Source organism: Medicago sativa, chromosome 4, assembly GCF_051527215.1.
Source record: "Medicago sativa cultivar Bolivia chromosome 4, Bolivia_mono, whole genome shotgun sequence".
NCBI lineage: Eukaryota > Viridiplantae > Streptophyta > Magnoliopsida > Fabales > Fabaceae > Medicago > Medicago sativa.
In genome coordinates, this window is record NC_140752.1 from 97,368,426 (window position 1) to 97,439,878 (window position 71,453).

At 33.0% G+C, this 71,453-nt stretch overlaps 5 protein-coding genes, 3 long non-coding RNA genes and 1 other non-coding gene across 12 annotated transcripts; 2 read left to right on the forward strand and 7 right to left on the reverse strand.

The window, feature by feature from the left end:
* Positions 1 to 1,911: 1,911 nt before the first annotated feature.
* Positions 1,912 to 4,498, forward strand: LOC146934352 (3-oxoacyl-[acyl-carrier-protein] synthase I, chloroplastic-like). Its single transcript, XM_085706229.1, has 7 exons — positions 1,912 to 2,490; positions 2,569 to 3,000; positions 3,319 to 3,492; positions 3,622 to 3,735; positions 3,829 to 3,930; positions 4,041 to 4,107; positions 4,195 to 4,498. The coding sequence occupies exons 1-7, from the start codon at positions 1,957 to 1,959 to the stop codon at positions 4,260 to 4,262; spliced, it is 1,491 nt and encodes a 496-aa protein (XP_085562355.1). The 5' UTR covers positions 1,912 to 1,956; the 3' UTR covers positions 4,263 to 4,498.
* An 874-nt stretch (positions 4,499 to 5,372) lies between these two features.
* On the reverse strand, positions 5,373 to 9,090 carry LOC146934353 (Translation elongation factor EF1B/ribosomal protein S6 family protein). The gene is made up of 2 exons (XM_085706228.1): positions 8,627 to 9,090; positions 5,373 to 5,847 (listed from the first exon to the last, which is right to left on the reverse strand). Exons 1-2 carry the CDS (start codon positions 8,972 to 8,974, stop codon positions 5,608 to 5,610), a joined length of 588 nt encoding a protein of 195 aa, XP_085562354.1. The 5' UTR covers positions 8,975 to 9,090; the 3' UTR covers positions 5,373 to 5,607.
* Positions 9,091 to 11,684: 2,594 nt separating this feature from the next.
* On the reverse strand, positions 11,685 to 20,157 carry LOC146934354 (uncharacterized). 3 transcript variants are annotated; one of them, XM_085706230.1, is made up of 16 exons: positions 19,696 to 20,157; positions 19,385 to 19,580; positions 18,491 to 18,565; positions 18,059 to 18,133; positions 17,733 to 17,830; positions 16,948 to 17,194; positions 16,057 to 16,154; positions 15,613 to 15,859; positions 14,120 to 14,236; positions 13,872 to 13,988; positions 13,605 to 13,721; positions 13,243 to 13,299; positions 13,075 to 13,170; positions 12,886 to 12,941; positions 12,151 to 12,321; positions 11,685 to 11,948 (listed from the first exon to the last, which is right to left on the reverse strand). In XM_085706230.1, exons 1-15 carry the CDS (start codon positions 19,831 to 19,833, stop codon positions 12,154 to 12,156), a joined length of 1,902 nt encoding a protein of 633 aa, XP_085562356.1. In that variant the 5' UTR covers positions 19,834 to 20,157; the 3' UTR covers positions 11,685 to 11,948; positions 12,151 to 12,153. The 3 variants fall into 3 exon arrangements, with proteins under 3 accessions (XP_085562356.1, XP_085562359.1, XP_085562357.1); XM_085706233.1 differs by lacking the exon at positions 14,120 to 14,236 and having other exon boundaries at positions 19,696 to 20,022; XM_085706231.1 differs by lacking the exon at positions 18,491 to 18,565 and having other exon boundaries at positions 19,696 to 19,982.
* Positions 20,158 to 20,764: 607 nt separating this feature from the next.
* Positions 20,765 to 22,969, forward strand: LOC146934355 (uncharacterized). 2 transcript variants are annotated; one of them, XR_015007744.1, is made up of 5 exons: positions 20,765 to 21,062; positions 21,168 to 21,257; positions 21,410 to 21,499; positions 22,005 to 22,047; positions 22,760 to 22,969. It is a non-coding gene; the product is annotated as an uncharacterized LOC146934355 (long non-coding RNA). The 2 variants fall into 2 exon arrangements; XR_015007743.1 differs by lacking the exons at positions 22,005 to 22,047; positions 22,760 to 22,969 and having other exon boundaries at positions 21,410 to 21,549.
* Positions 22,970 to 27,987: 5,018 nt separating this feature from the next.
* LOC146934356 (uncharacterized) lies at positions 27,988 to 29,438 on the reverse strand. The gene is made up of 2 exons (XR_015008457.1): positions 29,259 to 29,438; positions 27,988 to 28,814 (listed from the first exon to the last, which is right to left on the reverse strand). It is a non-coding gene; the product is annotated as an uncharacterized LOC146934356 (long non-coding RNA).
* On the reverse strand, positions 27,996 to 28,190 carry LOC146934357 (U2 spliceosomal RNA). Its single transcript, XR_015009016.1, has one exon. It is a non-coding gene; the product is annotated as a U2 spliceosomal RNA (small nuclear RNA).
* A 1,096-nt stretch (positions 29,439 to 30,534) lies between the features above and the next one.
* LOC146934358 (bidirectional sugar transporter SWEET4-like) lies at positions 30,535 to 34,852 on the reverse strand. The gene is made up of 5 exons (XM_085706234.1): positions 34,611 to 34,852; positions 34,431 to 34,467; positions 31,300 to 31,678; positions 31,102 to 31,221; positions 30,535 to 30,993 (listed from the first exon to the last, which is right to left on the reverse strand). Exons 1-5 carry the CDS (start codon positions 34,657 to 34,659, stop codon positions 30,832 to 30,834), a joined length of 747 nt encoding a protein of 248 aa, XP_085562360.1. The 5' UTR covers positions 34,660 to 34,852; the 3' UTR covers positions 30,535 to 30,831.
* Positions 34,853 to 57,370: 22,518 nt separating this feature from the next.
* On the reverse strand, positions 57,371 to 60,007 carry KLCR1 (Tetratricopeptide repeat (TPR)-like superfamily protein). Its single transcript, XM_085706235.1, has 2 exons — positions 58,333 to 60,007; positions 57,371 to 57,890 (listed from the first exon to the last, which is right to left on the reverse strand). The coding sequence occupies exons 1-2, from the start codon at positions 59,859 to 59,861 to the stop codon at positions 57,656 to 57,658; spliced, it is 1,764 nt and encodes a 587-aa protein (XP_085562361.1). The 5' UTR covers positions 59,862 to 60,007; the 3' UTR covers positions 57,371 to 57,655.
* A 7,313-nt stretch (positions 60,008 to 67,320) lies between these two features.
* Positions 67,321 to 68,371, reverse strand: LOC146934360 (uncharacterized). Its single transcript, XR_015008458.1, has 3 exons — positions 68,101 to 68,371; positions 67,941 to 67,996; positions 67,321 to 67,703 (listed from the first exon to the last, which is right to left on the reverse strand). It is a non-coding gene; the product is annotated as an uncharacterized LOC146934360 (long non-coding RNA).
* Positions 68,372 to 71,453: the final 3,082 nt, after the last annotated feature.

Sequence of the window (71,453 nt, forward strand, 5' to 3'; positions counted from 1 at the left end):
TAGCCCGATTTTATAAGGTCTCGGGAACTCCGGATGCTCCTCCATGTATAATTTGGATTGTGACCAATATTGGCATCCAAGAAGCCCTGTCGAGAGAAATATTTGGCTTTGAGAATGCGAGTGAGTAAGGAGCTAGGTTCTGTAATTAGTTTCCATTTTCCAACCTTCCTTACCGAGCATGGATAGATTAAAGGCTTCCATATCCCGAAATCCGAGTCCGCCACGATTTTTATGGAGAGACAATTTGTTCCATCTCATCCAATTTATACCCTGGCTGCCATTCTTTTTAGAACCCCAGTAGAAAGAATTCATGGTTCTTTCAATTTCTTCACATAAAGAGGTGGGAATAAGAAAAACTCCCATACAATACAAAGGAATTGCTTGTGCAACAGATTTGATGAGCACCTCTTTACCTGCTCTCAACAGAGACTTAACGCTCCAAGATTGACACTTTTTCCATATACGGTCTTTGAGATAGTTAAAAACAACTTTCTTACTTCGTCCGACCATGGAAGGGAGCCCTAAGTAAGTGCCCCTCCCTATGCTTCTCGTCACTCCAAGGCAAGTGGTAAGTTGTGTAAATAATATATGTGAAACATGTGCTTGCGAAAAGGAACATGCAATACCTCTTTCTTTCACTTTCACCATTCTATACTTATTGCAATAAGCACAATATTCCTATTATTTTCTTTCATGCAGCTGCATCCGATCCAAAATAAAAATCACATGTGGTTTGGTTTGGTTTGAATATTCTAAAAAAATCCGAACCGATCCGATCCAAATATATGCAGTTTAATTTGGATCGGTTTTTGGATATCCAAAATGCAATATATATATATATATATATATATATATATATATATATATATATATATATAGACTTTTTGTTGAAGAATATAATTTTTTTATTAATATTAATATCATACAAACACAGTACAATAATAGGTTTGATGCAAAATATATTAAAAATTAAAATTACAGTATGAAAATTATCGATTATATTTTAAACATATGAAGTAATAATATATAAATTAAATTAGTGCAATATATAAGATTAAAAACCAACAAGCAACATAATAATGCAATGTATAATACTAATAATAAGTATTAAAATTTACTTTTACCGTTCGGTTCGGTATTGAGAAAGTGATCTGAAATCTGATCCGATCATAGCGGTTTTTATAAAACAACATCCAAACGCATCCAAAAATATTCGGTCTTTTGCGGATTTTGGTTTTTTTGATCGGTTTGGGGTTTTATTTTGAATCGATTTGGATTTGAATACCCCTATTGCTGATGTAGGTGACATGTATTATGTCCATAGGTTTTTAATAGAGGAGTTATTCCACTAGTAGCATATAGCATCAAGATGAAAAATACAAGAACTTGTATGCACGCCATCTACCTCCAATTCACCTACTTTCTATATTTGCTTTCTTACGGACTGCACAACGCAATCTACCTTCAAAATGGACAACACAATTTAGAATGGTCCATAATAAAATGCATATTTGAATTTTACAATACACCAAAAAGAATGTACTATTATTCACCATACACCTCTGGTCCAATTTATACTATACATAGGTGTGCATACATAGTATACCCCAAAGTCTTGGACCATGCCATATACATCTCTTGTTTATTCCACAACTTTGTTTAGAAGAAACAAAATAGTCAAACATTCTTAAAAAGAAATTTAAAAAGTTAAACACTTCTTTTTTTTATGGTGACCAAGGTTTAAACCTCAGAACTTGCATATATTATGCATTGTCCTTACCAACTGAGCTAAGCTCACGAGGACAGTTAATCACTTCTTTAAAATGACAAAGAAATGCTCGACCCCTTGCTTTAAAAATAGGATCAAATTCCTCCTTTTTGAGAGAGAGAGAGAGAGAGAGAGAGAGAGAGAGAGAGAGAGAGAGAGAGAGAGAGAGAGAGAGAGAGAGAACCAACATGACATTCATTAGAATTGCTGGTATATGTCCATTAGGAGCATTGCTCACAGACAAAGTCACAGAGAACAATGGGATATTTAAGGTTCAGTATGAAGGACTTATATTGCCCCAAAGAATGCAAATGCCTTCAGCTGCATGCATGCAAAAAAACTACGTCCCCACTTGTATTGCAGCCAGGAAATGCAAAACAATCAAGGCCATGGCTTCTCCAACTGTTGCAGCTCCTAAAAGAGAGAAAGATCCAAAAAAGAGAGTGGTAATAACAGGAATGGGTCTTGTGTCAGTCTTTGGAAGTGACATAGATACATTTTACAACAAGCTTCTAGAGGGAGAAAGTGGGATAAGCCTAATAGATAGGTTTGATGCCTCAAGCTTCCCTGTCCGTTTTGGTGGTCAGATACGTGATTTCTCCTCAGAAGGTTATATTGATCCCAAGAATGACCAGCGCCTCGATAATTGCTGGAGGTATTCTTTAGTTGCAGGCAAGAGGGCACTTGAAGATGCTAATCTTGGATATGAAGTCCTTAACAAGGTAAGTCAAAAGTATTTTTTGAAATTGCCTAACTGAGGATTGATACCACAAACAATATACACTTTGTTTTTCTAACAGATGGACAAAGGAAGAATAGGAATACTATTGGGATCAGCAATTGGAGGTTTAACCAATTTAACCACTAATATTCAGAATCATGTTCAAAAGGGAGTTAAGAAAGTTTCTCCATTGGCCATTCCATATACCATCACCAACATGGGTGGTGCTTTGTTGGCTATAGACACTGGCCTAATGGGACCAAATTATTCCATTTCTACTGCTTGTGCAACAGCAAATTATTGCTTTTGTGCTGCTTCTAATCACATTAGAAGGGGTGAAGTAGATATTATGGTGGTTGGTGGTACCGAAGCTTCAATTATACCTATGGGTGTTGGAGGATTGATTGCTTGCAGGGCTTTGTCTCAAAGGAATGAAGAGCCTAAAAAGGCTTCAAGACCATGGGACAAACATCGCGATGGTTATGTCATTGGTGAAGGCTCTGGTGTCCTGGTAGAATCTTAAACTTATTATTTTGTTTCAAAAATTTGATTCATCTAAAGTGAGTAGTTAGTAAAGTTAAAAAAAAATTAACGGCTGATATTTTAACTACTCATGCTACCACCTGTGATTTGTTATATAATATTTAAAATTAATTTGTTTATCACTTGTTGATATTACTCTCTTTAGTCTCTATACTGAATTGCTCATCTTAGCTTATACTGAATCTTTTACTAGCATTGTGTATTTATAAGTTTTTCTTTCAATTAACTTGTGTTCACCCAATGCAATTCAAACACTGTCAACTTTATTTTGGATCATTGAGATAAGATAATGGAGAGCTTAGAGAGTGCAGTAAAGAGAGGAGCAAGAATACTAGCAGAATATTTGGGTGGTGCCATAACATGTGATGCTCATCATATGACTAATCCAATGCCTGATGGACTTGGACTGTCCTCTTGCATAAGCAAGAGTTTACAAGATGCTGGGGTTTCCCCTGAAGAGGTAAGAAAGAGAGCAATGACAAGTAACTGTTAATATCAAAACAGACAAATATTCATCTTAAACCAGTTTAGATTCTCATGTTCATGTAAAATCGATGAATCCTAATTGTCTACTTTTCAAATTGTAAAGGTGAACTATGTAAATGCTCACGCCACATCATCACTGGTCGATGACTTGGCGGAGGTTAGAGCAATCAAAACGGCTTTTAAAGACACATCAGAATTGAAAATGAACGGGACTAAGGCAAGAAATTTATATACTTCAAAATATTTCAGAATCCCATCAACATCTTATTGATCTTGAAATTTATTATTATAGTTTCTTCTTTTTTTTCAGTCAATGATTGGTCATTGTATTGGTGCTGCTGGTGCTTTGGAAGCTATAACAACCATCAAAGCAATAACAACTGGCTGGTTGCATCCAACCATTAACCAAGATGTACTATTTCGTCCATGGAATTCATTTTATCAATAAAATATGTTTTGCCATGTTGACTCACAAAATCCTAATGAATATTATGATGTCGGTTTTTTTTTCCTTTTCCACAGAACTTGGAGGATGATGTTACAATTGATACCATCCCCAATGTTAAGAAGAAACATGAAGTTAATGTTGGTATGTAATTATTTTGTCTTGGTGTGAATATTGTTATAAATGTTTAAAAGAAACATGTGTTTATGATCTTTATTGTCATTTCTGCAGCTATCTCCAACTCATTTGGGTTCGGTGGACACAATTCAGTCGTAGTCTTTTCCTCATTCATGCCCTAAGTATAATTCCAGCTCAAGCAGATAATATCCATTTTATATTTTTTCACATTACTAGGTATAGTGATAATGAAAAACTAGTGCATAGGGATTATGTAAGGAATTAGAAACCTGATTTTTATTCAAGTTTTGGTTTCCAATACCAGAACACTCTTGAAGCTTACTGTCTCATTAAGGTGAATTGAGTCCCTCACTTCAATTCTAAAGGCATTATTATCAATTCATCTCAGTTTAACTAATATACTCCATTCCCTTGAAAAGTTAGTATTTGAGGAAGCATCAACTTCATTTTCAACTTGATGCACAATGCATCTTGTGCAATAGATAGAGATGAAAAACTAATAAACAACTACACAGCTTGGTAATAACCAATCCATTCAAAAAATAAAAACTTGGTAATAAACAAACTAAAAGACCGAGCTTAGACATAACAAAGAAAATCCTTAGTTCTAAACGGCAAGGTTGTGGTATTAATAATATCAAAGAGGTAATGTTAGTTTATTCATTCAGAGATAATGAATGATGGTGTGGAGCAAAAAAATTTGCAAGCCAGCAACCTAAGCTAGCTAAAATCTAAATCTCTCTACAGACTTTAGCATTGTGTGTTGTGCATTTATTGTGTATTTTTTAAATGTGTGTAAGTTGTAGAAGATTTAAAGTAAACGACAGATAGTGATAAATACAAACGGTGTCATATACGATTTTATATTTTGATATTCAAGTAACAAAGATGCATTCATTTTCGGCGTTACAATCTACATGCTAGTGGTAAAGTGCACATCTATACTACGGCAAAAATAAATTCTTTCCATTTGCTATGTAGCAGTTCCCTCCTTCTGCTGCTCTGACTTTAACATCCGGATGAAAACCAAGGAACTCCAGTCGCTTGTAAGGTAAATTTACAGGCCATTTGATCCATTCTCTTGTAATTTCTTTTTCTAATAACTTTTTGTAGAAATGCATTTCACCTTCTCAATTTATAACCATAATTTATGAAATTAAGCAATATTATTCTCCAATTCATCACTAGTCATTGTAAACTTTCTTCCTAATATGATTTAAGATAACAAAATGAACTTCTACCTCTAAATATGAAAATTTAGACTTAATATGTGAACAACCGAATGGCAAATTGGCAATATATAGCACTTTGTACTAGGTGTTATAACTCTGCAGACTGCTAGTAATAGCACCTACATCTCTCTTTTAGTTTAATCCAACCTTGTTACAAAAATACTTGAATCCATATGAAAATGTAAGAAAACATACCACAACAACAAATGATGATTGTTACATTCTTTTTTTTATCCATCCTTTTTTTCAGAGCTACTGGAGATGCCAAAATAAACTAATATTTCCTTTTTCTGATTTTGAAGCTTGTTGATCGGATAACATTATCATCCGTCAATAGTGTTTGCTCAAGGGCGGTTATGGACTCAGGCTTCGTGAAGTAGGTGAATAGGAGGTAGATGCCGTCCATATACGTGTTGGTTTCTCCTTCCTTGTTTTTCTTCTGGATGCTATATGCTAGTGGAATAACACCTCTGTTAAAAACCTCTACATACATGCCACCTCCAGCAACAAGAAGCTGCACAAAGGAAAATCATTAGGATTAGTGTTTTATTCCAATGAGAAAAGAATGGTATAGAAATTTAGTTTGCATAAATTATTCAATAGAACAACATCAGCACTTTAACGCATAATGCAGTTAGAGTCAAATCAAACTTGGATATTAATTTAACTTCAACGGTTATTCAATCACAGCTCAAATTCCTTAAGAATCACAATTGTGAACTGTCAAGCTTAAATTATGAATTATATAAATCATATAAAATCTCAAAGATTCAGAAACATGATGAACAACAGCTTGAAATATATCATCTAAACGAAGTTTCGTGATCAATGCAATAACTTTAAGCGGAGTTGACAAAACAAGTTAACCATAAGTCTCGTAGAACAAAATAATACGTCAGAACTGAGTCATACTATCAACTAATATAAAATATAATAAATAAGAACTCAGAACACACAGCACAATTAACAAAAATTCATAATTCATGATTCTTGTTCTTGATAAAATGATAGTTCATCCCTAGAGTTAGCATCAGTGTTCCATTCTTTTCCCTAGGCTTTGTTTGCGAGTTTGGAGGGAAAGGGAGGGGAGGGTTTTGGAAAAAAGAAAGGAGCAAGTGGAAAAAATAGAGAACAATGGAAGGGGAGGGATTTGGGGGGTTCATTTTTCTTCATAAAACAAAACCCTCCTCATTTGTGGGAACTCAAAAATTGTATTGGAGGAGGGTTTTGGGATGTTTTGGAGGGTTTACATGAATTCTTCAAATTTAATTTATGTTGTTATAATATTCTTAAAATAAAAAAGAGCAAATAGGCACTTTGGTCCCTGACTCTGCACCTCGCTGTCACATAGGTCCTTCACTCAGGATTAAATACAAATAAGTACCCGACTCTGCACTTCTGTTATCACTTTAGTCCCTGACGTTCAAAAAATCTGTTAAGTGATGATGTGGTGCATATGAGGTGTCACAGGGACCAAAGTGAAAGTAGAAAATGGTCACTTTGGTCCTGAACCAAAAATCAATATTCCCAAATTGAATATCAAATTCCTAAATCCTTAAATCTCAAATCCCTAAATGTCATCTAATTCTCTCTTTTGTTCAAAATTAATCTTTCATTAAACACAACTTAGTGTAAGGTCCCTGGCTGTGTATACTTACTATCAATTAGGTCCCTGACAATAAATTAGCAAATCCATTAGCATCTATTACTCTTGATTATTGTTATATTCACATGATAATTCATATCTCTACCCCGTAGGTCTGAGCATACAATAATCAAGAGCTCAAGATATATTCAAATGATTTCTTCAAAAAAAAAAAGATATATTCAAATGATAATTCATTTATGTTGAATTTCTTTTAACATAATTTCTAACTTAAAATTTGTTCTACTTAGTAGGTACTAGTGCTACATCTAACATAAGTTGTTTATGTTTCCAAGTTTATTATCAAATTTCTCACTTTAATTTTTTCTTTCATGAGAAGCTAAAGCCACTAAAGCATAAGTTCTACTTAATAGCATGAATATGATATTTGATAATATTGAATCAACACCTTCTTGTACAAATCTGAATGTCATGGTCTATGCACAATGTCTTAAACTATGGTAATAATAATCACAACATGCAGCTTCAAGCCTGTGTATTTTAGTAAGTGAATTTATGCATTAATTATTCAAATTTCTCCACCAAAAATTGGATATTGTTGTTGAAAGACACATCAAAAATCAAGCTATGACTTTAAAATAGGGATTATAATTAAACACACCGTTCATAATTCATTTCTCCATATATGTAATCCTGATGCCATTATATACTAAAGGGAGAAAGAGGTAACAGAACCACAACACTATGACACTACTATAAAACTCTAAACCTAAGCCCAACATATCATTGCCTCAAGATCAACTTTCAAGCCGAAAAGGTGCCTAATAAATAGCCAAGGACTTTAGTGAAATTTCGTATTTACTGTCAGGGACCTAACTGATAGTAAGTATGCACAGTCAGGGACCAAACAGTAGGTTGGTGTTTAATGGAAGATTGATTTTGAACAAAAATGATAATTAGATGACATTTAAGGATTTAAAATTTAAGGATTTAGGGATTTGATATTTAATTTGGGGATATTGATTTTTGGTTCAGGGACCAAAGTGACCATTTTCTACTTTCACTTTGGTCCCTGTGACACCTCATATGCGCCACCTCATCACTTAACAGATTTTTTTAACGTCAGGGACTAAAGTGATAACGGAAGTGCAGAGTCAGGGACTTATTTGTATTTAATCCTAAGTCAGGGACCTATGTGACAGTGAGCTGTAGAATCAAGGACTAAATGACTATTTGCTCAATAAAAAATATATTAATCATACACATTAATTTATCATTCTCTAAAAAAAATACTCTTTCAATTTTTTTGAAAGATTTCTCCATTTTCCCCTATATTTCCCATCCCCAAAATCCTCCCTTCCCCTCCCCTCCGAAGCAGAGCAATGACTTATTCAAATAAGGTCGCAAAGGGGAATGAAATGACTGTGTAAAGTGTTTGTTTTGAAAGAATGGAGGGAGACAAGGCAACAAATCAAACAAACATAGTGAATGCAAATAAATAATCACTGAATCATGTAGCAATTGAATGTTTGTTGATTGCAATTCTAACAAATATGGTATAGTATCACACACATAAATAAAAACCTACTCATCATCATCATCATCATCAAGCTTCAAATTAACCATAGAGCACTTAGTTTATCATTCAAATGGATTAACTTAACAAACAAAAGGTTAAGAATTTGACCTCCTCGTACTTCTGGGTGAGTGCAAGACGCTCATCCTCAGACATGTCAGGCCTTAAAACAACCATGGTTTCGTACTGTCTGAGTCCAGGTGGACATTGCGGTTCTTCTTTCTCTTCCACAGCAGTGAACCCGGTTCCGGGAGTAACCGGGTCATCACCCGAACCAAATCCACCTTCAAAGAAAGAACCAGAGAAGCCTAGGGTTTCTGCTTTAACGGAAAAGTTGTTCCTGTTTTGGTGAAAGTGGGAAATTGATTCAGGAAATGCACGAAATGGAGAAGATGACTGAGGAGCGCAAAGAAAAGAAGAAGATGAAAGTGGAATTGAATTGAGTAAAGAGGATGCCATCGATGCTTCTGCTTAGAAGAAAAGAAGAAGAAGATGAACTGTTAGCGAAAGAATGGATAACAAAAAAAAATATAGAGTCAGATAAGGCCAACTCAGTGCGTGCACACAGCGCACTCAGTTTTTGGGTCAACAAGATCAAACTTTGTATAAGAAAAATAATTTTAAATAAATTGATTTTGTAAGTTTCATTTTGATTAAAATTAAGATAGAAACAAGGGTCAACCCGCCTCATCTCATGCTCGCTCCATCGATAATTCGTCTAAAAAAAGTGGGTCAATAAGAGATGTTGGGTTGAAAATCTTAACCCGTCTCATTTTATAATAGGGCAACGGATTGACGTGTTGACCCGTCAATATTTTTAAAAACAAATATTTATTTAAAATTTTCATATAAATAGTGTACAAAATAATCATTCAAACAAATAAATTGCATCATCTAAAAAACAATAATAAATCAATAAGACATTCAAAATAAAAACTCCATGAGTTATCAATTGACTAAATGTTAAACATATGAGACTAAAATCATGAAGCAAAAATGATATATAAATTGAACTTTTCCCCCAATATAGGAGGAGAAAATTTGAAAATTGATTGTGGGTTATATTAATAAAAAGAAGTAAAAAAAGAGAGCTTATTTTTAACATATTAACCCAACGGACCACAACCGCCCAGCCCCCACTTTTTAGTTGGTTGGGCGGAGGGGACACCCTATTCGTGGCAGGTTCTAAATCTCAACTCACTCCATTAAAGAATGCAGGTTAAACGAACCAATTTGACAGGTCCAACCCATTTTATCATCCCTAACTAAAATCGAATTGAAGTTAAAAAGTGAAATTCTCCATATTATCATCCAAACAATATAGTTTACCTAAAATGGTTTGAATTCATCCGAAAAGTATCATTGTTGGGCTACCTTTATAAATTCTATTTTTTTGGGCCAATTAGCAAATTTTATAAATTTTGAGGAGCCAAATTGTAATTTTGAAAAATTTTGAGGAGTCAATTTGTCGTTTAAAAAAAACTGAGCCAAATTTACAATTTTTTTGAAATTTTACAGGGGACATTTCAAAATTTTGAAAATATGGGAATCAACCTACAAAATTTGAAAAAAATAATATATATATATATATATATATATATATATATATATATATATATATATATATATATAAGGAAGCAATTTGAAATTTCCTTGCTTTTGGATGTCATTTGAAATTCTCTAAATTTAATTTAATATTTCATAAATTTACATCATTTCAAAAATTCTTAAAACTATGAATATGATTTTTATGAGAAGTTGATTGAAATAGCTTCTTATTTTAGAGATTTTTTGAAATTTTATTGAAAAAATACTTGTAATAAAATGATGAAATCTTTAGAATGACATTTTAGGAGAAACTATTTTTTTTTAAAGAATTTCAAGCGAAACTATTGAAACCAATTCTTTATTATTTTTTATTTTTGTCCTCGTGTGTTTAGTTCAGTTGATAAGAACAATGCATAATATATGCAAGGTTCTGGGTTCGAACCCCGTACACCACAAAAAACAAAAAAACAAAACTTTTTTTTATTCCCCGTGAACTTAACTCAGTTGGTAGGGATAATGCATAATATATACAAGGTCTGGGTTCGAATCCCAGACAAAAAAAAAAAGCTTTTTTAAAAAATATTTTAGCAAGAGATGATACACTATTACAATCCATTTTAGCCCTAAAAAACATTTACAAAAAACTATAACAAATGGGTTAATATTACCTCAACATTCCTCCTTCTAGGGGTGTTCAAAACCGAACCAATCCAAAAGAAAAACCGCAAACCGAACCAATCCAAACAGAAACCGCAAAAAACCGCATTTGGTTCGGATGTATTCGGATCATTTTTTACTCAACCGCATGGTTTGGTTTGGTTCGCGGTTTTGATTTTACCAACCGAATCAAACCAAACCAAACCGCAATATAAGAAAAATACTATAAGAAAAATACTAATTAAATATATATCATCTAGAACAATACTCATAGAAATTCAATGAAAATTTTAATAAAATGACATATTTTTTTCTCTTGTTAAGTTTCTTCTTTGCTTTTTCTATCAAAAATGTATTTATTTAGAGAATGATTAAAATTTTAGTCTTTTGTATTTCTTACAAAATAAGATTACTTTTTGTCCACATTTTAATTTGGTCAACGTAGTTGGAAACATTGTTGGATAGAAATAAAATTGTAATGTTGGATGAAATTTAAAACATTGCTGAAAATATATTATGTTTAAACTTTTTAATTTGATTTTAACGTTTAAAACAAAAAAAAAATATTGTCTAAAAAAACCGCATCAACCGATTCAATCCAAACCGCATTGGTTTGGTTTGGTTTGGTTCAAATTTTATTTTAAAAATCAACCAAACCAAACCAAACTGCATACTTATTTATCTTACTGTTTGGATGACTTTTAGCCTCAAAACTGAACCAAACCGCACAACACCCTCCATCTATTATTTCCCCTTGATAAAAAAAAAAAAAAAACATTTCTCCGTCCAAACACACTCTTAACAAAGTCGAATATTTTTATTTTTTTGAAGAAGCTAAAGCTAAATTAGTCTACTTAAATTGACACTGGAGAGAATCGAACCTGAGACCTCGAGGAGGAGCACACTCTCAGGTCCCAAGCCAATACCACCGGGACAACCCAAATGGGTTCAACAAAGTCGAATATTAGAATTTTAAGTTTTTAACCTTTTATGGATTAATTTTATATCAGGCAGTAACCATGTATACCCAGAAGTCCTAGCTTCTTAGTCATTCACATTTCACACTAACATTGAAGCTTTTGCTTCTTTTTCATTAAAAAAAGAAAGTGAATGGCAAAATGCAAAGGAGCGTTGCTTGGCCACTGAACCATCATAGCTCTCCATCCTTTTTTCATTTCTAATATAGACAAATAGTATATCGAAATTAGCTGACTGCCTAGACACTGGCCTGCACGAAACAACATAGAACAAATGCACACATCAGTTCATGTATTTGGAAATAGATGGGAAATGTTTCTTCTGCCATTTCAATCCTATATGATTATGTGGTATAAGGTATATGCCATATGCCAAAAGGTTGCAGTAGGAACATAAAAACATATAGGATGGCACCCTGCCTTAAGGGATGAGGAAAATAATATATGAATTACCAGTCAAAATCCAAGGTCGAAGCTTGGGAACGCTTCTCTTTCACTTGAGAAATCCTCGGCACTCTCTCCTTCATTGGAAATGGGGCAAGAAGAATCGCCACCCGGACTTGATAATAATAAGTCAAAATTTGCCTCACTGATATTTTCCTGAGCTTCCTTTTCTGAGTAGGGCTGCATATACAATTTCAATACCAAGTATATAAATTTGAGACAACTGATGATTTTTCAGTATATAGAAAACAAACAAAATTCATAGAGCAAAAGTATTTTTCTCCCGTTGCCAAACAACGCGCCTTAGAGAAGTTCTCAACTATGTGGAAAGTATGAAACTAATGCCATAGAAATCACATGAACATTCTGAATTCTAGCTGCCACTATTATCATTACAATTCTACTAATTGTACTCTTGGCCACTTGTTAAAAAAATTAAGAAATAGAAAGTAGAATAATGCTAGCAAGACACTTTCCAACACACTTTTATTGGTCAATGTTCATATGGAACCCACATGATATGGTGGAAACCATGTGAATTTTAACCAATCAAAGAGAGTGTGTTGCTAGCACCACTCTAGAAAGTCACTTAATAAGTCTTAACTTTTTGCTTAATACTTTTAAAAAAATCTCAATCAATCCTCTAAGAAAGAATTAATATTTGCCTTATGATGTCTGATCCACAACAGAAAGCAATGATATGAAATGGCATCTTGAGTAAATGCAAACAGAGAGGGAGTAGACCTGGTGGGACATTTTGACATTCTCCGTGAACTGGAAATTACCATCTACACATGTTGCTGCAGAACCCAAATTAAGTAGTGTTAACGGGGAATACTAACATCACAAAAATCAAAACAAAGAACAGCTAATAAGATTTTCCCAAAATAAAAATAAAAGACCAAGAAATCAAATAAATCCTTCATGACTTGCCTTTGGTAGATGTAATACTAATATCAGGGGGTTTCATAGTCTCTGTTGATTCCCTATCCATAATATTTTGATATGATCTACTAGGAGATTGGCTACCTGCAGAAATCCAACAGTCACGAAATTATGACCTAAAGAGAGCTCGATATCTAACTAGGTTATGTGTCTAACCTGTGACATAACCTTCACGAGGCCTAGGGTCTTGTAAAAAGGACAATATTTGATTGGCTGCACAGAAACCAGAAATCAGTCAATGTTCATGAAGTAACAAACAAATAGTGAATTGACATATTGACATCAGCAATGTTGATGAAGAGCCCCATGTTATATCAGAGGCATTACATGCCTGTGACTCTTCTTCGCAGAATGATTGGTGTGATCCAATTTTACTTTAGTAAGCTCGTAATTATCTTATGTTAGAGGGTAAATGTATATTATCGCCAAGTTATATATTGATATTTTCCCTCAATATGTAAAATTAGAGATGCCTGCCGGCATGAGTATGGAACTCAATCTAGGCCAGAGGTACGGACCGTCACGTATAGGCTTGACTGCTTCGACTGTCTTGTTTGATTTTAATCCATCTATCTCGGCAAATTGAGAGTTCAAGCCTGTTTCTCGCCGAAGACAACGCCAGCTCAGAGGTTGTCCTGCATGGTATAGCCATAAGCAGATGAGAGTACTGAAAAATCAAAACCTGTCCAAAGCTCACTCGTGCTTCTTACTAAAGGGGGGAGAAAGAAGTAATGCAAACGAGAACAGGGAGATTAGAATCGAGGCCAGAGGTACAAAGTACGGACCATCGTGCAAAGGTTTGACTACTGGGACTGTATTGTTTGCTTTTATCTCTTCTATCACTGCAAAATGAGAGTTCAAGCCTGCACTTTGACGAAGACAAGGCCTGCTTGAAGGTTGTCCTGCATGGTATAAACAATAAACACATGAGAGTGAAAAATCAAAACATGTTGACATCTCATCCGAGGCATGCTTCCTGCTCATGATTATCAGAGTGCACAATGATGTAGACATGCAGGTACGAAGTACAAACCATCATGTAAAGGCTTGACTACTGAGACTGTCTTGTTTGATTTGATCTCTTCTATCTCGAAAAATTGAGAGTTCAAGCCTGCATCTTGCCGACGACAAGGCCTGCTCGAAGCTTGTCCTGTATGGTATAACCATAAACAGATGAGAGTGAAAAATCAAAACCTATCCACATCTCATTTGAGACAAGCTTCCTGCTCATTATGGTTATCACTTATCAGGGTGCACCCAATACCAATAGCACGACGCCTTTAGTTTCATTTCATTTAACAAATTAATTTCACTTGACTATCCAATATTTTGATGAGAATTGGTTGAAACATGGAAGAAAAAAATTGTTGAAACTTGAATCATGTGATTCAAATTGTTGATAATTTTATTTTTCATGGCGGTGATAATAACTTATTAATCACATAGATTCATGCATGTATAGCACAGTGTGAAGTTGTTTGTGATTCATCACATGAAACCATTAAGTGAATTGCTACCTCTTATCAAATCATGCTATTCAAATAGTCTTTTATTTCGTAGACACAGATTAGGTGTTTTTTTATCTTGGCTTCTTTGTCTCTTGCGATTTCACTGATTTTAAGGAGGTTTTTTCTCTATTTCTAAATGATTACAACAACAACAACAACAACCAAGCCTTATCCCACTAAGTGGGGTCGGCTACATGGATCAAATGACGCCATAGTGTTCTATCAAAAACCATATTTGGATCCAACTCATTGACCTCTAAATCTTTTCTAATTGTTTCTCTAATGGTTTTCTTAGGTCTTCCTCTACCTCTTTTAACCTGACTCTCCTCCATTTGATCTACTCTTCTTACAACGGCATCTACGGGTCTTCTCTCTACATGTCCAAACCATCTAAGCCTATTTTCTACCAACTTTTCTACTATAGGTGCTACCCCCACTCTCTCACTAATGGTGTCATTCCTAATCCTATCCTGTCTAGTCTTACCACTCATCCAACGCAACATCCTCATCTCCGCTACGCTTACTTTACTCTCGTGTTGGCTCTTAACCGCCCAACACTCCGTACCATACAACATTGCCGGTCTGACTGCTGTCCGATAGAACTTTCCTTTCAGCTTAAGTGGTACTTTCTTATCGCACAAAACACCTGAGGCTCTTCTCCATTTCAACCACCCAGCTTGAATACGATGATGTACATCAGCTTCTATTTCTCCGTCATTTTTCTAAATGATAATTATTTAATATTTATTCTTTTGCATTCAATTTCTGAGATAGATGGTGTCATTAATGGGTAACAATGAAGGCAAGACAGAAACTTATAAAAAACACATGAAGACTAAATGAGCAAAAGGACTATGCAAGTTCAACGGAAATTTCTGAGTTTTTTTTTTTTTTTTTTTTGTGGTTATAATACAACGGAAATATGTAAGTTCAAAACAATCAAATGACATGCACAGAAGTACAGAATCGCACAACAATACAATGACTTAGAGAAACTTCTGAATAACCAAGGACTAACCTTTAGCAGTAGATGGATGGAGCTCGCGACAAACCTTTTGTCCATGTCTTTGTTGTGTCTTCTCAACAACATTTTCACCACCACTCACTCGTTCACTCAACTTCACTGGAGATTGATGACTTCCCTCAGGTTCTCCAACATCAACTAAATGTCCAGCAAAATATACCAAGGAACCAGCTTTTATAACTTCGTCTTTCTTTAGAAACCTGCGTTCTAAAGGTCTTTTGCTCAAATCATACAGTATGACCTGGAAAGAGAACATTAAAAGGAAAATATCTAACAAATTTAACACTATGCCAAGATAACACGTGTCTGTGTGTTTAAATAAGCTCTAGTATTATTAAAAAAAAAATAAACAGAAAATGAAACAAATTGATGACAGATAAAGAAACATATCGTGATACAAACAGGAAAAAGAAAAATATAACAAGTGAAAAAACTAACCTGCCGCCCAAGGGATCCACAACATTCTAGTTGTAAAAAGCCATCGTGGTACTTCTTTGCTTTTTGAGTTAATTGTGTTGTGTATAGGACCTGCCATTCTACATTGGAAAGGAAAGAGATAAACAGGTGAATGTTAAACAGTTAATGAGGATGAAAAAACTGAAGACAATCAAAGCAGAAAACAAATGCAACCAATAATGGACTTCCAAAGAAACCGACCATATACAAGCAGGAAGGAATCCATTAAAATGAAAGTACAAAGCCCATTAATTGATTCATTTATTCGTTTCAGTTGATTCTGATTGATGATAAAACTATAAGTAACATATATATGTTCATTGAATGCTGTATATCAGTTTTAATTTTAAAACTTTGTAAATTAATTGTTTGAAACTCAGCTAACATGGCTTGCATCTCCAAAAACAGTCATTGGGAAGATAATCACCATTCAAATGTAAGATCTGGTGTAATAAAATAAGTACTCTTTTATAATATAAAAAAAAGTACTCTTTTCATTATTTTTTTGAAAAGGCAAAGTACTCTTTCAATTAAGAGCGCAAACTCTGTATTTTTTTAGATCCAAACGTCGTCATGAAATAGAATAGCTACATGCATCATATAAATAATATTAGTGACTTGCACACGAATACTCTGCACTTTTTTCCTCTGCATCGATATTCTTCCTTCAATTTTAAAACAGCTATAAATAACAGAACTGAGTAACAAGAAAGAAAGTTTTTGTGTAACTAGAATTTATTGGAAATAGAAAATGCTAATGAAATCTATGATCATCCTATTAAATAAAAAATACAAATGGAAAAAGAACTGATGCAACTAAAAACAATTAGCCAAATCCAACATATTCTCAAAACATAAGAACTGTCAACTAACCATGTTTTCCAACGGTTACAGGGGTATCAGTGTCAAGAGAAGTTTTCTGTCTGTCTATCTTTTGTATTTGTTGTACATTAGTGCAATTGCCTCCCTTAACAATGGAATTCGGTGGATGACTTTCTTGATCCTCACTAATGTCAACCAAATATGTATCAAATCTAATTGATTCACCAGGTTTTATTAAGTCATCTTTCTTAAGGAACCTGCTATCTAAGAGATTCCTGTTTACATCAAACAGCCTAACCTGAAATATGGAAAGAAGGGGAATGAATAACCATTTATTAAGCCCCTCGTACAATCCTGACAACAACTAGGAAATTTAGCATTTAGAGCCAGTTTAGATAATAAAAAAAAATACAAACAATTATCAAAACAAGTTGAAATGATATTAAGTGTTTGGTGCATATTTTATATTCAAAATATCACTGTTATCTATTCTAAAGGTTTCCAGCATGCATCAAACAGCATTACCTGATACATTGACAGAAAAAGGGAGAATAGACCATTTATTGAGCACTTCATCTATTCCTGATTGCAACTAATATCTAAATACTTGTAAGGACATTTAGCGTTGGTCTGTATTACCAGGTTTTGTGCGCAAATAGCTTGTAGTCAAAATACTAGTTTGATTTTTTTTTCTTCATAATATTTAAGCTAATCCAAGCATGCTATTGATCACAATACAAGAAGGATAACAAAAAAAAATGACCTCACCAACCATATCCTGAAGTCTGTGTGTATATTGACTTTTTGATAAAAGAAATAGACGTTTGAAACTTAACCTGTGCTCCCTGAGATCCGGTAACAGCAAGTAATAAAAACCCATCATGGTACTTCTTTGCCTTCTGAGTCATTTGACTGGTGTATAGAACTTGCCACTCTAATTGGATATAGAAATTTTTTGGATAGTTAGAAGATAAATATAACAAAAAATAGTTTCTTAGACATTATGTCCTACAACATACTGTCAGGTTCACATTGCATCTCAACTTTGAATTTAAGAGAGAGCAACTAGGCAGAACCAATGCTGCATGGCCATTTCTTTTCACCAGAATGACAGAAAAAATAGAAGATATGCATAGCAGGGTGAACCCAGCACTAGACTAACCTGTTGTACTAGGTTTTGGTGTTTCCTGACTGATCTTTGGTGACTGATACTTCAGAATCTCTCTCTTCTTAAATTCTGCAATGTTTACAACAATAGTAATTATACAATTATACTGCAATGCAAACCATACAAGTAACTACAGGCTACAGCTAATCAACTATCATTATCACTTGTAGCAATATAGAGCAATGGCGTAAAACCGCATAAGGAATAAGTTGATAAGAAAAATCTATAATATACAACCAATGGCAGCAAAAATACACAAACATTTCACAGAAAACTACGGTCATATGTATCTTCTCTTTGTACTGTGGAGATACACATTATGGTCGTTTGAACTCTTAAACACTCAACAAGAATATTCCATGAGTGCAAACATATTTTCACAAAGCTTAGGAGCCAAACTCTGAAAATAATGATGCTAATGTCAACCTTTGATAATTTTTTGTGACGGACTGAGAGGTTTCTGTGTCCGCGTAATAGTCTCCTTTGCGTTGATTTTGACATCTTTTGCATCAAAAAACAAACCAGAAATACATAAGCAATAAATTATGATTAAGGATTCGAAATGAAATCTCTGGAATTCGAGCAAAAGAATACGTTCACAAATAGTTCAAATTAGTTGGAGTTTATTAAAGGCAATTGCAAGCTGGTTAGAAATAATTTCAAGTTAATGAAGATTAGTTAGCTTAATTAAGATCACTAAAATAGTGTATCCTGCACTCAGAGCCTGTTTGGATTGACTTATTTACTAGCATAAGCACTTGTTGTGACACTGTTTGGGAGAACATATGAAAACACGTGTTCATAAGTTGTTTTCAACTTATTTACATAAGCTCTCCAAGATAGCTTATGAAAATAGTTTATAGATGATACGAAAAACAATTCGACTTTATTTTAGCTTATGCTAGTAAAGTGTATCCTACACTCGGAGCCTGTTTAGATTGACTTATTTGAGCTTATTTACTAGCATAAGCACTTACAACAGTAACACTGTTTGGGAGAACTAATGAAAACAGCTTATGGCATGTTCAATCTGTTTTCAGGTTATTTACATAAGCTCTCCAGGATAGCGTATGAAAATAGGTTATAGATTATACAAAAACAATTTGACTTTATTTTATCTCGTGTTGTAGAAATAGTTCATCCATACGCGCATATAAATAATTGCTTATGCTATAAACTGTAAAATAAGTTGTTTATCCAAACAGGTCCTTATTGAAATCAACTTGCAAATTGCAAGTTGCAACTAACCTTTAACAAACTCCAATCGAACTAATTCTAACACATATCGATACATAGAAGAGATTATGAAAGAATTCATACCAGGAGTTCTGAATCTGGAAACATTCTTTTGTTTCTTATCAACGTTCAAATCAGGTAGAGGCTTGTTTTCTCCCTCGAGACTACCGATATCAACAAGGTGACTATTAAATGTCAAACTCTGACCAGAAGAACAATTTTCGTCGCTCTTCAACAGCTTACACTCCAAAAGTTTCTCGAATTCATCATACAGCGACAACTACACAGCAATTGAGCGAAGAACTTGGTGAGATTTTGAAATTCAGCAATATCCATTTCGATTTCGATTTAGAAAATTGAAGAGTGTGAAATGGGTAGATAGAGAGAAAATGAACCTTGCGAGTGGAAACGTTGAGCACTAGGAATCCGTCTTGGTAAACTTTGCGTTTCTGTTTGACGTGTTTGGTGTAGGTTACCATCCATCGTTCCTTCGAGTCACCCGCCATTGATTGATAGTGTGAATTTGAACTCATACACACGGAAACTGAAACTGATTCGCGATTGTTGTTTACTTTGCCTTTTGAATCTTTCGTGACCAAAATTTGGAAGGTGATAACGCGGGAAAGGGTTGTTCTTCGCAGTAAGATGAACGGATTTGTTTTTACTTTTAAAAAACTAAAACATAAATGAATATTTTTTTTTTTTTGGTACTAATATGAAAGCAATTTCATCCTTAATTATCACTCTCGCCATTTTAATTAAATTATAAAAATCACTTCCTTCCAAAAAAAAAAGAATTATAAAATCACTAAAATATTTTAGGTTATTTTCACATCCAACTATTTTAATCTCTCGTTGGTTTTGGATTAGAGAATGGAATAGTTATTGAACGCAAAAATTTAACATTTAGGATTAAATGGTTGTTTTTCGTCCTCGTTAACTTAGCTCAGTGTTGGTAGAGACAATGCATAGTATATGCAAAGTTCGGGTTCAAACATCGCCCACCACAAACATGTTTACCCTAATTCCCTGACCCTAATCCTAATTTTTTGGCTCCAAATCGTTCCAGCCGTTAGATTAATCTATGTTGCTTATTTCAAATGATAATTTCCCTCCTCTATTTTTTGAACAACGTACCTTTGGAATGGCAAAAATATTAGTCGTTGGACTTGTGTGACATTATGTCACGGTGACATTAAATCTGGGCCACACAACACACATTGCCACACAACATCTGGATCACACAACACATACAACACATCTGGGCCACACAACACAACACCTTTGTGTGGCCCAGATTTAATGTCACCGTGACATAATGTCACACAAGTCTTGTCCTTCTCACTAGTTATTATTTTTTTTTTGAGAGATTCTCACTAATTATTTATTGAGTTATTTATTTCGTTATATTTTCCATGCACCTAGGTACACGCTTTACATGCTAATTACGCCTTACATGTTAATAACCATCAGTCAGTAATTACTCAAAACATCCTAACACCATACGTATTCACTATGGCAGATGTAGATTTGCAGACGTTGCTTTCTTATCATAGCATGACTGGTGATGATGAAACACTAAAATAGTTATTCATTTCTGGAGCTTTAATTTATGCACGTAAATCTGACTGCTGGACAACTGGACTATCAAGAAATTGAAGCAGATCTGAACTCGAATCGCTCACTCAATCTTTCTCTCCAACCACTATTTTCCCCTAAAAAAGGTTTTGGCGTTCTCTAATCTCTCCTGAATCAGAAACAAGTGAATCACCCTCAATCTTTTTCTCCATCTTTTTCGTTGAATTTGATCAAATTTTTCTCTCAATCTGATGCTTCATCGGTGGTTGAACTCAAATCTCTAAAACAGGATTCGCTAGCATCAGTAAACTTCCGGTGACGATCATCCTGAATGTTGCCTTCCTTTCACCCGTCGTGACCGGCTCGAAATTGAGTTGATGTATGAATTTTTTTTTTTTTTGTTGAAGTTTTTGTTAGTTTGGATTCACATTTATCCTAATCTGTTGATCAATTAGATTACTCGCTTCAAGCTTTTATATAGAAGAATATTTTATTTTAATTGTTTTTGACAATAAATAATTCCACTCACAGTGCATTGGAAAAGTTATTCGTGAAGCCTTCTAATTTTGAACTTGGAAGAACATTGGCGCAACATGCAGGGTGAGTTATGCAGTTATGCAGGTATTTCCAATATTTTCATGTAATTGTGAATAAGTCTTATATTTAATGGTAAGCCTTCTCATTTTTCAACAAATTTGTTTCTTCAATTCATCTAATTGATTATCCCATCTTTCTCATTTGCTTTTTCAATTTGTGTTTTGGTTATCTCTAAAGCTTCGTATGAAGCTTTTTGCACTTAACGCAATTTAGATTCGGTAAGTGGAGAAATATGATAAGTAATTTCAAATTCTGAATTGAGTGAGTTGCTGCCTTCATCTTCAAATACAAATTTGTAGAAGTTTTTTAATTTCAATTTCTTCTCTTTTACATGTTTGACGGAATGCCTCTTTAAATTTCACTTTCACCACTCATGTTTTTTTTGGATTAAAAATGTGGGTTTAATTATATTCAGACTTATAAGTTGTTTATATGTTGAGGTTGTGCTTCAAAATTCTTTATTTCGCATTTATCTTTTTCCATAAATGTAGTCTTTGTTTAACTCCTGCAAGTGTGTGATGTGTTTTAGGTGAACTCCATAACTTTTGTTCAAAGAGGTTATGTTTTGTAAGGTTAGTCTAACAAACCAATTATAAGTTAATTTTATGACACAGTATTTATGTTTTGCATCTGTGTAATTTTTAAACATATGCCACAAAGTGTTTCTTTGTGCAATTGCATTCACATGGAATTTATTTGTCTGTCCTTTTTATTACATGGTTATGACATGTTTGAAAATATCCAAGCAAGATATATCTTAGTGATTTTGGTTGGGTGATTGGTGAGGAAAATTTTGATTCAATGACTTATGCAGATGTTTAAAATTAAGAATTACAATTTGCTACCTTTTGTTTCTGTGTTTAAGAAAGCCAGTGTTCTGCACTGACTTATGGTCTAGGCCGTGACATTGTTTGTAGCCATCATAAGGTCCAATTTTGAGTATATTTTGCGGCTGAGCTGTTTTCTCTATTCTATATATTTTCTCTGTAGTTAGTTATATTGGCAGTGGGGGGATATTAAGTTTCATGCTGCAACATGGATATTAAGTTTCATGCTTCCAAGAACATGGAACTGAAGTTGAAAAAGCCATTGAGCAATTAGGGAACATGTAGTTTTGATGCCTAATCTGAGAATTCTTGAAATATATTTCTTAAATCAGGGAGTGAACAAAATTATTTTAAGTTAATATATTTCTTTTTTAGATTGTAAATATTAGACAGTTAAGGTGATATATCTGTGGTTGTTGGAGTTTTGAGTTGTGTGCTTGATTGCAAATGCCAACAGTCACGATCATTGCACAAGTGTTATTTCAAAGTATATTAGTCATTAGCGTTGAAGAATTGCTCCTTTGAACCACACGGCCAGGCTTGGGAAACATTACAAACAATTCCCCAAATACACAAAAGATGTAGAAAAGGAATTGCAAAAAAAAACATGAAGGCAGCCCCTACAACGCTTGGCAGGTGCACCAAACGAAGACCAACACCAGAAAAATTGATGACAACATAATGAACTGAGATACAATGACTAATACTTGACAGCTGCACCAAACAAAGATCAACAACAGAAAAATTGACTGCCTAATGAGTTGAGATACATAATGGGTGTACAAGAAAAATTTGTTTGATGTATTTGTTTGCAGACTTGCTTTGTCAATATTTAGGGAATGCTTTTAATTTTTTGTATGCTTTGTACTGTTTTGTTCATTTCTTTCCAGTATGATTTTAATTTTAATTTTTTAACATTTTCGATACCCAATATGTTAGTTTATACCAAAAATTCTCTTTTAGTATATTTTAGTTTTTATCAAATATGTGATGTATGTATGCAGCCTAATGATAATATGTTGGTAAACTTTTTTCTTTACACAAATGGGACTATTGACGATGGAGTAAATTGCACAATCACATTTTAGTTTGCATTCAAACACTTCTTAAGCGAGAAGCCCATGTTTGTTCTACTTCAATGTAACCTATTAGTATGAATTTAATCGCAAGAGACCTGTGTGATACTTTCGTGACGTACATAATATTTTTTAATGTGATTATTTGTATTATACTACTTATATTTCATGAATATATTGACACTTAAAAATGTTACCATTTATGAGATTAATGATTATATGATGAATGTTATCATATATCTTAGTAGATATTCTCCTTACTCAAATCCATCAATGGTTAGTAGGCCGGACGATGTTCATACACCATAATTCTTGAACGCGATTTATGTTTCTGGGCTTCCAAATCACAAAATAAGATTGAAAGTTGGGGTTACTATAATGTTAAGAGTATTACTTTTCCCACCCTATGCCTTTCCTCGTGCGCCCTATTTTTTTCCAAAATTACCCTCGAAGTTTTCCGGATTTTATAATCCGGAATGATGTTTTTCCAGAATTTTTTTTATTTTAAGCTTTCTATTGCTGTGGAATTGGTTATGTACAAGCTACAGATTTTAAAAATAACGGTGCACTTAACATTTATGGAGAGAGGTATATTCTGCAATGTGCTGCAGATTTTAAATATAATATGAATGATATTACTGAGTTGTCTTTCTTAATTTCTTTCTTCCAAAGGCATCAGCACTGAATGAAGTTTTCAAATACTTGTTAGGTCATGATTCTAATGCTTTGAAGTGAGTATTGAAACTTTACTTATCTCATTCATCACAAGAGTTATGGATATGTCAACTTCATACTTTGAGCATTGTTATGTAGAGAAATAAGTACTCCAACACCGGGTTCCAAGGATTTATTCTTCCCAACAAAATATCCCAACCATTTTTTATGCAATTCAAAGCTTGTTTCTGGAAAAAAGTATTGGTCATACTAGAGAAATCCTCCATATAATCACATTCCGGATTACAAAATCCGAATTGTTTAACGTATTCCGGATTATGTAATCCGGAAACATCATTTTTCAACCTATTTGTTGACTTTCAACGTGAGTTACAGATTTTTCCGGATTTTGTAATCCGGAAAGCTCAAAAAATAGGGCGCGTTACATGATTTTTTCGGATTACATAATCCGAAAACCCGCTAAACACCCTTTTTTCATGGTGCTGATGCAATCCGGATTCTATATTCCGGAATACACCAGCACCAAATTTTTCATATGTAACAAATCTTCTAAAATTCTATGTGCATCTAAACTCTTAGAACCAGGACAAACTTTAAAAGTAAGAGTCCTTAACGATGTTGAATTTGCAAGTATGAACCGTATCAAACTCATTGCATGCTGAGAAATTCGACATGCTCTAACATGGATATTCACCATTTGCAGATTATTAAGGCAATCACTACTGCATTCTAACTCTTCTGAATGATCCGACACATGTACGGTAGAAACATCGATGTAACTCTGAAGTGTAAAAATTAAAGTGTCAAAATACAACAATAAGAAATAAGCTAAGAAGCTTAGGTAATCATGTTTACATGTATAATAAGTTCAACCAAGTCAGGAGCACATTGGAGTGCACTAACAATATACAAAAGTTCTCCTCTATCATTTGCTCCATGATTTTTACACCCAAAATTCAAAATTCCATCATTTATACTTTTTTTCATGGTGCTAATGCAATCCGGATTCTATAATCCGGAATGCACAAGGGCATTTTTGGAAAATTTACAGGGCGCGGGAGAAGACCATAGGGTGGGAAAAGTAATACTCTAATGTTAATTAGAAGCTTGGACCCAACTGCAGGCCTAGGTAATGGAACTAGGTTGAGAATCACAAAAATGGGTAGACATGTACTTGAAGGAAAGGTGATAATAGGAAGGAAGATTGGGGATAAGGTATATATACCTCGACTGTTATTGACACCATCTTATAAAAGAATTCCATTTTAATTTCAACGTAGACAGTTTCCTACGTCTGTATGTTTTACAATGATTATCAACAAAAGTCAAGGGCAGTCACTCAAATAAGTTGACATATATCTTCAACAACTAAGTTTCTCGCATGGTCAACTTTATGTAGCAATATCAAGGGTTACTTCAAGGGAATGGTTTGAAAATTTTGCTACTATATGAAAATGGTCATTGCAGTGATAGTACTTTGAATTTAGTGTTTAAAAAAGTGTTCCGTAATTTGTAGGCATGAAAAAACAGAATGATTATTTATACTCAAAATGATGACATTCAAATTATAAGTTGTAATTGTGCTATTAAACTTCGTTTTTGTCTACTATAATTACGATGTATATGACCCGTGCGGCAGCACGGGTAGAAAGTCTAGTTTGGTTAATCTAAAAAGTAAATAGTTTGATGGAGTGGAATAGTTTATGGACTAATATGATGAGAGTGATAGTTTATGTTTAAAATAAAATGAATTCAATCCGTAAACATCAACGATGTAATTTTTTTTACACATTCATCTATTCAAATCACTCAATAATTTCAAATGTTTTAAGCAAGTTTCTAAAATGTCTATTTGACATGATTAATTTAATTGGATATATACATTAAAAAAAAAAACCTATACAATAAGTGCAATGAAATTACTCTCAAACATAATTGGTGTTTGAGTTTTTTAGAAGGAAGACGGGTTATGTGGTGGAAATTGAAAACAAAATAATATCTTTTTGTAGTACTTTCTTAGTCCTAAATTATAACACGTTAATGAATATTTCACACATAATTGGTGTTTGAGTTTTTTAGAAGGAAGACGGGTTATGTGGTGGAAATTGAAAACAAAATAATACTCCCTCCGTTTCAAAATGAGTGTCGTTTTAGGTGTTTACACACATATTAAGAAATGCAATGATTAAAAGAAAGAGAATGGTTATTTTACCAAATTATCCTTATTAACTATTGGTTAGTTTTAAAAGTAATACTTTGGAAGTAGTGTGCAGAGTATTAATTAGAGGGTACAATTGAAAAAAAAAAGTTATTATTGCATTGGAAACTGAAAGCGACATTCATTTTGAAACAATTTTTTTTGGCTAAAGCGACACTCATTTTGAAACGGAGGGAGTATCTTTTTGTAGTACTTTCTTAGTCCTAAATTATAACACGTTATGAATATTTCACACGTATTGTCATATCTAATTAATTTTGTATGAGAAAAAGATGTTATCAGTTGTTTTGTAAAATTATTCTTAATAAATGATGTGGGAAAGATAAATTAAATAGTTGAAAGAAAATAGAGTAAAGCGATTTATAATTTAAAATAATTTTTCCCAAAACAACTTATAATTCAGAACAAATAATGTATTCAATTGCAGGGTAAAATGGTTCTTTTGATGCCTAGTATCCTTTTATACTCTTGGCTTGATGCCATTATTTTATTTATATATTATATTCCGACATTCAAAAACATTGTAGGCTGAAATGTTCTTTTAAGAATAAATCATATAATTTTGGATCCTAAAACTATAAATGCATTGCACTTTAGGATTTCAAATTTATGAAATATCAAATTCCTCTTTCAATTTGTCTAACGCCGGTCTGTCAAAATGTCACCTTTGTTGTAGGTCTCTCTTCAGCTCCTCAAACATGTCCTTCGTCGAACATAGTCTCCTTTTATTTTTAATTAAAGGTTCGTTGATGATAAACGCGGACCTCTGATTTTCAAGTCAGTGTGTTCCAATGCAATATTTAATCTAAACACATTGTAAAATATGATTTTATATTCATCTCTCACTTAAGTTGAATGAAATGGAATCGCCCCCATAAATTATAAAAGATGAACGATAAGATAGTTAAGAAAAAAAGGCCAAAATACTAGTATCATTGGTCCTAAACTTCTTCGAAAATAAATTATCACCTCTCTTGATCTCAATCATCATGCACCAATTGAATCTCAAGATCAACACAATTTTGAGGTATACTTATTTTTTTTATTGATTCCATATAATATATTTGATTCTACAATTTTGATATCTTAGTATTAAATTATGTAATTTTTTGTATTTAGTTAAAAGGTAAATGGATAAAGTTGACCTTGTAATATACGTGATGTTTGACGATGTAAAAAGAAAAACACAAATTTGACTTTTGTAATTTGAATTTCTTCCCATTTTTCCACTTTTTTTTCGTAGACATAAAAGTTCAATAAAAAAAGATACTTAGATGTTGAATTTTTTTCGTGATTTTTTGCAAACATGTTTAGAATATTAATATATGTCTTTTCACTTAAAATAATTTTTTTTCGACAAAGGACAAATTAATTATGAATTCTTAAAAGTCAACTTGGATCAACCTTAATATGGCACAAATTGTGAATTTTTAAAGCCTCAAAAACCCAAAATACAAATCAACAAAAATCTTAACTAGTTTAGAAAGTCAAATATAAAAATCTGGCCAAATAATCTAAAGAATTACAACTTGTATTGGTGGAGTCCACCAATATAGGCAACACTAGAGAAACCACACATATAACCACCAATATAGGCAACACTCGAGAAACCACACATATAACCAACCAACACTCAACCAGCCCAATAGCTTGCTACAAAGATGGCTTCTCCCCCTTAAAAACAATTAAATTAAATTAAATAATAAAAATTAAAACTTGTATTGGTGGGGTGCGCCAGCCCATGCAATAGTGCAACACATAGGCAACACTCGAGAAGCCCAGTAGCAAGCTACTGAGGTGGCTTCTCCCCCTCAAAAAAGTAATTTAATATCGTGTGACCCATTGGGCCACATATCAGATATTAAACTGATAAGAACAGATACTACACTTGATCTTAGCCAAAAGGCCGAGAAAGGTATGAGTTGAAATATTTGCTCGCCTCTGCTTTTATATCTCACATCCACCACTTACTTTCTAGAACTAGCGATGTGGGACTATTTGCAATAGCTTATTCTTGTATGGCATGACATGGCCAACAAAGACCAATTTCCAAGCAAAGGATATGTGATTTGAGCTTCCAACAAGGACAAATCTCATGCCAACAATACATTTTACAGATTTTGAGAAGCTCTCCAATGAATATTTTTAATCCCTGGATGAAGGAAAATGAATGGAAAGGGAATAAAAATGATGGCTACAGTTCTGTGAATTGAGTTTGAGTCTTTCTTCTCCCACCTTTTCTTCTAATTCAAAATTCATTGTAATCAACTTGAGTAGATTATCCATGTGAAGGACGCTTGCTGCAAGTCCTGTTTTCAATACAATCTTCTGCTCAGTTTCATTTTTGTTGACGCCGCTCAAACAAGTGCCTCATGAAGTGTAATATCACTTCTGGAATCAATTATCAGCTTTAAAACTAAAGTAGCTTAATTGGAATCAAACATACACTTCTCCAAGATCAGCCACAAATACTGCTAGAAACCATTTTGTTTAACAATGATGCTCGGAAAAGTTGAATGTTATGCTGACAAATATCTTCACTCCTACACATAATAATCAGAATAAATACGAGCATTAGCTATCATGAAACCACAACTTTGTTTCATACTTTCTTAGAGGTGAAGATGTCTAGAAGTTAAATATAAGAGAAAAATATTAGTAAGAATCAAATTGAACGACATGTTGCCTAAAATTGAAAGTTTATCTAAATGTGATGCAAAATAGAAGAGGATTTTTTGACAGAAAAAATTATATAAGATTAATAATTAACAGTAGAGTTGGCCTATAAATCGTGCTTGGCTTAATAGTTTGAGTGCTTGTATAAAACAAATTGACTGCAAAACCATTTGCCTTCACATGAAAAAAGTTAGAAACTTGAATTGGTGGGGTGCGTCAGCCCATGCAATAATGCAACGCCAATTAGTCTCATCTGAATAGAATTTGAATCAAATGTTAGTTGTAAAGAATCAAACCGGGTTGGTATTTACTTGTTTTTTCTAAACCTTCTCTCAAATTGAACCAACACCCCTTACCACCATAAGTCCACTGTGTCTCTTGCTACCACGACCTTGATAACACCTATCACAACCTACAGCATGAGCTAGCAACATAGTGCAAAATCGCGATCGCAAAACATTCAGCTGCAAACATGTGCTAAGAAATACCAAAGTTCGTCTCTTTTAAGCCCGTCGCAAATAGCAAACATAAATTGACTAGAGTGAATGGAAAACATGGTGCAAATGATTACTATTAAATTGTTTTGGGGAGAATACAGTAAATACAGAAAATCAAGCCGTAACCGTTAAAGACTATTAATATTTAGGAAAATGTTAACTTATGTCCTTAAGGTACAACAAGTTAAGAAGCTAAAAGTAGAATTTTTCTTTTTTTTTTAAATTGTGTTCAATATTATAAAAGTTTAAATATTTATACTTTCAATACAAAAATTATTACTTATTTCCTTTTATAGATCCTTAACCTATGCTCTAAGGGCACAGGTTAGCATGACCCTAATATTTAATTGCCTCCACTGGTTTCCCCCTACTAAATGCCACGTTGTCATATAACTTCATTGTGCTTTTATATTTTTCCTTTTACAAGGAAAGTTTGACTTTTTACTTGCATTGGGTAGGAGCAAAAGTTCAGCTGATTTATCCGTTCACATAATGAAAAGGATTGCTTAATTTTACTGTTCATTGACTCTCCCAGTTACAGTGTGGCATGTGGATTCTAGTATTTGTAACTCTAATTAGAAAGCAAAATTCTAGTTTGTTTTATGACTTTATCTTTAGCTCGCACTTGGCAGTGGTCTTCTAGTTTGGCTTTTCCTCTATTCGAGATTTATTGACTACTTTGATTTACATGTTATTGCGCAGGGCAGGTGAACGTTTAAGCCCTTGGGTGGCCGCTGGATGTTTTTACAATGGGCGTATCAATTCTATTCTTCTGAACCTTACTCTGACTTGAAATGGTTTCAGCTTGGTCTGTGCTTTAATCACTCTTGCAGTGATAATATCCATTTTCCTTTCTCGTACGTCTTTTCACTTGATATTTAATTTGTTGGTTATTATTCTCTGTGAAGGCCCCCGTATTTAAGGTGCTTTTCCCACCCACCTCAACATCAAAGTTGTGAATAACGTATTCTATAACACATAATGAGCTCCTGAAGACTACTGTTGCTTGGTACTTTTTTTTTTTTTTTTTTTTACTTTAATCAAGATTGACAAAATACAGTTAAATAACAATTAATATGGTGAAATGAAATTGACTAAGAAGATATTTATAAGTTAAAATTCAGGTGGGTGGATGTGATATGATTACATTTCAGCCCAAAAGATGCAACTCTGTAAGAGAAGTGTGCAGCTTAATAAACTTCAGGCATTGCTTTAGGCAATGATAAAATTGCATCTTTAAAAACAAAACATCCCAACAAGGTTGGATGAAAAACGAAAAATGATAAGGATAAATTAGCATTTCCCTTAATTTAATAGTAGCAATGATGAAATGGGAAGTTAGACGAGTCTATCAGCCTTCCACATTAATCCATCATGATCAATAATTTTACTTGGACCGTTGGTTACCATTACCAACCACAACCTGCGACAGGTCCACCTCTATTTTGTTGGCTTTTCTGGCAGCAATTTGCATCTTCGTGGATTTGTAATAGGTTGCATATAGAATCAGCTGCGCCACAGAAAACAATGTTCCAATTCCATTTGGTATCTGAGAGTTAACAAAGAACAACAACAATGGTCATCCATTCGCTTTATGTCTATTTCATCAATATGTTGAGGAAAAAGGGAAAAAAACAAAAGGATTTAATTTGTTTACAGTGATGAATTTGTCGAAAGGGAGGAGAGAGTAAGTTGTCCAAGCCACGCCATTTCCAAAGGAAGCAAGAGATATGGATAGCGGCATGTACTCAACGCTTTTAGTCATGATCACCAGTTTCTGTCAAATACTTCAAATTCAATATGAACGCATCCAAACCAAAGATTTAGATTAAGTGTTTGTTTGATGATTACTCACCATCACAGCTAAAGGTGCAACATACATCATAATGTTGAAGACAATGCATGTGGTACCAACAATGGCAGAGCGTTTCTCAACGTTGTGAACAAGGCTCAACGTGACAAATGTAAGAGCTGCGATGAAAACGAGTTCAACAACTAGCCACATAAGGACCTTGAGCCTTTTGTTGCCGTCAGAGTAAATCAAGAAGAGTGTGACATATATGATCTCAATCACACAACCTGAGCCGTTGATGGTTACCACGAGCACACTGTCCGGGTGCACCATAGGCAGACCGTACAGTGTCCATACCATGCAGTTAACAAGTGTTGCTAGGTATGGTGCTGGTGAGAATTGCTCCACAGATCCTTTCTTCCATATCGCTATAAAAGTTGGCCTGTATTATATATTTTTTTCGATACAATTATTCAATTAAACAAGGGGAATGTACACAAAGCATACAAGAGCCATATTCTTCTTTAACCTAGAAAAAAAAGAAAAAAAATCTTGCCCCAACATGGCATTACAGGCACAAATCAATAAAAAAAATCTTAAATATGATAAAATATTTAGTGTTTCCTTAATTGTTTCATAACTTCAACATTTATTGTCCTCGTATAAGAATAATTGATCACAATGCATTTAGAGATGGTACAAGGGAGTTAAGATCCTCTCCATTTATAAAAATAAATGGAAAATGTCATTTAAAAATAGATACACAAATAAAAAGGTTCTAGGCCCTATCATTGAGTGTGTCACACCATCATTAATTATTTTTTTTACTTTTTATGTGTTTACATCTCTCCAAATGAAGAAAGATAAAAATGGAGAGGATCTTAACTCGTATAGGGTGAGTTGCCCCCAACTGTTCAAAAATTCTAGTGCCAGGGACTGGTTGCTTCGGTTTCTAAATTTAATTGCTAGATATATTAGTGGGTCAGGTTACTGTAATAAATAAGTGAAAATTGGAAAGATCAAAATAAAAACTTGAAGTTAATATAAAGGTGTACTACCTCCGGTCACATTTATAAGCAAAAAACAATTTTTTAGGTACATTAAATAACTAATGTATACGGTCATATTTTATATGACTGTATACATTAGTTATTTAATGTACCTAAAAAATTGTTTTTTTCTTATAAATGTGACCAGAGGGAGTATTTACTTAGGTGGGGCTGAGGGATGATGGGATATTATCAATTTCCACATGCTAAAAATATGTTTTTGTTTTTGAGGAAATGCTAAAAATATGTTGAATTGTGATCAAAAAATAGTACTCCTTCCGTTTTAACTAGGTGGATGATAGGACACTACGAATTTTGTGTCAAGAAAATATACTAACACACATAAATGGAGGGTCGGTTGGGGTTCGAACCCCGATCATGACATCGAACCTAATAATTTTGATATTTTTATAAGTTGAGTTATGATTTAGGGACTCTAACATGTATTTTTTTTTAAGGAACAATGTTTTTTGCAGGAGTTAATATGCATGTATAACATGATAAAATTAATATCAAATTTGTATAGACTACGAAACCTATCTTATCTGTTTGGCATTAAATTATTCATGAAATAAGTAGTACTCCAATTTTGATGGCATTCATTCATTCCAACTATTTTTAGGGGGACAAAATATAAATAGTACTAAGTACCAAACCTGTTTTGGGATTTCAACCCCTTTCTATCACATGGCCAAATTAATACTGTTTGGGTTTGGGATGGTTTTCATGGATGGAGGAGTGTAGTAGAAAAAAGAGAAGTTTAATTATATATTTTATTCGACGGTTTTGTCAAAAAAAAAAAAAAGTTTTGGTGTTACATTTCATGTAATAGTATTTTTGTCGGTACATCTAAATTTTTATAAACTTTTCATAAATTTTTTTATTAAATTAATAAACGTAACACAATTTTTTTTCATAAACTATTATACTTCCTCAAATTCCTAACATTAAGGAGACTGGTACTAGCTCCACAAAAAATTGAAGTATATTATAAAAAAAAAATTGAAGCATATATTATCAAAATACTATCACTCTCTTTTCTCCATTTTCTTCCAAGTTCCATTTTTTTTCCATCCAAGTGTAACTCTTTTCTCCATTTTCTTCCAAGTTCCATTTTTTTCCATCTAAGTGTAACAATCGAAATGTTTTATTTTACATTTCTAAATTGCTGCTTTAGATAAGATAAACCAAATCCACAGAGACACGAATTGTTTATCTACTGCACTACTCCATAAATAGAGGATATCCATTTTGTATCATAATAGTCCTCTTGAATTAATAATGCAAAGAATGTCCACAACGGGCAATAAATAAACATCTAGCTGACCAAATTATAGTCATTAAAATGGCAAGTCACAATTTAAGTATATGATTAGTCCCACAGTCTCCAAATACTCCCTCAGTCGCAACTAATTATATGTTATTATTTTATAAAGTTATCCTTAATTAGTTGTATAAGAAAAACAAGTTAAAGAAAGAAGAAAGAGTAATGAATGCTAATAGTATAATATGAAAAGTATAATGCTTCAACTTATAATTTTGTACAATTTGTTTCTTCAAAACAACCTATAATTTGGGACAGAATGAGTATAACATTCTCTAACCATAAGATTTGTTGATTAAATCAAGGAAACTAAAGAAATTGATAGTAGTTCTCTAAAACAAAGTTGATAGTGGTTTTAATTATTAATGTTTGAATTTTCTTAAATTTTAATTTTTCTTTCAAGAGAGACAATTTTTTTTAAACATAATTTATTTCCATTTTCTCTCTTAATTGTCTTCAAAAGAGGCATATATATATATATATTTGACACACACATTATATTATTTATTGTTATTTTAAAAAGAAAGATACATAATATAAATAAGAGTGTGTTGGTAAATAAGTGATGCAATTCGAAATTTAAATGGGGTCTCACGAAAGAAAAAGAAAATTTCTCAAGATATATAGTAATAGTAATATTGAATAATTGATTATAAGCATTGAAAGCGGTAAATCATCAGAATTGAAGTATTTGTAAAATAAATAAAAAATTAATTCTTATAATTTAGAGAGACAAACTGCTGGTAAAAAAAAAAAAATCACGATCATTTGATTTAAAATATTCAATTAATTTATCAAGAACAGAGAAAGATGAAGCTTACACTGGGGACAAGAACAAGAAGCCCGAGATGATATTTCCTGAAGTTATGAAAATTGTGAAGACAAAGATCCATAAGATTCTAACAACTAAGAATATTAAGAAATTATATATGTATACATATATATATACACACATAAATTTGTAGTGTAACAACTAGCAAGTAAGAGACTTGAGTACCGACCTATAACACCAATAATTGTTCGAGCAATATGTGCTGCTGCTGTGGTCATGATATCTCCAAGCTCTGAAATAAAATGATTATAAGGGATGAGGTATGAAATGAATGAAATGCAAGAAAGAGAGGAATCGTGAAGAATATATATAAATTAAAATGAAGGTAGAGCTAGCTATACGAAATGAATAGGTTGATCATATGCATGACATGTATTGCTAATGCTGGTTGGTTGATACATCTGTGAATATAGTGCTTCTTAAATAGTGCAAATTCTGCTACCTCATTTAAATTGTCACTCTCTTAGTGATCAGATGCTGAGACCCTACTCACCAAGCTTTACAGTCATTAGAAAGCGACTAAATTCCTCAATGTTTTCCATTGACAAAAATAAAACAAAACAATAAATAATTAATGTTATGTTGTTTAGTAATGTTTCTATTCTAAGAAACCTCTTCCCCCATAGTCAATCAAGTGGTTACGGGTTAGGTTTCGACGATAAGTAAGTTTCACTTAAAGACGAATTATTTAAAGAACTAATTTTGAATCAGAAAATGCTTGTTGGCACGAGACCAACCAAACACGACATGCGACGAATGCATTTTGATCCTTAGATTGGAGAACTTTTATTTCTCTCTTCCATGTGGTTCTTTCAATGGCTGTTATATGTTTTGTTGGTTTGTCGTGGGTGTATATATCATGTGATATAGCACACTCTCCTTTAGAATCTTAATTGAAACAATATTTAAAAAGATTTTATTTATCTTTCGACTAAATTTTATGCTATTGAAATCTCTTTTACCGAGAACCAAAAGTTAATACTGCAAATAATTAAGGATGGAAATAGGCTTATAGCTAGGATTTATAAATTCTAAGCCTTGTCCGGTCAAAAGGTTTAAGATCTACCTTTATGTTTCTCTCTAATGACATGTGGAAAAATCACATGTATATGTTATTCATCGATTTTGTCTTCACATCCATACAATCTTGTAGATGATTTTACTACTCTCTTTTGGTTTAACACGAGCAAGTGATTAAAGAATGATATACGTTGATAATGTGAAAAATTTCACACATTCATCCAATTAAAATAGGTTAAATAGGTTTCTTCAAAAAAAAAATGTTAAATAGGTATTTATAAAAATATTTTATTAACTAATCTAAAAAAAAGACATTATTGAATGATTTGATTTGATGCATGTGTAAAAAGTATTAACCGTATACAAATCAAATGATAAATTGGTTTTAAGAAAATAGAAACAAATGAAGAGGCATACTATGTGTAAGTTGTTGTATTGATTTGGTGTATGGCTTTTGAGCATATGCTTTGACGGTAAAATCGGCAACCCTTTATAGAAGATGAGTACAATTTTCCTGCTATGATGTTGGGTCCAAACTAATTTTGTTGCACGAGTTTGAATATCTCTTGTACTTCCTTTAATAAAAGAATAAAAATAAACTCATATTTGTATAGCTCAGAATTTCCCTTTGTTTCTCAATCCATTTGTTCCCTCTCCGTCTGGCGGCTAGGAGGCCACTTTCCCATCACTGTCACAAATGCAACGAAAATCATGTTTCTTACAATGTTATCACTCTAACTTCAATGTCCTCCCCCAAACCACCAAAACACTTTATGAGTCTCTTTTTCTTGCAAGACTTGAAGTTCAATAACATATTTTTCTTAGAGCAATCCAACTGTGATGATGTGATCTTCATTCGAAGATTATTTTGTGGGTTCTATATTGAACCACATCATCTTAAAGCAAATTATTCAATTTTTAATCCAATGACATCTATTTCTTGCAATCTACTAAAATATGGGAAGCGTTGCATTTGAATAGAACATTTTTTTATTAAAAATTATGAAATGTAAACAAAATAATAGTATTAAAAATATGTTTATCCAAGAGTCGACCCGTTTGACTCAAATGTTTATAGAAGACTTAGTTACATTAGTAGTTTAGTATTGCAAACTAACGTGGAAATCACTCTTTAGGCACTTAGGATTGTTCATAGACACCTCAAACTTTTAAAAATACCTCTACTTATAGTTAACCATCGTTCATTACCGATTTGGAGTTAAAACCGTTCAATGCAAACAACATGGTTGGACATTGACTTGCAGGGAAACAAATTGAAATTAATGTACCAAAGGTATATGATCTTTGTACATGGCAAACCAACGAGGTACTAGCCTAGTGGGTTGGACTAGGCTTTGTACCTCATCTTTTTGTTCCTCATAAAGTTAAGAAAATCAATTTTAATGTTGTGTGGTGTAAGCAAAGGGCCAACCGTGTTTCTTGCACTAAACGGTTTTTAATTTCCGTTCGGCAACTAGCGGTAGTTAATATTTGGTAGAGATATTTTCGAAAGTTTGAAATTAAAATGCCAAAGAGCAATTTTCAATTAATGTTAATCTTACCATATATCTTTTTGTAAAATCTTTATGTGTGTGTGTGTGTATATATATATATATATATACACACTGTTTTATCTTGGTTTTCGGGTGTCAAACATTGATTACGTTTGAACCTTTTTAACCGGTGATATCTTATTTTTTTCTTGGGAAGGGAAAAAGTAAGCAAAACCCTTGAGAATCGAGGTCCGGGAGTTGTTTTCGCTACGGGAAGGTGTTAGGCACCCATAACGACTATAGTATCCTATAGGAACCGTCTTTAATTTCTACGTGCGCTTTATTTTTAAATGCTATTTTGAAAAGTGTTATTTACACCTATGGGTTTTCTAAGTGAAGAATTGGAGGGAGAAGAATGTTTGAATTTTTATTTTATTTGAATTGAAGGAATTTTGTTCCTTGCCTACGTACCCGTTTAAGGGATCAAATCCACCGTAGTTCTCTTCCAAAAATGTTTTTGTTTTTGTTGATTGATTTTAAGTTTGAAAATGGGATTTTTGAAGAATAGAGAGAGGCCTCAAGGGCATGAGATTGTAAAAAGTGGGGTTGAATTAGTCATTTGCAAAATATGGTCAAAGTATGATTAAAGTTCATTAGAATTTGATTAAGAAAAAGAAAGGGAAAATTCAATGGGATTTTGATCCCAAGGTTTATTTAGAAAATGATTTGAGTGAAGTTTGTTCATATTTTTTGGGAAATAAATTTTTCTAAGTGTAAATCCTAGGCATTCATCTAAACATACAATCCTAAACATACATCTAAACATGCATAGCCTAAGCATACATCTAAAGTGAGGTGTGTGCATGTGTCGGTGCTTGTGTCGGTGTACATTTTTAGAGTCCATTGTCCTTTACATCATTGGCCTAGATACATTCTATGGTCTTGCAAGAATTTAAAATTGCATAAAAGTAAAGTACAACAATTCCTAAGTTTTTTACATTCTAATTTTGCATGAACTTTAAAGTGTAGGAAGATAAAAACCAAGAATGTGAGATGGAGATTGAAATGCTTATGGAATGTATGAAATATGAAATGAAAGGGTTAGTATCACAAGATGCAAGAGGATAAAGAAATAAGGCAAGAAAGTGTTAAACAAAAGTGGTAAAATCGACAAGAATAAAGTGTTAAAATATACTAAAAGTTTACCATAACTTCTCAATATGCACATGACCTATAATTCTCTCATCATAGCACTTTTCAAGAGACTTTATTGCAGCCACAATGTGGTGATTATAGGCACATATTCAAACCAAGAGTTATGACACACTTTTAGACACATTTTACACTTTATTTTTGCATAGAAATATTCACATGATTTGTAAAACAAGAAATTAACAAATCAAACTCCAAAACAGTAAAGAATAGCACCAAATCAGAGGCATATACATTGTAAATTCTCATATCAAGGGTCAATATACCATAGCAAGATTTTGGGATCAAGAACATGCAAGAATTTCACAAGAAATTAACAAAAAGTAACATAAAATCACAAGAAAACTCCCCCTATATTTTTATCAATTTTCAATAGGCTAGAATCATTACAAAAATACCATAAAACTATCAAGAAATGTGTATGAAAATTCTTGGAGTTTTTAGAGAATTTTTAGCCACAAAAAACATGTAAAATTTCACAAGTTTTAACAAATATAATGAACAATTGACTAAAAAAAATGCCACTTATTTTTTATCCAGATTCAACACATAACAACATCACAAGAAAGTCAAGAAAATGACCAAGGACATATGAAAAAAATAATTGGAATTTTTAACAAAGTTTTTTGAGCATAAAGGTGTGCAAATAGCAAGAAGTAGTGACAAAAATAGCAAAAACAGAGGAACTTCGCAGGAAAACCAAGCCCAAACCCTAGCCCAAGGGGGAAATGGATCCTGGATCCTTCAGGAATCACAGAAGTCCGTTGGATTGATCCAATCTAACAAAACCCTAGATCTAACAGTCCCAAGGCAGGGGAACACGCAGCTATGGTGTACGCGCGCGCGTGGGATTGATGGACTGGTATATAAGCAAAACAAAGAGGAAAACCACACAAGTCTCACCCGTTTCTCTCTCTAACATGTTCCTAGAGAGAGAGAGTCTGCAAACTCTCTCTTCTCCGACCTAACACCGGTCATCTTCCTCACTTCTCCGACGCGGTGGCCGGCGGTGGCGCCGCCGCGTCGGAGCCTCAAACCGCCCAGATTCACGACTTAATCACGTATTTCTAAAGCTCTTCCTCTCCTCTATTCGATTCTGAAGCTAGTTTCTCCAAAAGACTTGCAAATCAACGTAGATCGGGGAAAAACCAAACACGACGTTGATGTTCTTTTTTGCTTTTAACTCTTTTTAAACGACGTTTTGAAGAAAGATCTCCTATAACGCTCTCATCTACGTTGATTTGCGAAGAAAAAGCATGTATAGGAAACAAGCTACTATGATTTACGATGAAAGAGTGAAGAAAGGATGGGAAGAAAGATTTGGTACCTGAACGAAAGAGAGGACGAACTCTTCAGAGGTTTTTCTTCTTTTGACTTCTGTGAACCTTTCGATCTGTTTCTCTTCTTCGTGCCTTTACGTTGATGCTTCGGTTCTTGATTTGAAACCCTAGGGTTTCAGATTTCGTTGTGATTCTGTGCTGGTTTCTTCGATCCTCTTCTTCTCTTCCTCGATCTCTCTCTCGTGATCGCAGTTATGCTTGAATTGCGAGAGAATGGTTCGATGATGATGATTCTTGGAAAAGAGTCACTGAGAACCTTCAATATTTGTTGAACTGGGACTGATTTGATGAAACACTTGCTGAATTCGTTTTGTTTGTGACTGAATTGATGGAAATTGGCGTGAATTTGAGAGGATTTGTGTGTATTGTGATTCTGGAAAAGTGGTTAGGGTTTGAAGATGATGAACTTGTTCATCATGTTCTTGAGCTTTTCTGGTTTTTTTTGGGATTTTTGATCGAAAAATTTGGGAGAGAGAAAGTGAAATGTGTTTTTGAGTTGGCAGAAAATGAATGGGTTCCCCTTGACTTTGACTGTGATGTGTCCTTTTATAGCTGACACTTGTGCAATCTGGACCAATAAGGAAAAGACACGTGGACATAGACTGTAACTAACTGGACCAATGAGAATTTGACACGTGGCACTGGACTTAACAAACTTTCTGGACTAAACTGCAAATGACTAGAAATAAAGGACTGAAATGCAAACAATGACAAAAAGGACTTAAAAATAATTAATAATAAAATTGGTAAAAAACGTAACTTGGAAATAAACGTAAAGTGAAACGATTAAAATTGACAAAACGGACTAAAACGAACCAATGGCTTAAATGAGGTACTTTAAAGTAACCTCTCTCTGCCGAAATTTCGCGTGAAATGACCAAAATGCCCCTAGGGCTAAAACGACTAAAAATGACTCAGATGAAATTTTTTTTAAAATGGATTTTTAACAAGATACTAAAGCAAGAACTTATACACACAAAATTAACAGACTCAGAGACAATTTTAAGGGTTTAAACAGAGCTTTGACACTTGAAAAGACTAAAATGCCCCTAAGGGCAAAACTGACTCAAAATGACTTCAAATGCAATTTTTTGAGATGGACTTTGACATAGAATGAAACAGAGACTTATTCAAACTCCTTGAAAGGACTCAAACAAAATTTTAAAAGACTGGAGGAAATTTTGACATAGGAAATGACTAAAATGCCCCTAGGGGCTAAACTGACTAAAAAATGACTCAACTGATATTTTTTGAAATGAATTTTGACATGAGATTGAAACAAGGACCTATACAAACCAATTTAAAAGACTCAAACAATTTTCAAGGATTAAAATGAGTTGAATGCAAGAAATGACTAAAATACCCTTCTATGTGAATTTTGCAAATAACATTGAAATAAAATGCAGAGAAAGATGTAATTGATCAGAGACAGTTCAAATGACTTGAAATACAAGAAAAGAAGATTTGAGTTAGTATTTTTAGGTCCAAAATTAGGGTATAACACACACACACACGAGTGACATGCCAATATGAACTTAATAAAAAACATCAAATTTCAATTACAAGGATCAATTAAAAAATAAACCAAAATTAATTTAGTCCCATGTTATTAACAACATATATTTAGATTCAACAAACATAGATTCCCTTGTCCTTGCTTGCGAATGTTAATAAGAGTGAAAATTATTCTGTGAAGCTGTAGGGAAGTAGTGACAGACCACTATCAACAGTTCTTTTTAGGAAAATGTGTGTGTGATAGGCTTCATTAACTGAAAGCAAAACTTCTTTATATATAAAGTGGGGAAGCAGGCAGAACGTGTTTAGGGAATGCAGTGAGAAGTATCCATGCATTGTGTTTGTTTGTCTTTATCTTGTTAATTACTAAATATATGTTATTTATAGTCCATTTGATATTTTGAAAAATTCATTCTCAACATCTCACATGTATTTATATTTGTATATTAGTTAAAAAAAAGGGTAAATACAGACTTTGGTCCCTTAACTTATTTTTGCGTTTCATTTTGGTCCCTTAACTTTAAACTGTCTCAATTTGGTCCCATAAGTAACTCTTCGTTTACCAAAGTGGTCCCTTCCGTTAGTTTTTTTAAAAAAAACGTTAACTTTGTATTTTTTATTATTAAAAATAATTTTAAATTATTAAAAACATGAAAAAAAAGGTTTTACCATCATTTATAAAAAAAATTAAAAAACAGAAAATTTAAAAAAACAAAAATCTCTTTTTTTTCTTCATTTCTTCATCTTCTTCATTTTTCTTATTCATCATCTTCATCACACCTTCATAAAACAACACATTCCAATTGGGTCCAAACCCATAACCTTAATTCTCACACCCTTCATACCCATTCCTTCCTTATTCCCATTCTCACTAAAAATCGAAACTTTAAAACAACACATTCCATTTTCAGCAAAATCATCACCAATTCAAATCTCGTTAAATCATTGCTTCATTCCTATACTCACTGTAATTCATCACCCCTGGTTTTGATACCCTTTCCAACAACAACATCAACAATTTCTTCATGGCCAACAATAACAACAGCTGCAGCAACAACAACAATAAGCAAAATTCAAAAACTTGTGGAATACCCATTAATCCATAACCAATTCGCAACAGACAACACTGAAATCAACAACAACATTAATCCACAACTCCACAACTCAATTATCATACACGGATACATCAATTCCACCATCACAATTTCACCGTTGCACAAAGGAATTAGAGCAAACCACTATTTATCACAATCTGCAATTGACAACACTAAAATCAGCAACAACATTAAGCATAACTCCACCACACATCAAAAACCCCAACAATCACTTCTAACACCCCTCATTTCCGATTCAAACCCTCCCCTCTTCGCATCTTCCTTCAATGCAGTTCAGTTTCAGCTTTTGATTTCATCTTCTTCGTTTAGTACCTTTCGATTTCTTTTCGATACAATTTTGTTTTCGTTACGATTTCAGTTTCAGTTTTCGTTTTCGTTTTGATTCAATTTTATTTTTTTCATCTTGCTTTCGTTTCAATTTCTTTTTGAATTCGGGTTTGGGTACTTTCGATAACCAAGAGTGCTTAAATTAGAGAAGAAGAAAAGAATGAATGAATTTGGGTTTTGGTTTGATGGAAAGAAGAAGAAGGTGAGGGAATGAAGAAGAAATCTGGAAGAAGAAGAAGAAGAAAAGGTCTCGCTGGGGAAGAAAGGAAGGGAAACTAATGGTTTTTTTAATGGGTAAAGATGAAGGAAAAAAAATTAAAAAAAAAAGTTCTCAACCAATGACAAAATGACACGTGTATCACAATTAATTTTTTTTATTAAACATAACGGAAAACTAACGGAAGGGACCACTTTGGTAAACGGAGAGATACTTAAGGGACCAAATTGAGACAATTTAAAGTTAAGGGACCAAAATGAAACGCAAAAATAAGTTAAGGGACCAAAGTCTGTATTTACCCTTAAAAAAAATATGATAGTAAATTATCTAAAATAATACACATTGTAAAATTTTTCGTGTATTTACATAGTAGAAAGGGCAATTTCATTGGACGACCCTACCTAAAACTAGAAATGGAAACGACTTTTGGGTCCACCTACCAAAGGGATTTGATTCTATGTAAGTGCAAGTCATTATTGTCTACTTCTCTTTGGTCTCACCCTGACCTGTGAATTCACCAATTCACCAATACTAAACATACACTCAATTCATATTTAGATTGCAATTAATTTTATAAAGTTAAGTAGTCAAGGACGGGGTGTGGGTGCTTGTGCCGCCCACAATAAAGGACAACCCGATGTACTCTCATTCAACATCGATAAAAATTGATATTCACTTAAATTGATAGAGTACATCATTCAACATCGTTTTTTTAAGAAATATCATTCAACATCGATAAAAATGTAAATAACGAATCTGTTAAGAAACTAATTTCATTCAAGTTAACAACATAAAATGACAAAACACTTATAAATAATATGATAAATTAAAGTCATCGAAATATTCATACATCTAAATATGCAATGTTGACGCCGATTGAATAACCGATCTTTCAATATTTACTATAAGATATATGTGAGTTATTAAGTTGGAGAATGAATAACAACTTAGAACAAGAAGATGAAAAATAAATTATGGTTATGGTCGTACAAATAAATATAAAGCATGTGAATTTTAGCTATATTTGATTTTTCCCCCACCACTTTATGCAATATGGATAACTGTGAATTCTCTTCGGAATAATTTTCAAACATTAAAGTGAACTACACTCTCTATTCAAACACAAGGACAAGGAGCATAATGTATTTTACCAGAAAAGGGAGGAGCACTCTCAAGCGAGTAGGAACAACATTCCATACCCAATCTCCTTTATTTCCTTATCTATTAGAGAAATGATATTTGTACAATCATTTTGTGACAATTTTCTTTTTCATACTCAGGTTATTTTTACTTTATTTCTCTATTGTTTTGTTTTTCATATCAATGTCTATTTTATTTTATTTTTTATAAATTTATGGTTCTTCTAAAAATTATCACACAAATGGTTGTTCAAATAACACATCTCCTCTATTATTGGGGTTATTTATCTAGACAAATAAAACCTAACCTCGATTCGTGTGTGCATATATGAATATTGCATCATGTCCAAGTCCTACCGCATTAGAGCTATACCAATGATGCGATTCTGCAACACAAACCCTATACAAGTGCATCCTCAAATTCTTTCAAATAAAAAAAAAAGTGCATGCTCAAATGATTGACATACATTAAAAAAAAAGTCTCTAATTATCTCATTTCTTTCACTAGGACCTGCATACTACGTTCTCTTTAATTTGTTTTTTATCTATAATATAGGTAACCGAGTAAAATAAAATACACAGTGTAGAAAAGAAGTTGCTATATTTTTGGATCGCATAAGGTTTTATCTATTATTAGTAGATTTTTTATTACTAGTTTAAATTCATAACTTTTGCATTCGGACTCAAAAATTATAAGAGACTTAATTTATTTAACTCTTTTTTTTTAAAAAAAAAAAGGAGTTTAATTTATTAACTTGGAAGTAAAATGTTTATTTTAAATTAATTAAGGGAAAAATGCGAGTGCGGGGCACTTTTTTTTTTGTCAAGTAGCCTATTGGCTAGAGCTCGACACTCTTTTAGAACGTTAAAAGGTGAGTTTTTAGAAAAATTTGTATTTAATGCATTAAAAATTATAGTATTTGTCTTTTTTAAAGAACATTTTCTTAATTTATAGAATGTTTAAAAGAACCCATATACTCCCTCCGTCCCATAATATAAGCAAAAAAAACTCATTTTCTTTGTCCCAAAATATAAGCAAAAAAGAAAAACTTTTATCATATTTAATCTTGTTTTTTTAAAAAATCTCTTTTTCAAGAAAAACTTTTGTTTATTCTCATAAAATTAAATGCAAATTACATTCAATTTTCTCTCTCTTTCATTTTTTCCATAACCAATAGCCAATGAAAATTGTTTTTACATCTTCCTATAAAACTTTTTCCAAAGAAAACACAAAAAACTATACTCCAAATTCTTATGTTTTAGTAGTTTTCTTAATAAGTGTGATTTTTTTTTTTTTGCTTATAATTTAGGTCGTAGGGAGTATTAATTTTAACAAATTGAATTCGGAAATAGTTGTATGTTAGCAGAAAAACATTTAAAACCTGAAAAATTGAAAGTTATAAATGTCAAATTACATTATTGATTAAATCAATATTTTTTTATGAAAAGAATACTATATTGGTTCTCTACGTGAGGAATATATTAACTTTTATGATTATTTCCAAATTTAATGATTTACAAAATATTGTAATAATCTAAAATGATTCCTAATTTAGTTCCATGCAACTGAAAGATAAGATAACGTTGGGTAAGATTGTCGGGAAAAAAAACAAGACACGCATTGATTGAATTGAAGTCTAAAGACCGTGATTGCGATTTACGAGCCAGTGAAAAAATGAAGTGTGTGATGAAAGACAAAAAAAAGGATCATCAAGAAGGAAATGAAGTTTTTTATTTTTTTTTTTTATTTTGAAGTTTCTGGTCTAAATACAGTGATATAGCACTGTATAAATTATACCGTAAACTAGTTACTACGAAAGGGAAAAGGATCATCAAGGTCTAATTTTGGCAATCAGCTTAAATTGCGGTGAATTAGCTTGCTATTCCGACTCTCTGCTCACGGTCAACCTCATCAAAGATGATCTTTCTCAGTACCATGTGTATGCTGTTCTTATTCAGAACATTAAGGACCTCTTGAACTCTAGAAACTTCTCTCTTCAGCATTCACTCAAAGAAGACAATCGGTGTGCGGATTTCATGGCTAAGCTTGGAGCTTCGAATGACGTCGTATTATCTATCCATTCCTCCCCTCCACAGGGTCTGCTATCGTTGCTAACGATGGATGAATTTGGATCTCTATTTGTTAGGTGCTAGTTGCCTTTTCTGCTTTCTGTTTTTTTGTTTCTTTTTCTTGTTTCTTTGATTAGCCTTGTAACCCAAAAAAAAAAAAAAGGGGGAATGGATAATTAACGTTACATCTAAAAATTTGGATGGATATGCTTCAATCAACTTGTAAGCTTTGTTTGAGAGTTTGAAGGAGAAGGAAGGGAAGTAATTTGAATAGAGAGAAAGATAAAGAAAAGTTTAACACTTTATTTGAAATAATGTTTTCGTAAAAAAGCGATAAATTAATGTTTATGATTAATATATTTTAAATTTCAAAATATTTTTTCCATAAGAATTTTGAAAGAATTATAACAATAGAATTATAATTAAGATCATAGATGGGATTTGAAAATTTTATTGAAAATCTCTAAAACTCTCATAAATCTTCTTCGAATACAATTACATAAATTGGATTTAAAGACTTTATCTATGCCCTAAAAAATCCTCCAAAATCTCTCTCCAATACTTTTTTTAGTTTCTTTATTTGTGCTAATTTTGTATTACGAAGAAAAAATAGACTCTTACACCCAAGTTGGAGGACGGATATTTCTTTCATTTTCCTTTTATTTTTCATGTACTCTAAAGCTTTCCCTACCCCTCCTCACCTAAAGTCTCAAACAGAATTTTACAAAATCAATTTGTCAATGATGACTATTCTTACTTATAAACACATGTTCATGTTATATCTCATTCAATGTGAGCTTCTTAGAACACCCCTCACGCTAAAAACTAAACATATGAAGCATGACTCTCAGTAGCAGTAATCTGATAGCATGTACATCAACAAATCTCAGATAAACTCAAATACTATCTTAAAATAAGGGTTGAGCATGACACATTCTTACAAAGTAAAAGACTACGTCCACTTATAAACACACGAACATTGTTCATGTCATCTTACTTAAATTTTTGTAGACGGAAAGTAAAACAAAATAGAAAAGGCAAAAGAAAAAAGAAAAAAAATCAAATATACGGGCCCACGAGATGAAGGACATTTATGTTGAATTGAAGTATATGTTCTTTGGAAGGTTACATATGATCTTGCGACTCACTACGGACCCAGAGCTAACAAGGAGCTAACAGCACAACATATACTAAGAATCTATCTCCAACCTTTTTATTTTGCCTTTGACAGCGAGAAAATAAAGCATGAAATATTAGAATAACAATATGTGTACAAGATGCAAGGATTACATGTTTACGTAGAAGAATAACTATAATTCGATCACAAAGAATTTGGATTTGGTTCCTTGCTTCTATCTATATCCTCGCGACTATTTTTTGAGAATTCTGCCCATTTTACACTTTTTTGAAGAGTTTAGCGGTGTGATTAACATGCAAGACGTAGAGATTAAATACGAATGTTATTGCAAATTTAAACCCAAATTCTAATATATCAAATATTCATGTTACTGCATATTTGAACCCACGTTCTAATATATCAAATTCTTACAGTTTTTTATCATCTCAATTCCACTTTACATGTCAATTTCACTTCTTTTTACTTGTTAATAATTGTCAATATGATGATGAAGTCCTTCATATAAAAGTTTATTCATAAGTTTATTCATAAAAAGTATGGACACGTGTTTAATTTACGGAGAGATGAATTTGAGTTTTGAAATCACGACGATTCACAGTAACTCATCTGAGAAAATTTAAAAGGAGAATTGGTGGACATCAATTATTAATTGATGGAGCTCCCCCATTGTTAATAGTCAAAAAATAAATAGTAACATACTCGCATATTTGAAAACACGTCCTATTTTTAATGTAGTGTTAAAATAGTGTTAATAAGATTTAACTTTAAAAATTACGTCAAGCGATCATAAACGTAGGTTTGGTGCTCATATTCTGATATAAAAGAGGTGGGGTGTATGAGTCGCATATGCCCAAGAGGCTTTACGGGTGTGTTTGGTAAAAATAAGCTATAAGCTAGCTGATAGCTGAAAAGCTAGCTTATAGCTGATGGCTGATAGCTGGTAGCTTATAGCTAAAAAGTTAACTTATTAAAATTAAAAGTGTTTGGTGAAATTAGCTGATGAAGTGGCTGATAAATATAAAATGACATAAAAGGACATGTTTGTTTAATTTTTTTTTTTATAACTCATATATAATTTTTATTAATTAATGTTTTTCTTTTTAAATATTTCAAATTATTTTAATCTCTAAAATGATAAATATATTTATGAATTTAATTGACATTTTTATTTAACAAAACTTTTTTTATAAATTTTATTTAACTAAATTTGCTTCACTATTTATGGTAAATTTTATATAAAATTATTTATTATATGAATTAAGAGTGAGGTAAAAAAAAAATTGAACAAGAAAAATTAAAAAGCCATATATACTATTGCTGAATGCTAAAACGTGAGCAGTTTTTTTTGTTTTGTTTTTTTAAGAGGAACGTGAGCGGTTACATTAGAAAGTGGTTAGTTTTTTTAATTAAAAACAACAAAATAAAATGAATAAAAGGTTAAAATTGGAAGAAAATATAAAAAGCTAAAAGCTCAAAAGCTACTTGAAATAGCTTTTCAAAAAACGCTATAAGCTATTGAAAAAAGCTTTTTACCAAACACATCTCATTTTATCAAAACAAGTTTATAAGCTTGTCCAACAAGCTATAAGCTAGCTTTTTTGTGTTACCAAACACAGCCTACCTCACACGCTGATAGGGTGTCAACATGGTGCAAATTGGATTTAATTGTGATATAGGATGATAACAAAAGGTGGCATTTAACATGGGAAAGCATAAAATCTTCCCACCATGGGAAAGTTGATATTTGACCATTAGATCAAATCAAAAGCACACTTTTATCATACTCTTTCCACACTAGATTTCCCATGTCAACACTTCCACCACCATTCTCTCTCAATGCCCTACCGCCCCATCCACCATTGCCAATTATCATACTGGTGTGAGTTTCTATCCTTTTGAAACAAAAACCTCCAAATTTTCTAATTCACCCAAATCTTTGATTTAACCCATTCATTCTTCTTCACCGTCTGATGACAGTCCGTCATTCCACATTTTTAGAGTCTTTTTATGATATTTTTATAGCATTTAGAGAGTCAATTACTTGTAATTCATGGTGAAATCAGATTAAAACAGGAACAAGAGCCCAAGAGAAGAAAATTGGTGAAAAGATAGAAATTTGCCTAAAACAAGAAGAATCGTGCCACGTTGAGCAAGGATCGTGGCACGTTGCAAGGATGTGGAATTCACTGATACGTTCTGGAAATTTCGTGGCACGATGAACCATGAAACGTGCCACGATGATTAAGTAAAGTTGTTGCCACATATGAATTAATTATGATTGACACATGAACAAGTGTTTTTGAGTGGTGTGAATAAAAGATATGGGACAAAAAGATAAGTGGGCTTCTAGTGTATTGTTACTGACCCGTAAAAGCAAGAGGAGAATTAGGCTTCAATGACTTATTGACATATAAATATAAGAGTGGGAACTAGCCGCAGATATTCATTCACGTTGGGAAAGTGAGCCGTACAGGGATTCACGTTTTGGCATAATTGAATCACGGTTGGAAAACAAATAGAAGCCGCACGCATCACGCCAAGAAGCACATGCAAATTTGAGGACAACAACAGCACCGTTTGGATATAAACTAAGGAGCAACGCCGACGACGACGGAATTCTATCGGTTTATTTTCTTTACTATATTGTTTATTTCTTTGATCATGTGTAGCTAATTTCCTTTGATTGAGCCATGATGAACCTATTGTAATATATGAACCAGTAGTTGAACTCTCTTTATAATCAATGTTATTCAGTCTTTATTCAGAATTATTTGTGTTGATTGCTTTTCATATGATTGTTTGTATGACTACTAGCCCTAGCTTCCTGCAATTACATGAATTGATCTTAGGAATTGAATGACTACTAGCTCTAGCTTTTAATCCTGAAATAGTAATTCTGTTTAACTCAACACTAGGAACCTAGAGATAGGAAATTGAGGGTTATGATACATAAATTAACGTTCCGACTTTGCTTCCACGGTTATTCAATCTGGTTAAAAGATTAATAGGGTTATAACTTAGGAAAGGGTTTTGAGTCAAGAGATTGATCAAAACCACTTAGTTAATTTGTCGTAAAGAATGAATATTAATTGAGAGTAAAGAGAGGTAGACTATTCATATAAAGCAATAGCGGATTCACCGGCTTAATCATTTGTTTTCTATATAACTTCCAACCATTTTTTATTTACTTGCAATTTATTATTTTTATGCAATCAACTCAACTGCCTAGGGCAAACCTATAAATTTAATACATCCTTAATTTTAACGTCTTTGCCGAGTAGAAATTGAAACAGTCCCTGTGGATACGAACTTATAAATTTTATTACTTCGATATATTTTTGGTACACTTGCCAGATATTTATCAAGTTTTTGGCGCCGTTGCCGGGGACTGTTGAATCATTTCAACTTGGTAATTTCGTTATTATTTAGGATTTCTGTCATTTATATTTTTTGTATATATATATAAAAAAATTATTATTTATGCTCTTCACTCCTATTTCTTTGTGCTTTGCTACTAAAGAGTTTATCCAAGTTTTGCAGCTATGATAGACAGGGTACTCCTCTATGACACAGAAGAGATTGCTAAGTTGCAGTATGAAAAATATATGCTACCTTTTTAGATCAGAATTTTGGACAACAAAATCTCGAGTTGTGGTCATTATGAGGCGAATCAACCAGGTAGTAATTGTGAAGGGAAGAAAGAGGTGATCAACATCGATTACAATACTCAACTGCAAAATATTTTAGATGATTTCTTGGTGTCCAATCAAGTTTCATTTGAGAAGTTTGATGTTCAGTGTGGTGATCTTGTTGAGAAAGCACATGAGTCTCAGAGGAAGTTGGTTCAGATGGAGACTAAGTGTCACAAGGTTGTGGTGGAAGAAAATCCAAAAGTGAGGAGTGCTGACATTTTCCCGAAGTCTGAACAAACAGAGGTTAAGGAAATCACTCGTGTGCAAATGGATGCATATCCTTCTCTAAGGTGGGAGAGCTTAAATTCCAAAGGTTTAACTGTGAGCGCATGGGAGCATCTACTTCTTTGTTACAAATTCATGGAATTCCTACCAAACAAGAGGAAGAAGAAGGATGATGTCTTCTCTCTAACATATTTGCCACCCTAACAGTGGTTGAAGTGTCAAGCTCAATGACGTAAAAGAAAGCGCTTGGTGGGAGGCAACCCATCCTTTTTATTATGTCTTTATTTTCAGTATTTTATTTCTATTGTTGAGTCAGACAATTGTCGGTGTGTTTGAATAACTCAGTTGTACCCCATGTTATGTATTGAATTTGCACTTGTTTATTATTGATGAATTTGTTTGTTTTATTGACTTTTTCCAGTTTAGTAACAAATGCTTGTTCAAGTGGTATTCCAAAAGTTCAAAAGGAGGAGTGACTTGTGTTTCAAAGGTGAAGTGTACCGCAGTTAAAGATAGGTAGTCACAACTCCCAGATATCATAAATGTAAGGTTCATGGCCAAATTTTCTTTTTCAATTTACTTATATAGAGTGTTCCATGCTTTTACATTTCTAGAACTTGCATTGTTTCTCTACTGTCGATTAATCTTTGTCATTAGCACACTAAGGCAAAGTGCTTGGTCCTGTGAGCCTTTTTGAAGCCTACCCTGTTTATATTTGAATAATTATCCTTTCTTTAGCCAAATTGAGCCGGTAGGTTTAGATCTTTTTGTTCGGTGACAAACTGCATTACAAGCTTAGAGACTTTTAGGATTTGTCCCGTATTGTTTTTCTGAGTTAGGCATTGTAGAATGTTGCTAAATATTAAGTTTTGGGTTGCTTCTGGAATTAGCAACCAACTAAGTTGGGGGTGGGGGTACTAGAGAACAAAGAAAGAACATATCATGAAAAATACACTGGAAAATGGTGTATATACACTCAAAAATGGTGTATCAAAAAAAAAAGAAAAAAAAAAGAAGAGAATGAAAAAGGGACAAAACATTGAAAATCTGAGTAACTTTAATCTCGATTGTCCCAACAAGCTACAAATGTTCTCTAGTACCTTTACAAATTGTTGTTTCAAAGGGTGAATGAGGGATTGAATCTATGCTTTAATATCCGTAGGAGTGCCTAACTCAAATTTTGTGTAGCCTACTTATCCAAATATTATCCCACCTTCACCTAAGCCCCGTTATAACCTTTAAAGACCTCAAAGTGTGCATTGACATTGATTTTGATTGACGTTTAGAAACTTTTCAAGCTTATGGTAATATGTAGATTGCATGTCGACTGTGTGTGAACCCTTTTCATATTGTTGCGTGGAGTTGTGAATTGGTGGTTGCTAACAAGTCAAACTAGCTCATCTTTAGCTAGTAAGGTGTTGAACTTTTGGGTACTATCGCTTGATCAGGTAATTGTTATTTTACTGTCGATTGTCAATATTGCAAGTAGATTCCTTGAGGACAAGGAATGGTTCAAGTTGGGGGTTGTGATGACAGTCCGTCATTCCACATTTTTAGAGTCTTTTTATGATATTTTTATAGCATTTAGAGAGTCAATTACTTGTAATTCATGGTGAAATCAGATTAAAACAGGAACAAGAGCCCAAGAGAAGAAAATTGGTGAAAAGATAGAAATTTGCCTAAAACAAGAAGAATCGTGCCACGTTGAGCAAGGATCGTGGCACGTTGCAAGGATGTGGAATTCACTGATACGTTCTGGAAATTTCGTGGCACGATGAACCATGAAACGTGCCACGATGATTAAGTAAAGTTGTTGCCACGTATGAATTAATTATGATTGACACATGAACAAGTGTTTTTGAGTGGTGTGAATAAAAGATATGGGACAAAAAGATAAGTGGGCTTCTAGTGTATTGTTACTGACCCGTAAAAGCAAGAGGAGAATTAGGCTTCAATGACTTATTGACATATAAATATAAGAGTGGGAACTAGCCGCAGATATTCATTCACGTTGGGAAAGTGAGCCGTACAGGGATTCACGTTTTGGCATAATTGAATCACGGTTGGAAAACAAATAGAAGCCGCACGCATCACGCCAAGAAGCACATGCAAATTTGAGGACAACAACAGCACCGTTTGGATATAAACTGAGGAGCAACGCCGACGACGACGGAATTCTATCGGTTTATTTTCTTTACTATGTTGTTTATTTCTTTGATCATGTGTAGCTAATTTCCTTTGATTGAGCCATGATGAACCTATTGTAATATATGAACCAGTAGTTGAACTCTCTTTATAATCAATGTTATTCAGTCTTTATTCAGAATTATTTGTGTTGATTGCTTTTCATATGATTGTTTGTATGACTACTAGCCCTAGCTTCCTGCAATTACATGAATTGATCTTAGGAATTGAATGACTACTAGCCCTAGCTTTTAATCCTGAAATAGTAATTCTGTTTAACTCAACACTAGGAACCTAGAGATAGGAAATTGAGGGTTATGATACATAAATTAACGTTCCGACTTTGCTTCCACGGTTATTCAATCTGGTTAAGAGATTAATAGGGTTATAACTTAGGAAAGGGTTTTGAGTCAAGAGATTGATCAAAACCACTTAGTTAATTTGTCGTAAAGAATGAATATTAATTGAGAGTAAAGAGAGGTAGACTATTCATATAAAGCAATAGCGGATTCACCGGCTTAATCATTTGTTTTCTATATAACTTCCAACCATTTTTTATTTACTTGCAATTTATTATTTTTATGCAATCAACTCAACTGCCTAGGGCAAACCTATAAATTTAATACATCCTTAATTTTAACGTCTTTGCCGAGTAGAAATTGAAACAGTCCCTGTGGATACGAACTTATAAATTTTATTACTTCGATATATTTTTGGTACACTTGCCAGATATTTATCACCGTCCATCATCAAAATCTCTTTCTTCTCAAATTTTCAATTCCCAAACACAACAAACAATGCCTTAATTTGCAGAAAAACCACTTATAACCCCAATACCCTAAAATCTGGAAAAATCGACAAAATCATATATTTTTGGAATTAAACCTTAAATCATTCTATTCAACATGTAATGTCATCATGTGTTAAAAACTTAAAAATCATTCTTTTTTTTGACTCCATTGATTTGAAGAATAAATAAATGTAACTTTTGTTTGTGATTTGAAGCTTATTGGAGCTTCCATAGAAAAAGACTGCCGAAGCTTCCATAGAAAATGTTGAAGCTTATTGGATTTAGGAAAATGGGTTGAAGATGAATGGATTTCAAAAATGGGTTAAAACTGGTTTGATTTAGAACAATGATAAGGTTCTATAACTTTTGGGTTTGACAAGATAATGAAATTGTATTTTCTATTTTTTTTAAGAGTATGATGATGTGAGTGTTGACTTGAGTTTGCTGGTGGTGAAAAGGAAGAGATGATAGTGAGGTTGAAGACAAAGTGTAAAGAGATATGATGTGGGCAGACTATAATAAGATCAGTGTGCCTCTTTAATCTAACCGTAAAAACCAAATGTCCCATGGTGGGAAAGTTTTATACTTTCCCATGTTAAATGCCACCTAAAAAATATTGGTTTGTCAAGCAGCAGACTGTCAAAATGCAAAGTGAAGGGTATCTACAACTGCAAGCACTCTGACGGACAAGTTTATAAGTGTATGAAAGTATGAATGAGAGGCATTGAAATGACAGAAGTTGTGTACCATCATGATATCATGAAGGAGTAATGATATTTTGACATCCATTTGATGACAACTTTGTTGACAACCTTGTTTTTCTCACTTCTTATTGGTCAAAAACAATGGAGAGAGAAAAAGGAAGAGAGAGGATAACAACATCATGTGAGTATGAGAGAGAAAGTTGTCCAAAAGTTGTCAAAAAGTGGTTGTCAAAATATCATTTCTCATCATGAGTAATGATATTTTGACATCCATTTGATGACAACTTTGTTGACAACCTTGTTTTTCTCACTTCGTATTGGTCAAAAACAATGGAGAGAGAAAAAGGAAGAGAGAGGATAACAACATCATGTGAGTATGAGAGAGAAAGTTGTCAAAAAGTTGTCAAAAAGTGGTTGTCAAAATATCATTTCTCATCATGAAGGGTACCTTTTATAGCGTGCGGACATGGAGTCGTTGAATGGTTAAAGAAAGACTATTACAATGTGAAAATTGCTCATCTCTTCTAAAACTGATCATTCCCTTGATTATGTCCAGCGTGAGTTAACTCACCCTCGACTTTTTTACGTTGGACATTTTCTAGAAGTTAACTCAAGTAGGCACATGAATGAGCAAAAACAAAAGGGAGAAGAGCAATTTCTTTACAATGTTGAGCTCAGTGTCCCCGTTATATGCCATTGAGGCTTCTATGTTTGGGCCAGAGCGTTCTTGGGCCTAATATATATTGAATTTTGGGCCTTAGGCAAATACATAACAGTTTGGAACTTCAATAATTTAGCAATTCCTAAGTAAGTACAATAGATATGTAAGATATTCCTTGAAAATTGCTTTTCTGACATAGAAAAGTTCCTATTGACACAAGTAAATGACCAAATTATCCCCAGCGGTGGTTAACTACCGTTGGGCTAAGCGGCGGCTGTTAACAACCGCTGGCTCCTCCAGAGGCAATTAATTGCCGCTGGCTCCTCCAGAGGCAGTTAACTGCCTCTGGCTTTGCTGCTTTTTATTATGATTTTATGCGTTTCGGTCGAAAAATCAAAGTAAATCGAAACTTATTCAGAATTCTACGAAACTTTACAGACACCTCTATAAAAATACATATAGATGATGTGAAAAGTTTCGTAACATTCCGAATAAGTCTCGATTTTTTTTATTTTTTCGACCGAAACGCGCAAAATCGCAATTGAAAAAATAAAAAAAATCGACACTTATTCGGAATGTTACGAAACTCTGCACATCATCTATATGTATTTTTATGGAGGTGTCTATAAAGTTTAGTAGCATTTCGACTAAGTCTCGATTTATTTTGATTTTTTCGACCGAACCATGCAAAATCGCAATTTTTTTCAAGTGCGAGTCCGAAAAAGTGTCCCAGATGTTGAACTTTTTCACGCTTTTTTGCACTCATGTTTAGAACAAAAAAATAACATCTCCCACAAAAAATTTGAATTTTTCGACTAGGGACGGATTAAATATGAATTTTTAACGCGCCTAAAATTGAAGACACGAAAACATCAAAACATCAACCTAAAAATTGAATTTTGAGCTGTTTTTTTGCAGACACCTCTATAAAAATACATATAGAGGATCTGAAAATATTCTTAGTATTTCGAGTAATATTTTTTACTGAAACGCGTAAAATTGCAATATTTTTCCAAGTGCGCGTCCGGAAAAGTTATATAGAGGTTGAATTTTTTCATTATTTTTTGTACACATATTAAGAACATAAAAAAAAACATTTCCCGCAAAAAATTATAATTTTTCGACAACGGATGGATTAAATATGAATTTTTAATGCGCCAATAACTCAAGAAACCAAAACATCAAAACGTCGACCTAGAAATTGAATTTTGATCTGGTTTTTTACAGACAGCTCTAAAAATATATATATAGAGGGTCTGTAAAGTTTCATAGAATTCTGAATAAGTTTCGATTTATTTTGATTTTTAGACCAAAACGCGTAAAATCACAATAAAAAGCAGCAAAGCCAGAGGCAGACAGTTAACTGTCTCTTGAGGAGCCAGCGGCAATTAACTGCCGGCACATATGCCAGAGACAGTTAACTACCGTTGGGGTAATTTGGTCATTTACTTGTGTCAACAGGAACTTTTCTATGTCAAAAAAGAAATTTTCATATTCCTTTACATTCATCATGCTACTTCTCCCGAGAAATATAATCACGAAAACATCACGACTATTCAAACTATAATACCCTTCTCCAACTCTTTTTTGCCACCCGCCCATGTATTGTGTATATGCCATATCTAACGGTTACAATCTGTTCTTGTTAAATTTGCTATGTTTCCAATCGCGATCAATAGCACTGCTCTTATAAAAAACATCACGCATACATGATTCATATATGTATCAGGATCTATTAACCTTGAATTAGAAGAATCCTGAAGCAGATTCAACAAGGACAAAGAATTGCAAAGTAACAAAGAGCAGAAACAGGTTTTGCAGGCTGTGGAGTTTCTTTCACACCATCATCGAGGCACGACGGCATTCAATGAAGGGTTTCCAAGAATTTGTTTCTGAACCACAACTGGTTCTCCAGTTAGGGACGGGTTATCCCAGTTTTGTATATGCTATTAACAAATAATCTTAAGGAAAACGATTTTGGTGTTGTTTGTATATGTTATTAACAAATCACGGTAGCAAAAGTAAACTTGATCCTTTTTATCATGCACAAATGAGAACCGAATCTTGCAAGAACAGTTGCAACGAGATGAAATAAACACACTCATCAAAATTTATTCACTCCGAATAAAAAATTGCTTTCAATATTATCCAGAAAAAGACAACAGTACATCTAAAAGGTCACAACACAATTAATAAAACAATTACCCAAGAACAGGAGGAAAAAAAGAAAACAGAAGCAAGAAGCAAATATCAGAAAATCAGGGAAGCTCCCAAATTACATATCCAAAGCTATACAAAGATATCCTATGTTACAGAATGTGCATTCAATTCAATATAATATTAATAGACGTGTAAAAAATATTCGTGGTTAATTAAATTCTAAACCCCAAACCAGGCCACCTCTTGTTACTCTCCTTCTTTGTCCTCTTTGAATTTGGATCAATAAGATTTTCCAAAGACTTTGCTTTTCTGTCTCTTGTCTTGCCAGCTTCTTTCAGCAACTCAGCTAAACGACGCTTCTCATCTTCAAAATCAGGATTTGCTATTCCAAGCTTCTCTTCCCTCAATTTCAGCACATATTCTAAGATTTCAATTGCATCTCCAACTCTGAATCATATCATCACACAACAAAAGAGTTTAATTTAACATCAAACAATACATATGACTTGTTTAAATTGACTTATTTGAGTTTATCTCCACACATAAGCACTAGTGAAATTCTTCTGGCAGAACTAACTAAAACAGTTTATAACAAGTGCATAAGTTGGTCATTCATTTGTTGTTTTTATAAGTTCTCTCAAACAGCTTATCAAGTTATCATAAGTGCTTATTTTCATAAACTCTCGAAAATAGCTTGTGAAAACATTTCATAGCTTATATGAAAACAATTTAACTTTATTTTATCTTTTTGTTATAAAAATAGCTTATAAACAAGACCTTATCTTAGGGGCTTATACTATAAGCTGCAAACTAAATTGTTTATCCAAACCGGGCATAATATTGAATCAAACATAAGATTGTTAAAAAGAGAAAGGAAATTGAATTATACCTTCCCATTGCATCGTAAGTAGCTGCAAGATTGCTATATACACCGAGAGTATCTTGATGACAAGGTCCACATTCTTGTTCAAGAATTCCCCTAGCTTCCTCAAACAATTCAGCAGCTTCATCTATCTTAAACAATTGCACACAAGCCAATCCCATCTGATTCAAAACAACACCAAAAAATGCAGATTTCCTTTCCCCACTGGTTCTCAGTTTCAACACAGCACTCTCAAAGGCACTTCTCGCCTCATCGTACTTCCCAATCATATAATACATCACTCCCATCCGTGCTTCTATCCCCGCAACTGTACTCTGCTGTCCAGGTTTATCCTCCAACAATTTCATTGCCTTCTGCAAAAGCTTCAACGCTTCCTCTGGATCATCAACAGATTCAAATATCGCTGAAACCTCGGTCAAACCACCGGCAATCTCCTCTGCAGTAGTTCCAGGAACCGGCTTCGAGTAAATTCTAAGAGCATTTTCGCAATAAGATTTCGATTCACGAAGCTTCCCTGTCCTATGATACAAATCAGCTAAACGAACAAACACCGAAGCAACAGAAGGATGATTTTCACCTTTGGACGACTTAAACACCGTAAGCGCTTTCTGATAAGAAAATATAGCTTCATCAAAACGGCACAGAGACATGTAAATATTTCCAATACTCACATCAATGGAAGCAACTTCGTTATCTTGACCGTTGGCGATCATTGCCATACTCGCCAGAACAAGATGCTCCAACGCCGATTCATAATCACCTTTCGCCTCACAAATCAACGCCATAAGTCTCCGATCTGCAGCTTCTTCAAGAGAAGCAGGTTCACTATGTGCACGATGAATCTCCAAGGTTTTGTTACAAAGCTCCTCTGCTTTATCAAACTGCATCGCCTGAACATTCGCCTCCGCCAAATAGCGACAGGTTTCACCGACGCGTGGATCGGTATCACCTAACGTTTGGATCTGAATTTGAAGTCCTTGATCATACATTAAAATGGATTTATCAACTTGACCTAACATCGAAAAAGTGTCACCTAACTGCATATAACCGGAGAAAGCAGCAAGAGCATGATCGGCACCACGCTCAACATCAGGAACATGGATCGCGCGTTCGAGAACAGGAACAGCTTCTTCGAATCGGTTTAAGCTACAGTAAATCGCGGCGAGGACATGGAGGCTCATGGCGAGGTCGAGACTGGGTTCACCTTCAACGGCGCAGCGTTCGAAGGATTTGGAAGCGCGGATGGCATAGTCGAGTGCTTTGGCGGGCCCATCGCCGGAAGCGATAGTGTCGCGGGCTACTTTGAGAAGGAATGGACCGAGATCTGGGTTATCGAGAGAGGCTTCGGAGAGGAGAGAGTTGGTGGTTGGGGTTTCGGGTGTTTTTTTCTTGGAGCGTGAAGGAGAGGGAGAGGGTGGTTTTTTGTTAGGGAGGGGTGATTGGGTTGGTGTTTTGGAGGATTCGGATCTTTGAGTAGGGGTTTCGGGTAAGGAGATTCGGGGCGGAGGTCCACCTGGGGATACAAGACCAGGCATGATGAATTGAATTGAATTAGGATTGTGTGAGTGGAGGAAATTTGTATGTAAAGGAGAAAGGTAGAAGAGGGATAAGAACTGAGGAACGATCTCAACCAAAACAAATGGAAATGTGTTGAGGAAAGTGGTAATAGAGTTTGTGAGTTAAGATGTCAGTTGTGTGATTGATTATTGATATGAAAGTGTAAGCTGTGATGGTGTTTTCACTGTCACTCGTGTTGTTGGTTGCTTCTTCTTCAACGTCTCTCTCTCTCTCTCTCTCACTGAGTCTATCTGTCACTCAGGTTACTTTTGTCATTACACTGCTTTCTCCTCTTCTTCAGTTAAGTTAAGCTTCACATTATTAGTATTTTCATTAGTTAACTCAAATAATGCCTTTTCTTTCCCCTCTCTCTCTCTGTTTTTCCTCTTTCTATAATTTTACTTCTTTTTTAAACGGAGCTCCTATGTTTTACGTATTTTTTATAGAATGAATTTCACTTACGCTGTTTTATTGGAGAATGAATGCACTTATGTTGTAGGTTAGAAAGAAAAAAAAAATGTGTAGAAAAATCATATTAAAAAACAGTATATTCAATTTTTTTAATAGTTTAAAAAACATTTTTCTTAATATAAAATTTCTATTTTAAGTTTACTTGACTAATACTTTTAAGTTCATGTTAACATCATCTAAAAGAAATTTAACCATTACATTACACTATGTTATTTGACAAAAAAAAAAGTGTATACAAATTTTGTAGTGGTTTAAAAAATATTTTTCTTGATATAAAATTTATGTTTCAAGTTTTCTTAACTGATACTTTTAGGTTAAAAAAAAAACTAATATTTTTAGGTTCTTTTTGTTAGCATCATCCAAAGGAAATGTAACCACTACACTTCTTTATCAAAAACCATTACATTACACTAGTAAAACAATATGAATTTGCATGGTTGAATTACGAAGTTATGTCAATGATTTCACTATTAAAATTTAACGAGTTTTACAATTGTTATCAAGACCTTAAATATATAAGTAAATCCATGAAATTTTAGGAATGAAATCAACGATATATAACTCTTTCATGTTGGAATCGAACATACGAGAATCCAATTCTGCAACATTATGAATATCAACTAATTTTTTAATTTTTTTTTGTCAAATTGTTGTACGAATTGGTTTTCAAACTGCAACCTAAAGGGTCAAAACATACATCCTTTAAAGTGGCACGTGAAACCAAAACCTAAATTATGATTATTTGAAGAAAAATATATAAAAAGAGAGGATATTGACGCTTCTAAGACGAATATGCCTTCAATTTTACTGTTTTATTAAGTTTTCAAGTAGAAGAAAAATATTGTGTCTGCATTTTAGCTGTTTTTCAAGCTTTTAAGGCTATCAATTTAGAGATCTTGGACTCAACAATAATAGACAATGTATTGTGGTAGCTAGGAAGCTTTGTTTGTGAAGGTGAGAAAAACACAAGAAGGGGGGGTTGAATTGTGTTTTGAAATTTTTTTCGTTTCTCCTAAACTGAACACACTGATCAGAAGCAAAGTGAAACAACTTCTGAAGTGATAATCAGAATCTAAATGCAGCGGATAAAAACAGAGAGAGAGAAGAAGAAAGACACAGAGCAATTATACATGTTCCTTCCACAAACCGGAAGTAGTCCAGTCCCCCTAGCACTTCCAAGGAGAGTTCACTAAAAGTAATATCTGATTACAATTGCTCAAGCACACAGCAAGAGACTTCTTTTGCTCAAGCACACTTTGCAAGAGTCTTCCTATGCTCAAGAACACAATCAAGAGACTTCTATGCTCAAGCACAACTGCAAGAGACTTCTAATCAAACAAGATTACAAAGAAAAATGTTTGAGGTTGAACACTTGATATACAATCAGAGGTGCTCACAATACAAATCAGATACAGACTCTTAAGACTTTAGAATTTCTAAGATAAGACTTTAAGAACAGAAAATCTAAGTGAACTTTTGGATGCAGAATGATTTCAACAGAGTTTTGACGCTTTCAAATTGTTGTAGGGTTTTGTTCATTCTTCAAGTATTCACTCCTATTTATAGAGGTGTGAAATGAACGTTGTAAGTGCCAGCACATCCAAAAAGAGTCGTTGTTGAAACTTGATCTTTCACCAGTGATTCTTTGCCTGATTTAGTGATTGTCCTATGTAGGATCAATTTCAAATCCATTCCAGTTGAGAGGGAACATTTCTGCAGGCTTGGTTGTATATTCAGAGTTGTTATCTTGTCTTGTAGTGGAGACACAAAAACAGAGTAGTGGAGAAGGTGGTTGTACGGTTCGTACAAAGTACAATGTCAACGTTCTTGTTCCTTTTGCAAGCAAATCCCTTCAAATACTTTTGAAATGATCGTTGCAAAGTTCCACTAGTCTTCCGCCATCTTTAGACCGTTGTAATCCATGAAACAACTCTTGAAATCTTGAATTCTCCAAATTTAGTTGATCTTCAGCTTCTGGTGAAAATGGCTTCTGATGAGGCAGCTTCTGATGACGTGGCACTTCAGGACCTCTAGTCTTCAGGAGCACTAGTCTTCAGGAGCTTCTAGTCTTCAGGAGCGCTTTGCCTTCAGGAGCTTCTAAGCTTTAATCTTGTTGATTCCTTTGCTCTTTATTTGCTCATTCAGAACCTTTTTATGATATAAATTTTTGTCTACGGTCCTGTACACTTGAACAAATATTAGCAACTCCAATTGTCAATTTTTAATACCTTGTTATCATCAAAACTCTAAAGGTTTATTGTTAAACACATTTTGTTCCAACAGTTTGGTCCAAAGAAGCTAGGAAGTTTAAACTATTTTTTTTTCAACAATTTTTTTTTGGTCAGGTAGCCTAGTGGCTAGAATTCACCTTATAAGGTGAATAAGTGGGGTGTCCGGGGTTCGAACCCCGGCCCCTGCATATAATAATGCATTGTCCTATCAACTGAGCTATGCTCACGGGACTTTTTTCAACAAACTTAAACTAAATCAAAATGGAAGTGAGACAAGAAATAAAATACGACCTACGTGTATTCCTTAATAACTAGTGGTATGATCAGTAAAAAAAACTAGTGGTAATGGTCTAGGTAAAAAATTAGAGGTGAATAAATAGTTTTTGAAATATGTTACATGTAATTAGGGGTTACTATTTTATGCAACTGTTACTATTTTATGCAACTGTATATAATAGTTTCATAGGAGTATATTTGATTTGACAGGTGGCATTTCATATGGGAAAGGTCAATCTTTTTCCACTATGGGAGAGTTGATATTTAACTATTAGAGCCTATTTGGTGCGCAAGATAGGATAGAGATAGGATATGATAAGAAATTGGATAAGGATAGGATATGATAGTAACAGGATAAACAATTATCCTATCACGTGTTTGGTGCACAAATGATTAGAAAAGTGATAATATTATTTTATCATATATGGCAACCGTTGGATCTAAAAGAAGGGTCCTGATTAATTTCTAATTTTTGCACCACTCATCTCTTTCATTCTCAACTCCGCCCCCTTTCTGCTCCTTTTTCTTGTTTTCGGTTCTGTAATTCTTTCGTTTTACATCCTTTATAGAAGCCATTACTTCTTTGATTCATCCATCTAGAATCTATGTTAATTGTATAGCTCTTAATTTATTTATTTTCTAGTTGTTAATTTTGTAGCTTTTTTACCCATTAGCTGAGCAAGCCCCTATCGAATTATCCTTGATTTCCATCGATGCCCACTAAACCACCAGAATTTGTTGATTTCCATGGATGCAAAACAAATTGGGATATTATAGAGATTACCTTAAGAATTGATAGGGTACGATTGGGGATATAGATATTTCATGGATGCACAACGAATTGTTGATTTCCATGGATGCACAACGAATTCCATGGATGAAAGAGGGAGGAAATCGTTTAAAAATTACTTTCAGATGGACGAGAAAGGTAGAGTGTGGGAGTCGAACATGGTTCTGTTCTGTGAGGAATAAAAAATTACGCTTGCTTATTCTATCAGGTTGCTAACCCAACTAAAACTAAGGATTAAAATAACAAAGGATTGATATGATAGGATTAGCAATATGTTTAGTTTATCCTTTCCTATTGGTGCACCAAACAAGAGATTTAAATAGGATATGATAGTGTTATCGTATCCTGCGCACCAAACGGAATCAATAGAACAATTTTATTATACTCTTTCCACACTAGATTTTTGCACACACTTTTACCACCATTCCAAATTAAAAAAAGTTCAGATTTTTTTTTCAAACATTCTAAAAAGCTTTTTTCAAAATAAAACTTTTTATTTTTTTAGTATAAAAACAAAAAATTAGATAATATTTTTTGAAAATAAAAAACTTATTTTCCAGAATTTTATTTTCTTAGAAAAATAAAAACTTTAATTTCAAAATAATTTTTTTTAGGATTTTTATTTTATTTTTCAGAATATCTTATTTCCTTACGAAATTAAAAAATATATTCTTTTTAGAAAAATAAAAATTTATCTTAGTTTCCAGAATTTTATTTTTATTGAAAAATAAATGAATAAATTTTCGATTATTCAATTTTTTTTCTAACATTCAATAAATGAATTACAGAAATTTAAAAAAAAAAACTCATCTGAACTTTTTTTTTCTATTTTTTTGATTTTTTTAATTTCTGGAAATCAATTTTCAGAATTTTTAAAATTGTTGGAAGATAGTGTGAAGAAAAATCTAGTGTTGAGAGAACATGTTAAGAATATGTTCTTCACTTAATCTAATTGTTGAATCCAACTTTCCCTTGGTGTGAAAGGATTGGTCTTTCCCATGTGAAATGCCACCTATTTGATATAGTAACTGTTCATTCTTATTTAACTGATTGAATTTTAAAAGTTAGAGAAAAAGGAAAGAAAAATGCATTGTGGGCTTTAAAAAGAAAAGAATAGCATGTGAACAAAGGAACACCATGGGAAAAAGAGAAGGCCAGATTCAAGCATTGCAGACTAGAGATTTATTTTACATCAGATACTCATCTTCGATTTTTTTTTTCTCACTCAAATAAGAAATTATTGCCATTGAACAAGTTGTGATAGAAATGATGGATGTTTAAATACTAGCAATATATTTATTTATATTCGATGAACATTGGAAGGTTTGTCCTATTTCATCATTTACATTATAAATTGTAATAGTTATTAACTTAAAAAAAGAAGGAAGTTCCGATTCACATGAATATGGTGGATTTCAGTTTATTTGCCATTTGAGATAACCCAAACATACACAGTTGTCCAATTTAACTCTTTCACTTCATAATGACCACATATTCGTCCAAAAATAAGGCTACTAAAACCTTTTCACTTTAAACTTACCAATAAAAAATTATTATTATTAGATTTTATAAACAATAGAGGCTCAAATGTTAAAAAAAAGGCTTATATATTAAAATTTGTTTATAAGTAGAACAATTTTTGTTCAGATTTTAATTGCTCTCGATCAAACTTTAGAGTACTGAGCCCCTTTCCCTTAAAAACCCCTATGATGCAGGGTTAACACAAAAAATATTGTTTTAAACCTCAGTTACAATTAAAAATTATTGGACCATCAATTTGCCCTAGCATATGAATGTGGTGAAATGGTAAAATTGCTATATTGAGCCAGTATTCGTAATTGAGGTAGCTGGTAGAAGTATATGGTCTGGCAAAGGAGGTGAAACTATTAATTGTTCCATTTATTATTGCTTGCCAGATGCCACCGCTGCATTGTGTTGATGATCTTATAATGCGTTTTGGAATATTTCACCTTCAAAGAGTGCTGTCTCGTATGATAGAGTAGGTGCCATATATTTCACTTCAGACATATTAAGCATCTACCTTGACTTTGTGTCCTGCTTTATTTAGTGCGATCAATCCTTATACTTATACAGTAATCAACGGTATATTATACTCCAATCTTTGTCATTCAACTAATGATATCATGGCAGATGAAATATTTAGGTTGGATTGTCAACTAATGTGGCAAAAAGCAGGAATTGATTATTTATGTTTGGATCTTCTAGTATGTATGTATCTGAGCAGAATAATTTTTGTGCAGTTACAACCGCAAATTCAAATCATTTAAACACACATCTAAACTTATAAATTATTTAATTAGTTCACTAATGAAAATTTTTGATTATTTATTTCTACCTTATTTTTTTTTCCTATTTGTGTGTGAATATAAATAATTTAAATTTGTGGTTTGTGATTACACAAGTTTTGCTCATCTAAGCATCTTATACCACAGTAGCTACCATTGCCAACAAAAATATCTAGCAACTACAGTACCCATAGGAAGACTTGTAAAATTCCGGTCATGTTATCTCACATTCTCATTATCAAACATTTCACATTCGTTTAAGCAACTAACGAACATAGCACTTCTCAGCTTCATTTTGGATTGCAACGCATCAAAATTATTAAGGCTTAATTGGATTTTGATCTATATCTTAAAATTTATATTGTCTAAATCAAAATCTATATTTAAAATTTATATTGTCTAAATCAAAATCTATAATTCTAGCTCGTCAGGTTATAACTACTTCAACTTATAAACACATGTTCAAACTTTATCTCATCTATAATGTGGGATTTTCAACAACTTACATATAATTAATGATGTGCGATTTTATCTCTTAAACTTTGATTGCACAAATTAAATCTTCAAAGTATTATCTTGCTAAACTAAGATTTTCTATCATTATTAATATATTGTGGCACAAGTGGTAAAATACGTGAGTCTCTTAACTATTAGGTCCAAGATTTGATTATTGACCGGTGTATGAAAAAATATTTGTTGCAAGAGATCAATCCCTTAAATAAATCTAAGTGATCTCGAAGTGATTAGTCTTTGTACTTATGCACATAAGATACATTTGATTTACTAAAAAAGGAAAGATTTTTTGTCGCTATAAATGTGAAAGTAGTTATTTTTGCTTATAATTGAGTCCATGTGATAAGTAAAAATAGATGTGTCTTTTTATGCATGACGTTCACTTGATGACTTAGAGCATCCACATTAGTAGGGTCTTTACCATTTAAGACCCGATACCTAATAGATACTCTCAATGAGGGAAAAAAAATTGGGGGTCTCTTAAGACCCAGGGTCTAACTTAAGACCTCCAATCTTAAGTGGACCCCACACCACTTTTCAATAAAATAATCATTATTTGAATTGTTTTTGTTGCTTTTCATTAATAAATAGTTATTGGTGAGATCCATTTAGACCTTTTAATATAGGATCTCCATTAGAGTGGTTGAATGCCTATTAGGTACTATTATTAAAAAATAATAAAAAATGATGTGTCTATGTGAGACCCGTTTAAGACCTCAAATGTGAGGGTCTCCATTGTGGATGCTCTTATGAGCGTGGTCTGGTTTACTTGTAGTCATGTTAACATGTCATATTGGTTTTATAGAAGTAAATAATGAATGCATCATTGATAATTAAAAGACAAATAATATGAGACAGACTGAATTATTTCATAAAATTCTAATAAAATACAAAATTTGTTCATGCTATTGTTAGACAAATCTTATGCACTTGGTTGTAACATAAAATATTGCAGAAATTAAATTAAAACTCGTAGCAGAAGGAAATCGTTGGACGCCAGCTTTTCTTATATTTCTGCTTCTTCTGCATTTTATGGTTGCAAGTGCTGGCTTGAATTATTATTTATTCCATTAAAATATAGTATAACATATTATTAGCAATCCAACTAGCATAAGGTTAAGTTCAACCGTGGGGCTTCCCTTTCCCTTGATCATTCTTGTGGTTAGAGTCATATTCTTTGTAGTCGTCCGTATCAACTTTCATAAGCTGTCTTCCCTTCATCTCAAAAGAGGCCTTCAAAGTAATGGCAAATTTAGTTTAATTATTTATTTATCAATTAAAATAAATAAATAAATAAATAAATAAATATTGTTATTTTGATTAATAAGCACATTTTTTTAGCTAGCTACAAAGTAGAAAAAGTTATTTTAAAAAAAAAAAGTAGAAATAGAATAAAGAATCAATTGAAATGCGAGCTGCACATGACAAATTTAAACATTTTCAATTAATTAATGAATGAAAATACCTTACCTCAGTTGATGGTTTTACTATATCCGCTGTAATTATCCTCAAGCTGTTGACTCTAGCTACAAGATATACACATAAATGAACGATATTGGGTTAATTATTAGTTGTCATTTTGGTAGCTTTCTTTAACTAAAATAAAAATACATCTCAAGAACGTGCTTACCTGGATACAGTTCAACAAAGAGCAAAAAGAAGATCATAATAGATATTCTTAGTTGAGGATCCATGAAGTTAAATATAGCCAATTTGAACGAGGCAAGGGGAATAATATTGTGCTTTTAAAATATGTAAGTATATATAGACATGGGACTAAGAATGAGAGCCCTTTTCTTTTTCTACTTTTCTTTTTAGGGGATGGAAGGTGGCATAGAATGGGGGAAAATTGGACTTAAATAAATCCCAAAAATGAATGTGTTGAAGTTCTCGCAGGAAACACGTGGGATGTATGTAGCTTATCATGATGTATTCAAGCGGAATGATGATTGTGATATGTGAATAAAGATAATGCTAGATATTACTTGTTCGGAAAAATCAAATCAAAAAAAGTTGATGTATTTGATCTAAATATTAGATAAATTGATTCAATTTTCTCTTATATATATACCGGAGGTAGTAATCTCGAATCGTGGAAAGTCAACGCTGCTGCTACTACTAATTAATTTTTAGTTTGGAACCTATAAAATCTAAAAACAAAAGAAAACCAATCTTACAAAGAGCAACTCGACCTTGTGTGTTACACTTACACTAGCTAGCTAGTTTTTTCTGTTTGGTTATTCTCGGTTTTTTGTACATTCAAGATAAGTTAAAGTGGTGTTCGATCAGAAGTGTAGTTTAGTTATTGATAAATGATTCCATTTAAGGATAGTCAACGAAAGGATCAGTGGTTTATGGAACTATATATGATGTATAGTATTTTTCATGCTATTGAATAGTTCCACTCATGACTCACCACATGATATTTCAATGTTAACTTCAGAAGTGCCACATTGTATATATGGCTGCTGATAAAAGCTTTTCGATAGAGAGCTTTCAATGAATAATATGTAGTGTACGGTTCAATTTTATGCGTGTAAAACAATCTATAGGGTTTTTTTTAACAGAAACAACAAAATGGAATTCAAAGAGTTCAAGAAAAATACGAGGAAATAATATATGTAAGATTTGAAATTCGAACCCCGACCATCACAAAAAAAAAATATATGTGGAAGCACTCTTGTAGATGTTAGTTTAGAATTAAGAATTCACCAAAAAATGTTTAGAATTACGTAGGAATATTTGTGCAGCAACTCTCAAAATTGGGCACCATATTTATATCTTACAATAACATAATAGAGGTATTAATTTGACGTGAATTGTCTCACCTCAAATTAATACAAGGGGTTAAGAGAAAAAAAAATATAAGCTAAGAGACGTGTTTATTTGCTAGATCAACTAATAAAATGTGTCTTAGTGTGTGTTTGGTTCAGCTTTGAATATAATTGATTCTGACAGAATTGATTCTGATAGAATTGATTCTGACAGAATTGATTCTGAGAGAATTGATTTATGTTTGGATACAATTATGTAGAATTGATTAAACAAACTGATTTATGTTTGGATACAATTATGTAGAATTGCTTTTGAATGTATAATTACTAAAATAGACATAGCTAAAGGAGAATTGATAAAGAAGGAGAATTGATAAAGGGCAATAAAGGAAAATAATAGGTTGTAATAATAAAATATAATATTTACTGTTTATGATTGATTCTAGAAAAGCTAGAAGCTAGGATTTGTAGCTTCATGGAGAAATGCTTTTGGAGGATAAAAGCAATTCTGAAAAGCCAAACCAAACACGTTGTTTTTGGCTAGAATTGTTTTTAGCACTGTAGATAATTGCTTTTGGCTGGGCAGAAGCTGAACCAAACAGGCCCTTAGTGAGTAGGCATGATCTAATGTCAATATCAGAAATCATTTGATGATCCAAATTTAATGCGGTGTCATTCAACAACCACTGGCCAGTGTATTCAAGATATATATATATATATATATATATATATATATATATATATATATATATATATATATATATATATATAGGGTTATGTTACAAGCCACCCTTTGGTGGTGTCTTTTATCAAGTCACACCTTAAGGTGTGATTTTCACTTTTTAGTTATAACTTTGCTAAAAGACACCTTCATAAAAGTAAGTTGGTGTCTTTTCGCAAATGCTCATAGAGTAACTTGATAAAAGACACCTTCACAAAAGGTGTCTTCTATCATAACCCATATATATATATATATATATAGGGGTTTGCTAGGATACACCCACTAGTTTTTATTAAGGTGTGTTTTAGCAAAGATATAACTAAAAAGTTGTTAAATACACCTTAAGGTGAATGTTGCTAAAACACACCTTCTAAAAAATAAGTGGGTGTATGTTAGCAACTCCTATAGGCATTTGCTAGGATACACCCACTTATTTTTTAGAAGGTGTGTTTTAGCAAGTTATAACTAAAAAGTAGTTAAATACACCTTAAGGTGTAGCTTGCTAAAACACTCCCACATAAAAACTAGTGGGCGTGTTCTAGCAAATCCCATATATATATATATATATATATATATATATATATATATATATATATATCTTAGACGTATATTTGTATCAATTATATATATATATATATATATATATATATATATATATATATATATATATAGTTGACTATACATGTGATAGTTCTCCCTGTGGCTGAAAATTTACCAGAAATGATAATGCTTCTTTTTCATGCAGAACTATGCAATATCATGGACCTATAGCTTCAAAAAGATCATAATTAATGTGTTGAAACAAGTTGGCTATATTTCCAAATCAATACTGATGGACTAACAAATCTATGGGTTGTGAGGACAGCTAGCCAGTCTATCACGGATTTGCTGAAATCTTATTTTAAAAGATGTGTTTCTCTTTGAAAAAAATCTTATCGTGTTTCTTTTTTCATTTTGTGAATAAAAAGGATCAGAATAACAATGGAACAAGCCATGCAAAAATAACAACTAACTACAATGTAAATTTCATGGGTAATTTAGGTTTTCGATAGGTGTAAATATAGTCACTTTCTTGTTTTAGTTTTAGTCTTTTGAATTATTTTATTTTTTTTTGTCTCAAGACAAGATTCACATTGTTTGATACTTTTAGACTCCGGTGACATATTTTCATTTGGAAAAAGTTAGCTAGACACCTTTTCATGTGTCAGGGGTATTTTAGTAATTTCATATTACATCATCACTTTCTCCCAACTCTTCTTTTAATGTTTTTATCACATATCACAATTGTGTGTGGGTGTTAAAGGGTGTATGCCACATAAGGTGATCCAAGTATTAAGGCTCATTTTCATTCAAGTTGACAAGGTATGTTGACATGACATGTCACATGAAAATAGTGACAATTAAAAATCTATAAAAATTTAACAATGACTAAACTTTTTTTTTTTAGGGTCGGAGACCAAACTTAAAGGTCAAATTTGATTTTTTTTT

Excerpts from the sequence above, each read along its gene's own strand:
- LOC146934352 (XM_085706229.1), top strand. The coding sequence starts at position 1,957 with ATGACATTCATTAGAATTGCTGGTATATGTCCATTAGGAGCATTGCTC. Across the intron at positions 3,736-3,828 it reads TGAAAATGAACGGGACTAAG|TCAATGATTGGTCATTGTAT; the intron begins GCAAGAAATTTA and ends CTTTTTTTTCAG. Across the intron at positions 3,931-4,040 it reads ATCCAACCATTAACCAAGAT|AACTTGGAGGATGATGTTAC; the intron begins GTACTATTTCGT and ends CCTTTTCCACAG.
- LOC146934353 (XM_085706228.1), bottom strand. The coding sequence starts at position 8,974 with ATGGCATCCTCTTTACTCAATTCAATTCCACTTTCATCTTCTTCTTTT. Across the intron at positions 5,848-8,626 it reads TCACCCAGAAGTACGAGGAG|CTTCTTGTTGCTGGAGGTGG; the intron begins GTCAAATTCTTA and ends TCCTTTGTGCAG.
- LOC146934354 (XM_085706230.1), bottom strand. The coding sequence starts at position 19,833 with ATGAGTTCAAATTCACACTATCAATCAATGGCGGGTGACTCGAAGGAA. Across the intron at positions 17,195-17,732 it reads CCGGATCTCAGGGAGCACAG|GTTAGGCTGTTTGATGTAAA; the intron begins GTTAAGTTTCAA and ends TCCATATTTCAG. Across the intron at positions 16,155-16,947 it reads TGTAACCGTTGGAAAACATG|AATGGCAGGTCCTATACACA; the intron begins GTTAGTTGACAG and ends TTTCCAATGTAG.
- LOC146934358 (XM_085706234.1), bottom strand. The coding sequence starts at position 34,659 with ATGACCACAGCAGCAGCACATATTGCTCGAACAATTATTGGTGTTATA. Across the intron at positions 31,679-34,430 it reads TTCTTGTTCTTGTCCCCAGT|GCCAACTTTTATAGCGATAT; the intron begins GTAAGCTTCATC and ends TATATAATACAG. Across the intron at positions 30,994-31,101 it reads CTTTCGACAAATTCATCACT|ATACCAAATGGAATTGGAAC; the intron begins GTAAACAAATTA and ends GTTAACTCTCAG.
- KLCR1 (XM_085706235.1), bottom strand. The coding sequence starts at position 59,861 with ATGCCTGGTCTTGTATCCCCAGGTGGACCTCCGCCCCGAATCTCCTTA. Across the intron at positions 57,891-58,332 it reads ACTTACGATGCAATGGGAAG|AGTTGGAGATGCAATTGAAA; the intron begins GTATAATTCAAT and ends GATATGATTCAG.